The sequence below is a fragment of the Triticum urartu genome, chromosome 3A (assembly GCF_056163025.1).
Source record: "Triticum urartu cultivar PI428250 chromosome 3A, HENAU_Tu73, whole genome shotgun sequence".
In the NCBI taxonomy this organism is placed as follows: domain Eukaryota; kingdom Viridiplantae; phylum Streptophyta; class Magnoliopsida; order Poales; family Poaceae; genus Triticum; species Triticum urartu.
In genome coordinates, this window is record NC_141875.1 from 703511823 (window position 1) to 703583911 (window position 72089).

At 44.7% G+C, this 72089-nt stretch overlaps 1 protein-coding gene and 1 pseudogene across 1 annotated transcript; one reads left to right on the forward strand and one right to left on the reverse strand.

The window, feature by feature from the left end:
* Positions 1-15022: 15022 nt before the first annotated feature.
* Positions 15023-16262, forward strand: LOC125549325 (NADPH-dependent aldehyde reductase-like protein, chloroplastic pseudogene; annotated as a pseudogene).
* Positions 16263-17363: 1101 nt separating this feature from the next.
* LOC125546105 (villin-2) lies at positions 17364-28222 on the reverse strand. The gene is made up of 25 exons (XM_048710248.2): positions 27923-28222; positions 26630-26757; positions 26407-26506; positions 26241-26309; positions 25926-26162; positions 25654-25831; positions 25433-25565; positions 24470-24629; positions 24224-24380; positions 24040-24143; positions 23775-23933; positions 23105-23173; positions 22949-23017; positions 22436-22573; positions 22027-22155; positions 20266-20416; positions 20117-20127; positions 19895-20035; positions 19684-19809; positions 19379-19435; positions 19073-19171; positions 18898-19005; positions 18589-18832; positions 18031-18284; positions 17364-17866 (listed from the first exon to the last, which is right to left on the reverse strand). Exons 2-25 carry the CDS (start codon positions 26680-26682, stop codon positions 17753-17755), a joined length of 3060 nt encoding a protein of 1019 aa, XP_048566205.1. The 5' UTR covers positions 26683-26757; positions 27923-28222; the 3' UTR covers positions 17364-17752.
* Positions 28223-72089: the final 43867 nt, after the last annotated feature.

Sequence of the window (72089 nt, forward strand, 5' to 3'; positions counted from 1 at the left end):
ACAAGAAGAAAGCTTAAAACAGAAAATAAACTAACATGGATGATACAATGAAAAAGTATGAGCACCGACAACTATCATGAGTGTGTGAACATGAATGTAATGTCGGTGAGGAATATGTACTCCCCCAAGCTTAGGCTTTTGGCCTAAGTTGGTCTATGGCCACGGTTGGCCTGGTGGAAACCCAAAGTTGTAGCTGAGGTCGTACTGTGGAGCAGCGGCTATTGCCTGATGAGCTGCAGCTTGGAGGCGAGCTGCCTCCGTCCTCCTCTCGTACTCGTTCGCCTCCTCCCTGGTTATAACATATCTCCCTTTTGTATGAAAGTCAAACAAAGTAGGAGCAGGGAGAGCAACATGCAGTGCAACGCCTGTCAAAGATTAGTCGATATTGGAGAGGTTGTTCATTCCTCTCAATAAACTGATGGCGAACCATAGCATTAAAATCTAAATAAGCAGGAGGTAACTCAATTTCATTTCCATGTATGGGTACACCGAGATAGTTAGCTACACGAGTTGCATAAATTCCACCAAACAAATCTCCAGTTAAACTATTAAGATGCAACCTACGTGCAACAATAGCCCCCAAGTTATATTGTCTATCTCCTAATACAGCACTCTTGAGAACATTGAGGTTGGGAACACACATGTGACATGCCTCATCCTTACCATTAATGCATCTACCTATAAAGAGAGCAAAATAATGTATGGCAGGAAAATGAATGCTCCCTATGGTAGCTAGCATGATTTCCCTAGATTCCCCCATAGTTATACTAGCAAGAAAGTCTTTATATTCAGATTTGCGACGTTCACTAGCACTACCCCACTGCGGGAGTTTACAAGCAGTATTAAAATCCTCTAAATCCATGGTATAAGATTTATCATAAAGATCAAATAGGACCATGCGAGAATTGCGTGAGGATGTGAATTTAAACCTTCTGACAAAGGAGTCAGTTAGGTAGTAATGTTGCGGGCACTTATCTAACACGAAGCCCTCAAGTTCAGCATTACGCACATACGCGTCAAATTCATCCTTAATTCCTCCTTGAACCATAAAATCTTCTGAAGGCCATTCACAAGGCCACACTTGAGCTTCTCTTGGTAGTTCATGGTCCGGCTCACGTATCGTGGGCCTGGGTCCTTGCTTCCTTGAGGAACCACCTTGGTACATTTTTCTAAACATATTTCTTCCTCTGAAAAGTTTTTGAATTTTTAGTAACTTAAAATACAAGTGAACCAAACTCAACAAGATTGATTGCAACTACTCCTACAAGTGCCTAGAGGCCATATCATGCATTAAAACTACTTTGGACCATATAAATTTGACATGCAAGCTCAAGAACAGGGTCACCTAACCAGCAAAAATTTGCAATAAATAAAGCACTAGAATAAAAACTAATTGGACCATTGGAGGAGTCACATACCGAAGAACAATCCCCCAAAGCAGTTTTGTGAATGGAGCTTTGAGCAAGGATATCGAAAATGGCAGCAAGATGAGCTAGAACTCGGGTTTGAGCTGGTGGGTGATTTTTTTCTGGAGCAAGACAAAGTGTGTGGGTGCAAGGGTAAGTGGAGGGGACCCATGTGGGGTTCACGAGGCAGGGGTGCGCCCTCCACCCTCGTGGGCACGTGGTGGGTCCCCCTGGTGTGTTCTCAATGCCAATAATTCTCAAATATTCTAGAAAAAATCATATTAAATTTTCAGGGCATTTGGAGAACTTTTATTTTTTGGGTATTTTTTATTGCAAGGATAATTCAGAAAACAGACAGAAAATATTATTTTTGCTTTATTTAATCTAAATAACAGAAAGTAAAAGGAGGGTACAGAGAGTTGTGCTTTCTAGCTTCATTCGTCTCATGCTCATCAAAAGGAATCCACTAACAAGGTTGATCAAGTCTTGTTAACAAACTCTTTTCTAATAACATGAAACTGGAGAATTTTCGAATAACACTAGGTTACCTCAACGTGGATATGCATGTCCCCAACAATAAGAATATCATATTTCTTCTTGACAGTAGGAAGAGGAAATTCAAAACCTCCAATATTAATAGTTGAACTTTTTCCAATAGAATTGATACTGTGGACTTGAGGTTGTTTCCTCGGAAAGTGTACCGTATGCTCATTACCATTAACATGAAAAGTGACATTGCCTTTGTTGCAATCAATAACAGCCCCCGCAGTATTCAAAAAGGGTCTTCCAAGAATAATAGACATACTATCGTCCTCGGGAATATCAAGAATAACAAAGTCCGTTAAAATACTGATGTTTGCAACCACAACAGGCACATCCTCACAAATACCAACAGGTATAGCAGTTGATTTATCAGCCATTTGCAAAGATATTTCAGTAGGTGTCAACTTATTCAAATCAAGTCTACGATATAAAGAGAGAGGCATAACACTAACACCGGCTCCAAGATCACATAAAGCAGTTTTAACATAGTTTCTTTTAATAGACCATGGTATAGTTGGTACTCTTGGATCTCCTAGTTTCTTAGGTATTCCACCCTTAAAAGTATAATTAGCAAGCATGGTGGAAATTTCAGCTTCCGGTATCTTTCTTTTATTTGTAACAATATCTTTCATATACTTAGCATAAGGATTCATTTTAAGCAAGTCAGTCAAACGCATGCGCAAAAAGATAGGTCTAATCATTTCAGCAAAGCGCTCAAAATCCTCATCATCCTTTTTCTTGGATGGTTTAGGAGGAAAGGGCATGGGTTTCTGAACCCATGTTCTCTTTCTTTACCATGCTTCCTAACAACAAAATCTCTCTTATAACGTTGATTCTTTGATTGTGGGTTATCAAGATCAACATCAGGTTCAATCTCTACATCATTGACATTGCTAGGTCGAGCATCAACATCAACATCATCATTAACATTATCACTAGGTTCATGTTCATTACCAGATTGTGTTTCAGCATCAGAAATAGAAATATCATTGGGATTCTCAGGTGTATCAACTACAGGTTCACTAGAAGCATGCAAAGTCCTATCATTTTTATTTTTATTCTTCTTAGAAGAACTAGGTGCATCAACAGTGGCTCTCTGATAATCTTGCTCAATTCTTTTAGGGTGGCCCTCAGGATACAAAGGTTCCTGAGTCATTTTACCCCCTCTGGTCATAACTCTAACAGCATTATCATTTTTCTTATTATTCAATTCATTGAGCAAATCATTCTGAGCTTTAAGTACTTGTTCTACTTGAGTGGTAACCATAGAAGCATGTTTACTAATAAGTTTAAGTTCACCTTTAACATTAGCCATATAATCACTCAAGTGTTCAATCATATAAGCACTACGTTTCAATTGTCTACCAAACATAAGCGTTGAAGTTTTCTTGTTTAACAATAAAATTATCAAACACATCCAAGCATTGCTTAGCAGACTTATAACGAGGAATATCACCTTCATCAAATCTATAGAGAGAATTTACCTTTACTACCTGTGTCGGGTTATCAAGACCATGTATTTCTTCAATAGGTGGTAAATTCTTAACATCTTCAGCTTTAATACCTTTTTCTTTCATAGATTACTTTGCCTCTTGCATATCTTCAGGACTGAGAAATAGAATACCCCTTTTCTTCGGAGTTGGCTTAGGAGTTGGTTCAGGAAGTGTCCAATCATTTTCATTACTCAACATATTATTCAATAGCAATTTATCTTGATCAACAGTTCTTTCCCTGAAAACACAACCAATACAACTATCCAGGTGGTCTTTGGAAGCATCGGTTAGTCCATTATAAAAGATATCAAGTATTTTATTTTTCTTGAGAGGGTGATCAGGCAGAGCATTAAGTAATCGGAGAAGCCTCCCCCAAGCTTGTGGGAGACTCTCTTCTTCAATTTGCACAAAATTATATATTTCCCTTAAGGCAGCTTGTTTCTTAAGAGCGGGGAAATATTTAGCAGAGAAGTAATAAATCATATCTTGGGGACTACGCACACAACCAGGATCAAGAGAATTAAACCATGTTTTAGACCTTTAATGAGAACGGAAATAAATTAAGGATAAAGTAATAGCGAGTTTTATCATCATTAGTGAACAAGGTGGCTATATCATTTAATTTAGTAAGATGTGCCACAACAGTTTCAGATTCATAGCCATAAAAAGGATCAGATTCAACCAAAGTAATTAACTCAGGATTGACACAGAAATCATAATCCTTATCGGAAATACATATAGGAGAAGTAGCAAAAGCAAGGTCATATTTCATTCTAGCATTCAAAGATTTTTCTTTCATCTTAGCTAATAATTTCTTAAGATCATATCTATCATTGCAAGCAAGAAAATATCTAGTAGTTTCTTCATCCATAACATAACCCTCGGGCACAACAGGCAATTCATATCTAGGGGGAGAATCTTCATCATCGCGTTCATCAATATTATTGGTTTCAATAATTTCATTCTCTCTAGCCCTAGCAAGTTGTTCATCAAGAAATTCACCTAGTGGCACAGTATTATGAAGCATAGAAGTAGTTCCATCATAAGTATCATGCAAAGCAGACGTGGCATCATCAATAACATGCGACCTATCAGAATCAATAGCATGTGTAGGTGTCGCAAGTTTACTCAAAACAGAAGGTGAATCAAGTGCAGAGCTAGATGGCAGTTCATTACCTCCCCTCGTAGTTGAGGGAAAAATCTTGGTTCTTTGATCTTTCAAGTTCTTCATAGTGATCAACAGATATAAATCCCAAGTGACTCAAAGAATAGAGCTATGCTTCCCGGCAACGGCGCCAGAGAATAGTCTTGATAACCCACAAGTATAGGGGATCGCAACAGTTTTCGAGGGTAAAGTATTCAACCCAAATTTATTGATTCGACACAAGGGGAGCCAAAGAATATTCTCAAGTATTAGCAGCTGGGTTGTCAATTCAACCACACCTGGAAAACTTAATACCTGCAGCAAATTATTTAGTAGCAAATTAATATGATAGCAACGGTAACGATGGCAAAAGTAACGGTAGCAGTTTTGTAGTGATTGTAACAGTGGCAACGGAAACGTAACTAAGCAGAGATCAATATGTGAAAAGCTCGTAGGCAATGGAGCAGTGATGGATAATTATGTCGGATGCGATCAATCATGCAACAGTTATAACATAGGGTGACATAGAACTAGCTCCAGTTCATCAATGTAATGTAGGCATGTATTCCGAATATAGTCATACGTGCTTATGGAAAAGAACTTACATGACATCTTTTGTCCTACCCTCCCGTGGCAGCGGGGTCCTATTGGAAACTAAGGGATATTAAGGCCTCCTTTTAATAGAGTACCGGACCAAAGCATTAACACTTAGTGAATACATGAACTCCTCAAACTATGGTCATCACTGGTAAGTATCCCGATTATTGTCACTTCGGGGTTAACGGATCATAACACATAATAGGTGACTATAAACTTGCAAGATAGGATCAAGAACTCACATATATTCATGGAAAGATAATAGGTTTAGATCTGAAATCATGGCACTCGGGCCCTAGTGACAAGCATTAAGCATAGCAAAGTCATAGCAACATCAATCTCATAACATAATGGATACTAGGGATCAAACCCTAACAAAACTAACTCAATTGCATGATAAATCTCATCCAACCCATCACCGTACAGCAAGCCTACGATGGAATTACTCACGCACGGCGGTGAGCATCATGAAATTGGTGATGGAGGAAGGTTGATGATGACGATGGCGACGGATTCCCCTCTCCGGAGCCCCAAACGGACTCCAGATCAGCCCTCCCAAGAGAGTTTAGGGCTTAGCGGCGGCTCCGTATCGTAAAACGCGATGAATCCTTCTCCCCCGTTTTTTTCTCCCCGAACGTGAATATATGGAGTCAGGATGGACGTCGGTGGAGCACCAGGGGGGCCACTAGGCATGGGAGGCACGCCCCCCACCCTCATGGACAGGGTGTGCGCCTCCTGGCCTTGATTCTTTCGCCAGTATTTTTTATATATTCCAAAAATATTCTCCGTTGATTTTCAGGTCATTCCGAGAACTTTTGTTTCTGCACAAAAATAACACCATGGCAATTCTGCTGAAAACAGCGTCAGTCCGGGTTAGTTCCATTCAAATCATGCAAGTTAGAGTCCAAAACAAGGGCAAAAGTGTTTGGAAAAGCAGATACATTGGAGACGTATCACTCCTCTTGAAGTAGCCCCAGATACAGATTAATATTATTTCCTGGTTATTTTGGCCCTTGAATCAGCATGCTCATGTGAATGTACTTCGACTGCATGCATTTCCATGGGGGGAGGTTGTACATCCATACAAACACGGGCCATGTGCTATCGTTGGTGTTCTGGTTGCCAAACGGATTCATACCATTGGTACACGCGCCGAGCACAATGTTCCTTGCATCACATTCGAAATACCGATAGAAGCCGTTCAACGCTCTCCACTGGCTTCCATCCTTGATGTGTCTCAGCTTCAGACCATCTGCATCATCGGGCTTCTTCCTCTCCGCGTGCCAGCGCATGAGCTTTGCTTCCTTGGGATCTACGAAATACCGCTGGAGATGGGGAGTGATCGGTAAGTACAATACAACTTTCTGGGGACATTTCTTCCCGGCCTTCTTGTATCGAGAAGCATTGCACACCGGACAACTTATTTTTCCGCATGCTCCTTCTGATAAATTATGCAATTGTTGATGCATGGTTGGTATCTAACATGCGGCAGATTAAGAGGGCACACGGTCTTCTTGGCCTCGTCCACACTAGGACATAGATTCCCCGCGGGAAGAACATCCTTTAGGTACTTGAGATGCTCATCAAGGCTAGTGTCAGTCCATTTGTTTTTAGCCTTCGTCTTCAGGAGTTGGAGCATGAAACTCAAGCGGGTCATCTCAGGATTGCAACCATCATACAATGAAGTGTTCGAGTCTACCACGAGTTGCTGCAGCTTAGCCTCCTCTCTAGAAGCAGCTCTCTCAGTACTCGTCTCCTTGCGAAGCAATGCTTGAACATGAGGGTCCCGTGAACTTAGTACCGATGAACTCTGCGGCGTGGAGTCCACGTTCTCTCCGCCACCATGTCCGGCCCCTTCTCCTCCACCATGTTCGGCCTCTTCCCTGACGGCATTATCGATCATCTCTTCGTCTTGCCCCGTGTCATCATTGCCTGCCCCGTCAGCGTCCTCAACATCATCATCCTCATCTTCAATTATCCACCGAGTATAGCCATCCATGAAACCAGTCATGAGCAGGTGCGCTACGACACGACCATCGTCATGGGGGTCGAGCCAAACTATTCCTTTGCATCTTCGACACGGACATAAAACCTCTGTCAAGTTATTTTCTTTCATGTCCCGCACCACCGACCGCAACCACCTGTCCACCATCGTTCCACTGACCATCATGAACGCCTGCGCGATAATAATAATAAACAAATTGATTATAAAAATACGTGCATGCATCAAAGTCATACAAAAATTCGGCATGACCTTCCCTAAAAATAGGACATATACATCTAGAGAGTTTGCCCGGAATTCGCCGAAACGGAAATAAATCGACATTTCGGCAAAACATAGGCAACTCACAAGCATAATTCGGTGTCAACTCATGCCACACACACAATTTCAATCATATCGCCCAATTATCATATCGCACACACATACACATATTTCCATTCTTGCAAAAGTATGAATTTTTAATCACACCTATCTCGAGATCAAGCACACGGTGGAGATGATGATGTAGTAGGGAGATCAAAAGTGGACAAAGCTTTTCTTGACAAAGCTAGATCTAGTTAGGGGGCACATAGGTCACTTCACTAAATGCTACATCTACCTAGCTAGCTAATTTGGAAGGAGACAACTTCAACTAGTGGAGGGGAAGGAAAAACAGAAAGGAGATGCATTAATGGAGGTGGTGTAGTTAGCTAGGAGTAATAAAGAGAGCGAAAGGTAGGTAGAAGAGGGAGAGTAATGGGGGAGAAGTATTGAGGAAGAAGCAAAGTGGGGGGGAGGTGGGGGGTAGGGGAAAGTGAGGAAGAGAGGAGATGGGGAGATGGGGAGGGGGAGGGGAGGGAAAAGGTGGCACTGCGTCTTAGCAGTAGCGTGGGTGGTTAAGCGCGCTACTGCTAAGTGAGGCCCGTCATGTGGCCAGTTTCAAAATTAGCAGTAGCGACAAGAAAAAAAGCGCGCTACTGCTATTACTTTAGTAGTAGCACGGGTCGTAGAAGGGCGCTGCTGCTAAATCTAGGTTGGTGGGTAATGTCAGTCGCTTTTAGTAGCAACGCGGTTCGGCTAGGCCGCACTACTGCTAACTAACTAGCACTGGACGTGTTTTGAACACGCGCTACTGAAAGTTAGCAGTAGCGTCTTTTTTTGTATTGCGTTGCTGCTAAAATTTTGTGTATAAGGTTTTCTCTAATAGTGATGGATGGCAAGTAAGATATGGCTCTCGTGGCCTTCTACCCCCCACGCTGGCCGTCTCGGTGTTGACGGCGATGGTTAGGCAGAGAGACTGCGCCAACCAGGGCGAGGGTGCTCTAGCTTTGCGGCGTCGCTCAGTTGGACCTCACTGTCGACAACTTCAGCAGCTTCAAGCCGTCGCTGGAGGTATGGAGGCTCTTTGTCCCCTCAGTAGTTGACTCATGGGTTTATTTCATATTGTTTGTTATAATCAGTTACACTTATTTATATTATGCAACTTTAGGGGTAGTCCTGTGTATGTAAAGCTAACCCTTTGCTATAATTTTGGTTCTCTGCAATGTGCAATTAAGTAGCGCCCGTGCACAATTTCAGTATATGTGTTCAATATCCATCCTTGTTCATACTCATGATTTAATATGCATAATATTAAAACCTCCTTCTAGTTTCACCTAGAGTTGCAATTTCGGTATTGTGCTAACGAAATTTGTCTTCACCTTTTCTTTATTATCTTGCCTAGTCACATTTCATTGTATCTTTCTAGCCATCCCGATGACCTTTGTTGAAGTGTGGCGACGTGTACAATGCAAATTTTAGGTGAGGGAGGCGCTGATGATGATTTACCTCGCATGTCCAGCAGAGCTGGCCAAACGGGCTGGCCCGGCACGGCCCGACCTGGCCCATACTAATAATGCCAGACATGGCACAACCCACGGGGGCATGTTTAGTTTTTTTAGAAACAACGCGCTTTATTTCATATCTCAATGTTTATAGGAATACAAAGATGATCCGGTGGATCGATGAGCCACACATGACAGCCAAAATCTAAAATAGTTGCCATTCTAGCTAATCTATGTGCCTCACCATTACTTGCACGTTGTTCATGGACGAACTCACAACTCTGAAACTGTTGCTTCCTGTCGTTGATTTCCTGCAAGATCATGCAATAATCGCCGAGATGCACCGAGCTCCTTAGGTCGTTTATGACTCTCAGACAGTCAGATGCAATGCGTACTTTGTTCACAACCAAATCCTCGGCTAATGCGAGAGCCTCCCTGCAAGCATATGCTTCCAAAGTCACCGGTTCAGTCACACCTTGGAACACCACAGCAGAAGCACCCAAAAACAGCCCGGCTGCGCCCCATCTACATTCATCTTGACCTCTCCCTCTGCCGGTGGGATCCAAGTTGCATTGTGTCCTGGAACTGATCTCTTGTGGGTCTAGCACCTTGTTTCTTTGCCGCAATATCCTGGAACTCCTGCAGATATCTAATGATGAACTGATGCGTGGACAGCGGGCTTTGTAGTTCGTGCTCATGGATCGCTCTCCGCCTAGCCCACCATATCGCCCATAGGGTGACCAATACCGAGATGAACTGCTCCTTGTTGAGTGTGTTGCATAAATTGAACAGCCGCAATTTGGGATTGGTTGTCTCATCGCCATAAACTGAAAGTAGAGAATCGTCATCATGCAATGCCCAAACGCTTTTGGACATGTTACAGTCCAATAACGCATGTCGCCACGAGTCCACTGCCGCTTGAAAGATTGAACACAGCTCTCCATCTGTCATATGCCTCGGGGGCACGTTTAGTAAGCTGGCCGTGTCGTGCTGACCCGTGTGTTGCGCCTCCAGGCCCAGACACGGCGTAATTAGTAAACGGGCTGGCACGTTGGCCTATTTAACATGCTGGGCTGCATATATAATTCCAAAAAGTATTAAAAAAAACCTCAAAAGTATAAAAAAATAAACAGGCCATACCGTGCCTCCCCGCGTGCCCAGCATACAGGCCCAGACACAGCCTCAGGCGTGCCATGTGCTGGGCACGGCACGTTTAGCCCGTGCCATGCCTGGTCCATGACGGACCGTGCCGGTGTGCTTGCGGGCCGGCCAGTTTGGCCAGCTTTGATGTCCAGCAGCGCGCTGGGTTCGTCCACCTCATGGGCAGCGCTGGCGGAGCCTGCAATTCTCGACGACTTGCGGTGCAAATGAACATCCTCTCTTGATCTGCTTCGCGAAGGAATCAACCTTAGCTAATGGCAGCAGCACCACGTGGCACGGGCAGTGGTGTTTTGATGGTTTCACTTTCACCTCCGTGGTTCCAAGGGCAAATTAACACGCAGCCAGCCGACACCCCAATTGCTGTAGACACTGCTAGTCCGTCCTCAACTACAGTTGCTTGCTGCATGTGTAAATACAAGACAAGACCGTCAGATTCTGCTCATCCCTCCATGCAGATTGGTCTCGCAAAAATGGGGGCAGTGGAACCGTGATTGATTGATGCAATGGCTGTTCTAACACAAATAGTCACTCACTCACTCACAAGTTTCGATGGGCTCCAAGGGAAGGGAACGCACAAGATGGGAAGACTGAAAGCAGCATACAAGTACTCAGATATAGTGGGCACTCAAGAAGGGCTAGTGCATTGAGAAACGGGAAGAAAATCAAGAGACTAATGATTAAAAGAAAGACTTTCGTCTCATTTTATAAATAGAGCAACATACAGAGGTAGAGCATACACAATCCTGTCCGGGATTCCAGCTATCCAAGAGAAGCTACAAATGGCTAAGCAGGAAATAAATAAATAAACAATGATGAAACAAAGCTAAGCTAGGACAAGTTGATTTCTGCATGTGCTGCCAATCTGTGACATGGGTTTTGATTCGTCCTCAATTTATTATGTGCGGTACACTGCGGACCAGCTTTTACTCCACTGTGTCAGGTCTGACATGATGATACAAAGAATTGAACTGCTCTTGTTTAATGTGTCAACTACCACGAGGGCAGCAATCAGTATGTACAGCAAATGAACAAGATATGTAGCTTGTCATTTCCGATCTGTTTAGAGCATATGCAACGGTGAGAGCATCTCCATTCGTTCGACCCCCAAACACACCGGGGATTGTGGTACTTCGGCCGGCGTTTTTTGGACCCTGTGGGCGATCTAGTTCCCAGTCATACGCCCTCAGATTCGGCCTCAAGACGCGTAAATTCAAACATGCCATTTCCCGCTACACAAAAAGATGTCACAAGTTCGACGTTCAACGCACAAAGTTCGGTGATCACCATGCCACAGTTCGGTGATCAATCATACTCGAAAGTTCGGCGTTCAAAAGGAAGGACGTGTAGGCAATGCATCGTGCTACTCCGGCATCGGACTGATAGGAGTCGGCATGCTCGGGCTGGTCGGCGTCGGCGCGGCTTCTGTGCTGGGCGTCGTGGAGGCATCCTCACTCGGGCTTGGCGGTGGCGCGGGGGTCGGCGTGGAAGTTGGCGCGGCCCTCGACGTTGGCGCCACTTTCCGAGTAAGCGGCGATCTCCTCGACGATCCCATGACATTTGTTGCATGCCGTTTGGATGAGCGCCCAATGGTTCGCCATGACCTTCGAGCCACGCTTCATGTGGATGGTGGTGAAGTAGGGGCCGACCAACTTGCGCTCGTCGAACTCCGACTTGATACGCTCCCAGTAAGTGTCGGCGCTCTGGTTTGTGCCGGTGATCGGGTCGAGGCAGATGGTCTTCCATGCTTTGGCGAGGCACTTGTCTTCTTTGGACGTCCACTTGACACGCGGCTCGCCGGTCCTGGCCCCCCGCTTCTTCTTTTTCCCTTTCCTCACCGGCGCAGGAGCCGGCTCCTCCTCCTCTTCCTCCTCCTCCTCCTCGTCCTCCTCACCGTAGTCGAGCTCGTTGTCCATGTCACCGGCGAGGTCCATTGTATCGTCTTGCGCCTGGAACCGGGGGGAGGCAATCAGTATGTACAACAAATGAACAAGATATGTAGCTTGTCATTTCTGATTTGTTTAGGGCATATCCACATGAACACCCGTAAATTTTCTTCGTCCACTGACACATATATTCAAAACATCTGGCTAAACATTTGGCTAAATGAACCTACTAAAAGCATTAAGCAAGCACTAAACAAGGCTACTAAGCACACCATCATGGTGGAAGCCAACCTTCCGCCAAATCTAAGCCAGGCTAACAAGCATGCCATCCAATGGCGGAAGCCCGCCAAATGAAATGAGCACCTTCCAGTCAAATAACTGGCTAATTTGTTTAATAAAAATATTAATTAGCACCTTCCACCAAATGAATTATACTATTCAGTACTACCTTCCGCCAAAATGCTAGCTATCCGCTGTAATTAGCACATTGCATTTCGCTAAATACTAGTCATTATAGGCAGACGCAGAGTAGAAACGGTATGTGGCGGCTTTTTGTTGGTCATGCAGGTGTCCGGACTCCCGCAAAACTCTCCTACGTTTGTCTCAGATTTGCCGGAAAAGGTACGTTCGGACCGCTTGACAGACCGATGTAGGATCGCATTGGATGGCAAAGTGTGTCTAGACACCATGGTCCGGATACTTGCGGAGGTTTGAGGGTCTGTTTTGGAGATGCCCTTAGGTGGGAAGAGAGATTGAGAATCATAGAGAGAGGTCTTTGTCGCTAAATAGGTTGATGGGATAATTCAAAATTGTGGCAACATTAATCATCATGTCACAACCATAATTTCCTAGCCTCGTTATATAAAACATCATAACACTTCATGTTAAAACTTAAAGTATTGCTCGAGAAACTTCGTATGACATGACCGATCTGGATCCGCTAATTAACATACATAAAGAAAGTTAGAGAACCTAAAGTATCCTGACTTGCCTTCTTTCAATCCATGCCTTCTTTCAATCCATATGATAAAGCTAAAATGACTTAAATTGATTTACAAATTAAAGATCTATTGTGTACATTTAGATAGTTACATACAAACAAATTGATGTTGAAATAAAATTAATTATAGACCATGTATATGTACAGTAAAAATACCAACAGTAAACAACCTGCTAACAGTCCCTAACTTTTCTTCTTCATTTTACACTAGGCTTGCAGTGCAGCATCGTGAGTTTCCTTCTCTAAGAGCATCTCCAACAGACGCGCTATATAACCGTCGCGCTGAAAAATTAGTGGTTTTTACGCGCGCTACCGCTCCGGGCGCTCCAGCGGAGGCGCAAAAACCGCGCGTGCGGCATAACTAGTTTAGCACGCAGACCGAAACGTCATCGCGTGCCATTTATTTGTTGCGCCCGCTCCCGCGCGCTGGACACTCGCATGGCATGGCCAATTCCATGGCCCAAAAAAGGGTTCCACTATAATCCTTCAAGTAGTGGCCGATCAAGAGACTTGGATTTGGCATGCTTTTTTTGGAATGTCTGTATCTTTGAATGACATCAACGTTGTTAATCGGTCACCACTGATGAATAAGATTGCAAATGATTAACTGCCACTAGTGCAGTTTGTAGCAAATGGCCGTACATACAACTATGGCTACTATCTTGCAGATGGCATCTATCCAAAGTGGCAAACATTTGTGAAGCCGTTGAAAAAACCGAAAGGTAAGAAAAATCTTGATTTCCACAATGCTCAGACGGTGGCTAGACAAGATGTGAAGAGAGCTTTTGAGATTTTGCAAGCCCAATTTGCTACTGTGAGAGGACAGGCTAGATTTTGGGATCAAAAGATGTTTTGGTACATCATGCATGCTTGTGTGATCATGCGCAACATGATCATCGAGAATAAGCGTGGCCAAGATTTAGACTACTCTCACTATGATCTCTTGGGACATCCCATGCGAGTGCGGCGGAGGGCTGCCAGGGTGGCCCGTTTTGTTGCTTCCTATCATGCCATTCGACGTGCCGAAACGCATGATGATCTTCAGAAGGATCTCATCAAGGAGTGGTGGGCATGAAATGTCCGACAAAAAGCATCATGATTTGTGCGTTTGATGTTGTAATGTTGAACTATTTGTTGTAGTGAAAGATAAACTATTTGTTTGAGTTGTAATAACGGAATTGAACTATTTATTGTTGATTTATTTTGTTTGCGGTTGATCTTCTTGGTTGTGTTTGGAGTGCATATGTTATTTGTGCGAGAGCGCGCGTGCAGTATTTTTGCAGCGCCCGCTGGAGCTACTCGCGCGCGCTAAACTTTACAACGGCCGCTAGAGTCAGTGCTTCGTGCCGCGTAAAAACAGACGATCAACGCGCTGCAAACGCTTTTTTAGCACACCACGCGTTGGGTGGCTGTTGAGGATGCTCTAAGTTAGAGGATCCGGTTCCGACATCTTCATCATCTAAGTTGGATGACATTTTCTTATGTCAAAGTCGGTTCAGTTTCAATTTACCAACATTACAACTTGTACTTTTCACTAAGTTGCACTTCCTTCGTTTACATTTATGTAAGCAGTTTTGCATATTTTAATACGGACTACATATGACTGAAACGGGTGAACAAATGCACTAAAACAAGAAGTCTATATACATTCAATTCAGAAGAAAAAAAAGAGGTTAGAACATCTTATATTTATGAACGGAGGGACACTATTTTGCATGTAATTTGTACTTTTCATCAATGGAAGTTGTACTCTAGAAATCAGTCTATACGTAAATATAGACTGTAAACCTAGAACTCTACAGTAGATTTGCTAGTCCATACTAAATTTGGGACATATACCCACCCTCATAAATCTCTGCGCTCTCCGCATGGGCACAGCATTGCACCAGCAGTACGTCCTCTGTAATTCAATTCGCTATATGATTGTGCTTGCCCCACTCTATTTTTTTCTACTTTTGTAGAGCGATCTCCACCTTATATACGTGGCGCTGCCTCCTGCAACAAACACACGCATGCACTCCCTGTCCTTCGTCTTGCTCAGCTCACGCTCGCCCACTGTGAGACGCGCGCAGGGATGGCCGAGACCAACGGCAACGGCAACGGCAATGGCGCCGCGAGCGGCGTGACCGCGCCGCTGATGCTCCACGGGCGCGTGGCGATCGTGACGGGCGGCGCCGGCGGCATCGGGTCGGCCGTGTCGAAGCACCTGGCGGCCCTGGGCGCGCGCGTGGCCGTGGCCTACGTCGGGGACCCGGCGCCGGCCAAGCAGCTCGTGTCCGGCATCAACGCGGCGCACGGCGACGGCCATGCCATCGCGGTGGAGGCGGACGTGTCGGACGCGGCGCAGGTGCGGGCGCTGTTCGACGCGGCGGCGGCGGCGTTCGGCGGGGAGCTGCACGTGCTCGTCACGACGGCGGCGGTGCTGGACTACTCGTACCCGGCGCTGGCGGAGACGAGCGAGGCGACGTACGACGCCGCGTTCGGCGTCAACGCGCGGGGCACCTTCCTGTGCCTCCGGGAGGCGGCCAACCGGCTGGCGCGCGACGGGCGGGGCCGCATCGTCACCTTCTCGTCGTCGGGGGTCGGGTCGCTGCGGCCGGGGTACGCGGCGTACGCGGCCAGCAAGGCGGCGGTGGAGACGATGACGAGGATCCTGGCCAAGGAGCTGCGGGGCACGGGGATCACCGCCAACGCCGTGGCGCCGGGGTCCACGGCCACCCCGATGTTCTACAACGGGAAGACGGAGGAGGAGGCCGAGCGGTACATCGCCGAGGCGCCGCTGGGGCGGCTCGGCCAGCCGGAGGACATCGCGCCGCTCGTCGGCTTCCTCGCCAGCGACGCCGGCGGGTGGGTTAACGCCCAGGTGCTGCGCTGCAACGGCGGCACCATCTAGACAGTCTCCCTCCCTCGCTCGTCCTTGGCGAAATGAGCTAGTCGTATCTGCTTCCGTCAGCGTGTTCTCTGCATGATCAAGGAGTTTGTGTTCATCGTTTTTGATATAGCTTACCACTCATGCGGAGTGGTAAGGAGTTTCTGTGTTCGAGTGACAAACATTTGTGTTCCTATGCTATGCATGGGTGTGTGTGCTCCGTATTTGGTCTGTACTCAGTAGTGATCTAAATGCTCTTATATTTCTTTATGGAGGGAGTATTTGTTTTCGGTACAATCCCTTTCCATATATTGTCTCCAGGATTTACATTGTTTTTACATGAAGTCTCATGGATTTACATACTATTCATTTCCCTTGGGTGGGGGTACGAGAATATTGATGTCCAAAGGCGCTTTGCTAGAAAACCAAACACAAATCGCCCATGCCCAAGTACTTCGAGTCCAACACTGCTTTGACCCATTTCTGCGCAAATTCGCTTCAAACCCAAAACCCTGATCTGCAAATAGCTTGACCATTCAGACCTACATTTGAGCTCATTTAGTTGCAGATGGTCAAGCTTGGTCCTGGTCGACATTAGCCAATTGCCCATTGGCCACCGACACAATGCACCGACATAAATGTGAGATCCACCATTCATTTAGGCTATCAGTTACAACCGAGCAGTGATATTAAGCACACCTCTCCAAAATCAAGGAGCAGGTAACTTGCAGCATGTTTCAAACCTGCTGCATGCTGTACTTTTAGCTTTCAGCAAGCTATGCATGCTGCTATTCAAATGGGTTGTCAAAAGGTGATGTTTGAAACAGATTGCATGGTGCTAATGCAAACTATTACTCCCTCCGTTCCAAATTAGTTGACTTGAATTTATCTAGATACGGATGTATCTAACACTAAAACATGTCTAGATATATCCGTATCTAGACAAATCTGAGTCAACTAATTTGGAATGGAGGGAGTATTTGTGATGAATATGACCTGTAAACTATAGGCGCTTTGTTTAAAGAGGTTAAATTTCTTATACATGTCATAGTGCATTGTAAGCGTGAATGTAACATAGCCACTCACACTTTAGCTGTAATGTAGCAGCTCACAGTTTAGCAGCCAGAGGCGTTTATATTGAAGTTGCCTGTTCTGATAATTGGCTAAGCCAATTTCCAAAGTTTGTATCAAATGCTCTAGCTGAATATATGCCAAGCATTTACTATATTAAATGCATTGCGTTCCTTTCTTTACAGAGGGAGTCTGTTGCAGTTAACACCAACTCCATGACTTGTGGTTTTGTGATATTTTTAATCAAAAACACAACTGAACTGAACATACAAAAGGTTTGACATGGGAGCTTCTATGAGCCCGCATGTCTTCCTTAATTGTAAGACATGCAGGCTTGTTCAGAAGAATGGACAATAATTTTGATGGAGGGTTCTTTCCCAGTTGCAAAAATCTTCAACAGCACAACTAGACATTATAGGTAACATAATTGTCCGTGGTACATCAGAATGACAGTGTAGACGACCTTCCAAAACATACCCAGGGAGACTGCCCATAAACATGTAAATAAAACAAACCGAGAAAAACCATACACATATGGACAATCACAAAACAAGCTAGAGCATATTAGGACCTTGCAAACAGCACAGCACTCAGTCCATGTACAAACGAAAGAATGACCTATAAAATTCACAAAACCAACCAACCAAAGCCACAGGTAGCCGTTCGCACAAAGATGACCAGCAATGGATCGTGCCAATCAATCAATCATGATGAGAGGGATAAAAACAAGCACATGATTGATTGATCTCATTCTGCGGGAGAACCGGAAGCAGCCGCTTATTTAAAAGAGGTCGGCTTTCCGCTTCTGAAGCTCTTGCTTCCACCCTGGCTGCAGGTAGAACGCGTCCTTGGTGATGCCGAAGACAGTCTGGAACTCGCTCTCCGATAAGTACGCCTAGAGAAGCAACAGCCAAAAACATCAGCAATTCAGCTGCAACCTAAACAAGCTTAACCCTAGTCTAAGAAACAACGCTAAACCAGCAAACCTAAAAAGTGCTTCGGAAGAATAACCTAGCAGTACATGTGGACTCTGGATATAAAGTGTTCTCGAGAACAAACCTCTCTGCGTTTGTAGTCTATCCCGCGGATAGGATCAGTAGATTTAGATATCAAGCGGTCGTAGCTAAATGTTGCTTCACCAACATGCTCAGTTTCTTGTTCCTCTGGCACCTCCGGCGCCGCAGGCTGTGCTACATCTACCTCAGGTGGCACCTCATGCACTGCAGCATCTTTCTCTGACTGAAATTCAGAGGATTCCCCAGCTTCAGAGCGAGGAGATGCCTCCGCTGGAGATATTACGACGACCTCCGCTTCTGCAATGATTAAAGGTAGCAAGCTTTGAAAAACAGAAATACCAGCAAGTCCATAAGGGCTCACTTCATCTATGGATCTCCCCACTAGTCTGGTGAACATCACGCAGTTACTCCAGTATACCAGCAAATTAAATATACAGCACAGTGGACATGCATTCACTATTCCAAAGTTATTTGCAGAGAGACGAGCACAATTGTTTTGAAGTCTTGGTGGAACACTTTTACAGAAAACACAAATCGGACAATCCACAAGTCATTATTGTTCTCTAAGAAGATGAAATTTAAAAGGGGGGTATGGCTGTACCAGTCTTTTCTGATGTTGTGCTCGTCTTGCTAGCTCTGAGATTCTCAGATGATCCAGACTGCTCAGCAGTCAGCACAGAGGATAGCGCAGCAACTGCAGCTGCTCTTTGTGACCCTTGACCTGAACGTGACGGAGGTGGAGTTTTTGGTTTTGAGGATGGATTAAACGCATTGGACAAGGCAGCCAGTGCAGAGGCACGTTGAGTGGGTCCATCACCCGAGCTTGGAGACCTACTGTCAGTAGCCTGAAAGGGATTGCCTAGTTAGTTAATAACATGATATTCTGGTAGAGAGAATATTGAGCATTTACCTGCTTCTGCTGCGGAGCTGGATTGAATGCAGATGAGGACAAGGCAGCCAGTGCAGAGGCACGTTGAGTGGGTCCATCACCCGAGCTTGGAGGCCTACTATCATTAGCCTGGAAGGGATTGCCTAGTTAATTAATCACTCATAATATTTTGGTAGAGAAAATACTGAGCATTTACCTGCTTCGGCTGCGAAGATGGATTGAATGCAGATGATAGAGCTGCTAATGCAGATGCCCTTTGAGTGGGTCCACCATTACCAGAGCTCCTAGATGCACCCTGTAAAGTAATTATGGCATCAATATCATGCTACTATTATATTCTCTATATTTTGCATCTCCAACGAATTCATGAAATTTGTATCATGTACTACAGCATGATCAATTGTCTAAATATTGGGTTTATGAAGTTCATTCTGTAAAAGCAATTCAGCTATACTATACTTGTTATACATCCAAGCAATGCTGCGAGTGTTACCCAAATTACCTCTGAGCGTAATCCAAAAAGAAGTGAAAGTTTCTTTTGGAACGAATTCCCATGAATCTGCACAAAACAAGATACCTGTTAATAGCCCATAACAAGCGCTAACAGAATAAACAACACGAATAGCATACACAAGTAGAAGTGAACAAGGAGAACTACAACGAAGACTGCCTTCAGAAGTACATGAAACCACAACTGTTCAGTAGGTTTTCACTTTAATTAACTTAAGTAGATCATATCATCACTATAAATTAATAATAGACAATAGCACACAAAGATATAGCAGCATAAGATATCCGACAGCATACCACAGATTTTGTGTTATCCCAAGAGAAGTATGTCTTGAAGAAGCATGGCTCATTCCCTTCAGAGACTTTGTAAAGTGGTACATACGGGGAAAGATCTTCAATCGACATCGCATGCTCTATGTATTTCTGTGGTAAAGAGGTATAAGAAGAATCAAGTGTTGATTGTAAAACGACAGCAAACTATAATAACAAGGTCAAAGCTTCAGTTCACCTGGCCAACTTCGAACGCCTTTTGTTTCTCTTTTGGTTCCACGCACTGACCAATCCAAATAAAGACCTCTCCGTGTGTGTCAAGAATCATCAAGTCTTCAGTCAACAAATCATCTTGGCAAAAATTGAATATCTCGGTAACCTGCCGAAGCTCATTGACATCACATACCCTGAATTGCTATAAGCAAGTCTAATTTAGGAAAATCAAGGGCAAGAGGAATACCTCCAGTCTCCCTGATCAATGGTAAATTGATGACCATGTTACCATGAATGAAACCAAGCAACAAAAGATAATTAGGACAAGTACATGTACCATATAGATATTGACATAATGAGCAAAGAAGTCAAAGTAAGAAATCTACAATGACTAACCTTTCCTAATTGAGAAGGCATACAAATGAGGATCTCTGACAATAGTATCCTGCATGATGGGTTTGCTTGTATAGCTCTGTTTTCCATCAAGAGCAAACCAGAAAGCAGAACTCTCTGTTCCCTCCTTGCAATGTTTCACGGTCACACCAGGCTGCAATATTGGATACAGAAATCTTAGCAAGGGATAGTTGGGAATGGCAGTGATTCATGAAACAATGCTTCATAAAAAAATTGTTATGGAACAACTTTGCAGCAATCCATAACCACGTTCATTTAATTCGATGTGATATTTTTAAAACTATGCTGTATCACGATTACTAAAACAGAAGAACTCTTTAGGTAACCGTGACACTATGACCATCCATCAAGCTACAGTGAATAGACATTTAGAAATGTCTTCCATAAATAAACAGGGGCATGTAACCGAAAAGGTTGTGCCGACCAGTAAAGAGTCGAATAAAAAATTAGATACATGCTGCTGCAGATTGGCTGTATTTGAGATGTGCCATTGAAAAGGTCCTTCGTGATGTGACATTAAGTGGCTGATTTCAGATATATGCCATTACGAATAGGACGCCAGAGCTTTGGAGATGGGCTGTGTTCAGGAAACACGTGGAAAGAGCATGGCTGTATTTTTATGTACAAGAACGTTGGGATGGGACGCTAATACTACAACTAGGGTACAGTGAAGTCTGCAACGGCTCTACACAGGTCGGTACAGTGAAGTCTGCAACGGTTCTACACAGGTTGGTGCAAGGATGGCTCAGATGGCACCCAAAAAAAGGAGAAACGGGAACTCGATAATATTGGCGCAAGAATATGTGGTGGAAGCAGCTCAGTTACGACAATGGTGTGACTGGAGTTTACCCAGCAGTTTCAAGTGGTGGCATCAACAGAGAGTGGTGGGACACAATGATTGAAGATTGTATCCAAAGTTCCAGAAGCAACCTTACTGCAAATTCCATGGTTCAATGTTGCAACAGCGGCATCCTCAATGATGTAACGCGATGAGATTGTACAGCCTCAAATAGCCTGGCAAGCAACGGAGTCTGTCCATGGAGAACACTATGGAATGACGTGGAAGAAGTCAGGACTGGTGTGAGGTTGACAAAGGAAACAGGGGTAGTTCCATCCATACTGACGTATTTTTTAAATCAGACAATTTGAGATTCAAACGGTAAAACAGACAATCTGCAATGGCATATCTCGAAGAGGGGTCCTTTTAGTAGCACATCTCTAATATGAACACACAGTGGCATGTATCTAAATTTTCCATCCAAAGAGATTACATTGAATTTTTACCTCGTAAATTTTGGCAAAAGCCAGCAATCAGTACAAGTACTGAACTGCAATCAGTAGTAGTGCTGAACTGCGTCAGTACACAGAGAAATTATATTATATAACTAACTGGACCGGCACTTTTTGCTAATTGTGCAATAGCTTTATTTCAGTTGACACTGACATTGTGATACATGTTACCACAAGCCACCAGAATGATGAGCTTCAATCTTCATATGTCACCTTTATAAGGTTCCCATTTCCATTCAAAATCAGCGTATAAGCTTGAATTTTTCACGAGTTAAACTGTTAGTGTCACTATTAACATCTTATATGTATGTGGTAATAACTTGTATCTGTAAGATGGATGAGTCATGGGTGAATCTGTCATTCAACAAACTCAATAACAAATCACGTTATAAAGACTTCTGCAAAAGGTGCATAGACATTTGAAAAGATCTCTGTTTAAAGATGGTCATGTACCTTCAAGAATTCAGCAACTTTCGCTGCCCACTGCTGTTGCTCGTAAGTGCTAGAATTGCCATGCCATGTAAACATAGCACTTCCAGTTTGCAATACAAAACAGTCTGTGGAGCTTAAAGATGTAGCTAGCTGTAAAATAATAACCAATTAGCTCAAGGGAAAAATAACAGAATTTATGTACAGTTGTAGATTTTGCGAATATTCTCTGTGCATCAGAGGTATATTTTTTCTTAGAAATGGGCACAAAGGTATACTTTTGAAAGACTAATCTTGGTAGCTCGAAGCCCAATATTCTCACTTGCACAGCTTTTGTTGTACTAAATCAGCGACAATTAATATAGATCGGAGGGAGTATGTGTCATTCACTCATTCTAGATATCAACAAAAATAACAGGGGGGCAGGTTATACCGCGTCAACGTGAAGCGTTTTATTGTTATGGATAGCTGTTCCAGACACCCGAAGCAGAGCTATGCCCTCGGGAGAGTAAGTTCCACTGGCCGCACCCTTTTCTTCTGTAATCTTCTTGTATCCAGAACTGATACCACCCTACATGATTAATAAAAGAAAAATACTTTACATATATTATTTAGACTCAGAGACTGGAATGTACCCAGCGATTTGGCTCTGGCTAGAACTGCATGGAAATCAGCAATCCATGTACCAGAACTTTAATTTACTTTCCTTCACTGTGTTTACTTGTACTTGATCACTTCATTTATGGGTTCTCATAGGTTTCTGTTGGGTTTCATCTCTAGCCTATACCAACTTGCTTGGGACAAAAGGCTTTGTTGTTGTTGTACATTATTTTATACTAAGAATTGAACTATGCAGTCCTTTTAGCATAACAGTATCAAAGGGAAGCCACCACACAGGTGGTGAGTGATTGTCAAAAAAAAAAGATAAATTCAGAAACAGTGATACCTTCAAGATAACCATGGGCTGGAAAAGAGCAACAAATTGCGGTGGTTCCTTCCCTTGATAAATACGACCCTACAGTACAACTACAAATAAATTAAACTCTTCTCTTGGGAATAAATATTATATACACTTGTTTAAATGTGAAATAAAATGCAGCACCAGAACAGGCCTTCCTTTCAGTGAATTCCACATTGTATTGGCTAGTTCAGCTCCCATCACTTGATCATCCTGCACAGAGTACACCAAAAAGGTAAACATAGACACCAGCTCACTTTTAAAAGCACATGAGTCATGTTGATGTAAAAATGTGATAAACAGAGATCAGTTAACTCTTTTAATACCAATAACGTGAGTTTGTCCTTGGAAATCTATTCTAACATAGAACAGACACACTTAAATTTAAGCTATGTATGGAAAGATTTTGGCAGGCAGATCTGGAGCATCCTAGCAACATCTGCAGTTTAAAGATGAACCCTTCCAGCAAAAACATTCTGAGACTAGTTGCTGCAACACCTGTTTTATGCATGCACCCTGATTTATCTATTTATAACCTTTCTAATATGATCAGGCAATGTGGCTTCGACATTTGCATTGACAGTGAATATAAATAATTCTACAGAAAGGCTTAGGCATAGGTTTTATTTAAAGTACACCATAATGTAAGTAAATGCACGATATATAAAACAGCAAACGCCGAATCACCAAGACAATCACTAATTCATTATCACGCTAAGAAATTATTATTTGAAAAGAGCATCAACAATTAGGATCAAGTGAAAAGAAAAGGTTAGGCATTAGCTAAGTGGGGCAGCATGCAACGTATTATTACCGCTGTGCTTTCCTTCCCAATCCAGTAATTGAGATAATATTCTTCTTTCTTGTCACCCGAATGATATGTATAAAGAACAATATAACAGTCTCCACTGTAAAATTTTCCATTGTCCTCTTTTGGAAGTGGACTCCTAGCATTTCCATCGATGCACCACACCTGAAATAGGAACAATTTATTTGTAAGGGCATTTTCATTAATGCATTTTGGGAATAAATATTTTAATGAATGCAACTCATAAAGTAGAACATAGGATCAGCCAAACCTCGAGCCTTCCACCACCTTCAAGCAAAGGAGGAACTTCCTCGTTTACTGGAGTGCTGCTTTTTGGAGCTCCCTTTACATCAACGCCTTGTTGCTTCAATAAAGCTAGAAGAAACGCCAAAGATCATCAGCAATAATCAAAATAGAATTTTTGTTATCCTGTTAGTTGTAACTGAATAAACTACCTGCAACTTTTCCCCGCCCGTCCTCTGCACCTGAGTTCCCTGTTGCAGTACCCGCAGGCCATGATTCAAATTTTGACTTGAATGCATGGCTTTCATAACCCTGAATCACTTGTGTCACTCTTGTTGTCTTTGGCCTTTTCTGATTAATGATGAATTCCTACAAGAGGCAAAACCATAACAGTGTTGCAAATCTGAAATGACAATCAAAAACATAAAAAGAGAAGGAGAGACTTTCTGTAAGCTCACCTCAACTGCTTTAGTGGCAGCTTTTCTGTCCTCGAGTTGTGTTACCCGACCAACCCATACAAACATTTCAGCCCCACAGTCAAGTAAGAAACATCTTGTGTTCTCAAGGACTGCTTTTGTAAGAGGTATATCTTCAAACTTTAATTCACCGCCATTGATACTGCAAGGAGAACAATGGACAGGGCAAACAGTAAAATATCAATAGAGCCACGTCTTCCAACATCAAGTGATATTTACAGATACTGCAACTATAAACATTTGACAAGTAACTGCTTCTAGGCAAACCTCCTGGCTACCTTTGCACCCCCACCTCCTAGCGGTCTTTTAAAGGCCTTTAGCTGGTGGTCCGGGCTATTTCCAGAAGGAATGTGGAATACACAGATTAGGGACACAAGAACTTGAGGCAAGCTATGACAGTCTGTGGGTCGCTGTATTGTATTGTGTTGTGTTGTGGACTATTTGCTGCTACAATCATCATTACTGATGCTAATAAAATCTTATTACTGTGTTGCTGCTCCCGAAAAGATACTTCTGTTTAGTTAATATCTTATAGAGTAGAAAGCAAAATTTATGGGTGTAAAAGACATGTAGCCTATCATGTAAAAAGGTATGTAGCCAAGGACTGGCTAGAAGCCATTTTTAAGTGTAGGAGGCACAACTGAAGAAAATAACAAGCTATAACTAAGCATTCATCTGTATCGTCTAGCGATGAATAGAGATTCAATTTATTTATTTTAAATGCCAACCATACGCTCATTTCTAAATAATTATTAACTTGTACGTGCTTATCTTACAAATGTGAGAACATAAACAACAATAATGTCATGCACATGGCCCCAGCAAGTAGCAACAGTAGACATAGAATTTTGAATCATGATGATTAGTTTCCTTTAATTATCTTATTTCCTTTGGATTGGTTGCTACCATTAAGTATCAACAAAAGTCACTTCTATTAATAAATACCTGTAGAGCTTGGGTGCTGTAGTTTCCAGTACAACATCGTCATCACTAACAGTTTTTTTCCCAATAGGTGCAAAACCTCCAAAAAGGACCCAGAATTCACCAGAGTCTGATTCCGCTTGTAGTTTTCCATCATCTGGCATTATTAGAGTTAAACCACGTGAGTAGAGAAAAAGGCACATCAGTTAACAAAGATACTGATGCCAGGTTAAATATCCCCTTACCAACGATTGCAACATCACACACACCCCCATGGTACTTCTCCTTTAAATGTTGGATCACTTCCAGTGATTTAGCCCTTTCTTGGATATTGGAGTTTGCACCATTGAATTGATAAATTTTATTTTCAGTATCTAAGATAAACACATCATCATGGTTTAATGATGACCGTGCAAAGGGAACCTGAACAATGTAGGCACCATATTAATGTAGCATACAGAATTGACAAGCTGAAATTTGAAAAGAATATGCAGGAAGAGTGTAAAATATCCCATACCTGCTTAATTCTAATAGCTCTTTTTCCTTTGCAAATATATAACCGTGTTTCAAACGTCTCCTCTTCTGGCGTTTTGAACCCAGAGGCAAAACCACCCTCCATAGGTATAATGCAAGGTTTGAAGTATGACAGGAACTTGTCAGATTCATAACCTTGGAGCTCCCTATACTGGACTGCACGACCCCCAAGTACAGAATCGAGTTCGACCGTCTTGATTGCTGCAGTGCCAGCTTCATCCTGCACAGCGACAAGTCGTCAGTTGGTTGAAAATGTATTTCTGAGTGTCACAGAAATTGAATTTTACACGGTGTGTACTTGGCTTGAGTCTTTCCCAATCCAGAAGTGGACGTCGTACAGATATGCACCACCCTTAGGAGAAGTTGTCTAGAAAAATACAAAGAAATAGCTTAGTAACTTTTGTATGATAGAAAAATAGAAAGACCAATGATGCATCAGAGAATGCAAGAGTCAAAGCAATCACCTGCAAAACTATATATGAATCTCCAGAATAGAATTTACCATAATCAGATTTTGGCAATGCAACTGGCTTAAAATCTTCAATTCGCCATATTTCTATCCCACTAAGTGACGTCAAGGGGCACGCATACATAAATAAAGAAGTACAGTCCAGATTTGTGAGCTTAAGGAACAAAATCAATTCAATCAAAGATAATTAACTGGCTGACAGTCATGTGGAAGGATACACTTTTTGGCCAGCCCCTTGGAAAGCAGGATCCACCACTTTCGGGGTCGACATTTGGAAGCAACTTTACCAGGGCTCACTTTGAAGGTGATGAAATAGCAGCAATGGCTCCACTATACAGCAAGGGCCCTGAAATTTGAGAGTAGGTCATAAGCTGAAAAGGGAACACGCTGAACCAAATCAAACAACAATTGTAATATGAAAACACATTCAGTTACTCCAACAAGGAAATCGAAGAAGAAAAAACTCCAATCAAGTGCAGATAAGATAACTAATGAAGTCGTGTGTGAGATGCTGAGAGTAGAATGCATCAAGCCGTGGACAATGCTCATGAATCAGCGCTGGGCATCTGTCTAGATAGAGGTCTAAAATAATCAGCATTGATGTGCTCTCTCTTTGACAACATATATCCATCAACGCATGATTTCTATTAAAAAAGCTTACGCTGTAAAAATACATGTGTTGAGATTTATGTTGGTGTCAAAAAAAAAATTCCAGAAGCCTCACTCTCTCTCTCTCCAAACTCCATGACACGGAAGCCTCCTCTTTCCACCCTGCTCCAAAGTGAGCAGAGAAGAGCACAGCTTCCCCTGCACGCATAGGAGTCCGCCATGGTCACAGAAGCAGCACATGGCCAAGGTGTGTCTTATTACTGCAAGGACTTGATGCATTTGAATGGCTTTTTGATCTCTTCGAAAAATGAGTTCCAATTGTACCATCTCTCGACGATAACTTGTGCTATACTGCTAGTTCCAACTGTTTACCCCCCAGGACAGGATCAGCGGCGGCTGAGGTGCAAGCACACACACTTATGTCTGGTCCAGTTAAATCGATTTTCAGGAAACATGTGCCCCTCGCTCCAGGCGATGCTAGTCTTCGTCCGAGCTGTGAATTCCACTTGGCATAGGGAACGCAATAACTTGCATACGGTGGCCGGCAGCTAGCCGGCCTGGCCGATGTAATGAGCAAAAAAAAAAATCTGAGCGTGCGGAGGGAGAGTGACAGTCTGAAATTCAGCGAGCATTCATTATAATCCGGAGAGTGCGTATAATGAATGAGCATTCATTATAATCCGGAGAGTGCGTATGTAACGCCGGGATCACGGCGTAATGGCCCGGATCTCACGATCTAGCGGGGCGGATCCGAGCGCGTGATCCCCGATCCTGCCGACGATCCCGGCCCCCGGGGCCTCCGTTCACGGGCCCTCGGCGCACGCTGCCGGAATTCGCGGGCGGGGAAGGGAGGGGGAGGGGAGGATCTGCAGAGCGAGGCGAGTAGAGGGAAGGCGACTCACCCTTGCCCGGGGAAGGGGGTGCCGGTGGGGCCGCCGACGATGATGGAGGGCCCCCGCGCCGTCCGCGTAGATCCGCCGCCGCCGCAGGCCCGGGAGGAGGAGCGCGGTGGCCGCTGATCCGGCGGTGGCGAGGGGGAGGGAGGGGCTCGTCGACGGGATGGCGAGGCGAGAGTGAGGAGGGAAAGGGGCCGTCCCACCGCGTGTGTGGGAAGGAAGGGAGGGAAGGGGAGGGAAGGGGAGGAGGGAGGGAGGACGGGTTGGCTGGGCTGGGCTGAGCTGGGGTGGTGGTGCCGCGTCGATGCGGGGCTCGTGCCACCGCACCGGGGGTAATAATGGTCGCTGCATGGCACGGCAATGGATCCAGCCATCCAGCCAGCCCAGCCAAGGTCGCCCCGGTCGGTCGGTCGGTCGCCCAGTGGCGGCCATCATCACTCGTCGCCGCCCTCGCCCGACCCCGACCTGGCCTGGCCTGGTACAAGTGTACACACTGCGCAATAAGTGCCACATGGCGCGCGCTGCAGGGCCAGAGCAGTACATACACATACACACTGGCCGGTGACGCATACTGCAGTATATTCTTTTTTTTTAGGGGATACGCATAGTATAGTATATTCGGCTGCCTTGTCCGGCGGGAGAAAGATATATCTTGTTTCTCTCCTTCTTCTTCTTGGAAAGAAAAGGGAGGAGAATGTCTGTGGCATGCGTTTTCTTCTTCTTCCTCTTCCAACCGGCCGGTTGACGATTCCTTGCACGTTTCGTGGTTTCTCTGCCTCTGATTTGATGACGGCGACACGTTTCTGTTTGTTTTCTTGCGTTTGAGACGGCGCAGAGAAATGTATGCATGGCCACGATGCGTCCTGCGGTTTGGCCGGCTGGAGCCCCTTTGTTTTATCCGGTCGTGTCGGTGTCAGTCTTCTCCAAACTAGTCCAGATAATAATATAGGTGCATTCCTATTCAACAACAACAAAAACTATATCTATACTCCCTCGCCTCTAGAAAAAAAAAAGAATACTCGTATATATACAGTAGGATGGCTACAAGTATTGCACCCAGCAGGTCCTGACGCTCGGCGATTCTTCACTCGACCGCGTGCTCGTGTTCCGCAAAGTGAAAAAAAACATGGCGTGCTCGAATCATTCCATCTGTCGCGCAAACATATACTACAGCGATCTCGATCTTCCTCCCGCTCCCGATGGGCCGTCGCGATTTCTTTAATTCGATTCGATTCCATACTACCACATCGATCTAGTACTGTTTACTCCTGCCTGGCCGGGGCAGGATTTTACCAGTACTACTGTTTACTACCCGATCCAAGATTATGAACACGTGGATGATTGCCGGGCCATCTCTAACGGAAACGGGTATCAAATCTCAAAATAGACGGCGAATCAACATGTGGTTTCGATGGTTAGGAAGACGGCGATATCCCCGGTCCATCAGAGTTTAAATCTTAGAGTTAGTATTGGTGCTTAGTTGGATTTATCTTAGACTTTCGGTAGAAGAAGATATTCCCGTCGACTTTGAGGCGCATGTGATGACTTCATAAAATCTCAATATGCCATGCCAGCTCCATCTCTCAGATCTCCGATGTAGATCATTCAATCGAGGTGGTCCGAACGTTTGAAATCCCACGCCCAGGTCCAAAATTGGAGGAAGCTATGGGGGAGTTTTTGGACGATAGCCACCTCGAACTCTAACACCTCAGATTCACCCAAAACCATGTCGGCTCTAGAATCCTCCGCATTTATAACTGTTTCAACCCGGTCGTCTGCCTATCCGCATTCAAGGTGGTGTGCTGCCCAAGAAGCCTGCTACAGCTGTCCCCATTGAACTTCGCCGCTTTACATGTCCCAACTATCTAAAGTCGGCCGGCCACCCCTAAAACCCTACCGCTAGCCCTACTGTACGAGCCCCTAGTCCAAATTCATTGTATGTTGTCCGAACCCACTTGTTCGCATCCGTCATCCAAACTCATTTTTTGCATCTGTTGTCTACCCTCTGTCGTTGGCTTGGTCCAGAGTGGCGATAATGTGGTACAAGGCGCTATTGCGGGGCGCACATTGCAAATCGTGGCGGGCGCCAAGCACCAGGCTCGGATTGAGGCGGGCCAACCTCCGAGCTCCAAGTCGGGGTCGAAGGAGGAGGCGGTGGTCGTCGACGCCATGTGCGGCGCGACGTCTGGACACCATGTTGCATGCGGATAAGCAGTTCAATCTGGCACTCCTGAAGAGCACCATGCGGCGGTGACTCGAGTGGAAGTGGGGCGTGTGGCTGTCGCTGCCATGGCGGAGCTCCTTGCAAGCCCAACTGCCGTCGACAAAGAACCGGACAGTGCTCACGTCAATGCACGATGGGAGCGGCTCTTTGAGGAGTTCGAGGCCGAGGACGGCAAGGGGCTGGCAAAGCATGACGACGATGCCGAATAGGCACATGTCCACGGCTCCGGCCGGTTGGCGCCGACCGCCAACAACGACGAGGCTGGTAGCGTCAGGGCAGGGTCGTCGACCTCACCTCCGACGTTTTTTCTTTTTCTTTTTCGTTAAGCGACCCCTCTGCATTGTAAAGAAAAACCATGAACTCGTTCAAGGCTTGGTGTCCACTCAGCTTGATGAATTGCGTTCAAACGTGTTTACCGACGTTTGGCAACTCCATTTGCTTGCGTTGAAGATGCCCTCTTAACCCAACAGCCGTACGTGCAGCGCTGCGCGTGACTTAAATTGATCGATCGGCCCTTCGGTCGGGGCTCCGCGGCGGCGTCGCCGGCCGGCCGGCCGGCATGCCATGTGCGTCGCCACGGCCTGCTGCTTTGCGCGCCACCGCAGCCTCTGCACCGGCGCAGTGGCAGAGGATCTGCTAGCTCAGGCCAGAAAGATCCCCATAATTGAGGCGCATGCAGGGGCAGCTCCGGCTCCGGTCGTTGGTTGGGAACGGCACGATCCATCGATCCATGCTTTAAGACCCGGCCGGCTCCATGATTAGATTTCTTCCGGCCTCACGTGACCGTGCTCGCTCCGGCAGGTTCCACAATCCACACCGTGTACATGTTGACGTTGCTCATGTAGTTACTAACAGATTTTCCCACACACACAAAAAAAACTAGAGAAAAGTATACTTTTCGTCTCTCAACTCTTGACCGAGTCTAAATTTGGTCTCTTAATTTTGAAACCAGACAACTTGCACCCTCAACTATTGAAACCGGACAAGCCTCGTCCCTGGTCTTGGTTTTGACCAGTTTTGGAGCTGACTCACCCTGGTTTTGACCGGTGCTGACTCAAATTCGCGTATTTTTTTTGATCCGTGATTTTTTTTAAATTCACGTATATTTTCATATGTGTCCACTCTTTGAAATTCGTATACTTTATTCAAAACATTATTATTTTTAAGTCTGTAGACCTTTCTGAAATTCGTGTACCTTTCTCAGTTCGCGTAATTTTTTCAAACCCTTTACTGTTTCTAATCCATGAACTTTTCTACAATTCATGTGCTTCCAATAATCCATGCACCTTTTCCAAGTTAGCCTATTTTTCAATATTCTTGTAATGTTTTCATGTTCGCGTATTTTTTTTAAATTCACGAACTTTCTACAATATTCGTGTAAACCTTTTTGAAATTCATGAATATTTTTCAACTTCACGTACTTTTATTCTAGTTCATGTACTTTTTTCAAATTCAGATATTTTTCTACAAACCCACGTACATTTTTCAAGTTTGCATATTTTTTTCAAATTCACCTACTTTTAGTATAGTTCGCATACTTATTTAAATTCACATGTTTTTCTACAAAACTGCTTACATTTTTCAAGTTCGCATATTTTTGAAAATTCACGTATTTTTATTCTAGTTCATGTACTTATTTAAATTCACGTATTTTTCTACAAAGCACGTACATTTTTCAAGTTCGCGTATTTTTTTCAAATTTGCTTACTTTTATTATAGTTCGCATACTTATTTAAATTCACATGTTTTTCTAAAAAATACTATGCGGATTTGGAAAAAGTATGTGAATTTGAAAAAATTACGCAAACTTGAAGAAAGTACGTGGATTTGGATAAAGTACACTGATTTGAAATATACATAAATTTAAGAAAATGTGCAAACTTGGAAAAAGTATGTGGGTTTGGAAAAAAACAGGAATTTGAGTCAGCTCAGTCAAAACCGGGTGAGTCGGCTGCAAAACCGGTCAAAATAGAGTCCAAGGACGAACCTTGTCCGGTTTCAATAGTTGAGGGTGCGTATTGTCCGGTTTTAAAGTTGAGGGACCAAATCTAGACTTGTGAAGAGTTGAGGGATGAAAAATATACTTTTCTCAAAAAAACTACTAAGAGATTTGAAATTTGAAAAACAAACTTGAAATTTGTAATTGGACTTATGATAGCGAAGAGTTTGGTGTCAGAGTCAGATCATATATGTAATGGCATCTCCAATCGGACCCTACTACGCCCTCATATTTTTTTTAGACAATCTCGCGAAGCTTTTATTCAAGTTGTCATAATGTTTACATGGATAACATCAAGATCTCCGGGGTGCCCTAACCAGACATGGCGACCCACCCCTAACTTCAAACCCCGCTTCGCTAAATTGTGAGCCTTGAAATTCGAGCTCCTAAACTCATGGACAAAATTACAAACACTAAAAGAAGAACTGTGATCAATGATTTCATATATGATTGCTCCATAGCTAGCCTTGCTCCGATGCTTGATGTCGTCCACCACCACCTTACAATCGGATGCCACATGAATTCTTTGCAAGTTTAAATCATCGGCGAGGGCTAGAGCCTCCCGAACCGCCAAGGCTTCCAGAGATGGGAGACCACTGACCCCTTTGATCAGCATGGACGAAGCACCCTGGAAATTACCTTCATGATCTCGACATATGGCCGCTACAGCCCCTCGGCCCCGGTTCCTAGCCACCGAGGCATCAACATTAATCTTGGAAAATAGTTCTGGTGGTTGTATCCAGTGAGCTGGGCGCACAACTGGTTCCTGAGTACATTTTCTCGTGTCAAAGCAATGGCTTCCAGATCATCTATGTAAGATTGTATAAATATATTTGTTGACGCCGGACTTTGGAACAGGCCCTCATAGATAGCTTTTCTCCTTGACCTCCACACAGCCCAGAGTGTCACCACCAAGAGCACAAATTCTTTCTGCGACAGATCGTCAGATAACTCAAACAGCCAGTTATTCGCATTGGTATTTTGGTTCAGGTTCATCTTCGCCACCATGTCTTCATCAAAGAGCGCCCAGACGCATCGATACATCGTGCAGTCTAGAAGCGCGTGCCTCCACGAGTCCTCTTCTCCACAGAGCGCACATGCCGATGAGGTAGACATATTACGGTGATTCAGCAGTGCAGCCGCCGGGATCGACTGTCGCGCCAGTCTCCAAGCGAAAATTTTCAGTTTTGATAGGACCTTCATATGCCACAGTGAGGTCCATGCATTGCTGCTCTTGTTCAGGTCCGATGCTCCTGCATTCTCCTCTAACCAGCTCTCTCTATGCTCTTTGGTGTTCAAAATCATTTGGTAAGCCGATTTGACTGAAAGCCTCCCTCTATATCCGGGCGCACACCATCCGGACCAAAAAAAGTCACTCAGCCGGATTTTCAAACTCAGCCCATATGTTAGTGTTGTCCAGCACCCTTCAAACCTAGCTCATATATGAGACGGATTTTTAAGCTCGGTCCATATATTCGTATTGTCCGGCACCCCTTAAACATAGCCTATATGTGATTCGCCACATCGGATCCAACCTGGAGGGCCCATCACAAATCCCTTCAAATTGACCAAATAGACCACCCTTCCTCCCACACATGCCCCCCTTTCATGCGTCTGCGCCCTCGCCCTCCTTCGCCCTTGCTTCGTGCCTTTGCCGCTAACCTCCTCCTCTATCCTAGTTTTCAACACCTGCTCAGTCGTCCGCCCGCACCATGGATGATCATTGAGAAGGAGATGATACACACGGAGAAGCATGAGAAAATGGTTGAAGATGGATCTTGAAAAAGGCAAAGAATTGTGAGACAATTGATCTTGAGAAAGAGAAGATGAGGCTAGTCAGGGACACAGAGTAGCCAAGCATCATGTTGCAGGACACTAGCCTCTTAGACAACGAAACCAAGAAGTGGCATCACAACAAGAAAAGGAAATCAACGAGAGCAACAAGGGAAGCGACTATTTCATTTGTGTAGTGCTTATGTTTGAATTATTGTTTTTTATTTTGGATTGTGTTGAATTGTTGAATAATGGTTTGTTTTGTTTTGTTTTGAATTGGTTATGAATTGGTTGTGTGTTATATGATCTATGTGCATGCACTTGCATAAATATGAGGGGCGTGCTTGCCCGGGCAGACAAATGAGGAGCGGGTCGACATTGCCCGTGGACTTTTAGGGGGTCAAATTTGCCTAGTCTGGCTGGAGATGCTCTAAGTACGAAATCGAGTATAATATACAAGGATGTCAATGACACACAACTAGCCATGGTGGGCCGATCAGAGACGACATCGAGGCCCCGATGGGTACGAGTGCTTGTATCATGTCGATTACACAAACATGGGCGCATGTGTAAGGCATCTACAGAGAGAATGTCAACAAGATCGTCCCGCCATCGTCTATTTTCTATGTTGATCAGAAATTCTACTAATCTAGTCCCCTTCAAACCCTAAAATCTAAAGTTTTCTTCTTTGACTCTTAACTAAGAGTCAGATACAAACCCTACCTGCCCCAAGGGGCCTCAATGCGACTTTTGAGCAAGGGTATCTGCTTGTTGGGAGATTTGGTCTAGTTTATTAGTACATTTTAGTCTCCTCTTATCATTCGTAAGGGAACTGAGGTGTTGGCACAGTGACATAAGTACCTATGGACATGTGAGGGTTTCCCATATCCAATCCTTCGTATTGTGGGGGTGAGTCATTGTCTCATTGACCATAATGCTTCCACCCTAGTTCACAACCCCGTCAATGGTCTCTTCAATAACATCTTGCGATGGTGCTTTCAGAGTCGATGTGGCATTCAGTTTTCGTGTTCGGCTTTCGCCTTATTCTCTTGTGCAACAATATGTGCTTGGAGTATCATGACAACGTCAGATGACTTCATGGTGGTCGACAGTGATGCGGAGCAAGTGCAACATCGAGATCGAATCATGACATGACATCGACTTGTGGAGGTTTGGATACCACACCGAATTTTCTTGGACTTATTTGTATTTTTCATTTTCTTTAGGGGTTTTCTTATAAGACTTGGACTTATTTAATCTAGGGCTTCTGGCCTTTGTAAAAATAAATATTTTTAATTAAAAAGTTTTTCTTGTTTCCTTTTGTAAAAAGACCCTAAGTATCTAAAAATCCATAGCTGATCCCGGGCTCATGTGCTCCCCGGTGAACAACAAGTTCAAATAAAATAGCAAAAAAGTCTGAAGTTTCTGTACATCAAAGATGAACAAATTTTTTGTGTGCGTGATAATTTAATGCCAATATGACATTGGAGGAGCTCGGTACAACATGAGTGCTCTAAAACCAAAAATATTAAACCTATCTTAGAACTCTGATTTTTTTTTATCATATCACCATGAGATTTTGCACACACCTAGAAAACTTGTGCATCCTTGGTGCCATTTTCTTTTTCGTTTTCACTGCTCATACACAGAGCAGATGTTCGTCCTCCCAAGTATATCTAGCTATAATCTCCCCGCAAAAAATGGTATATCTCTACTCCTAATGGAGGAGTTGGTAGCCTGGTATGGTTTATTTTCATACGGTTTTTATTCGTCACCTCCCACCACCCCCACCAACTGGTTTTTCTCCTTCCCATTAAAAAACCAAATCTTATTAAAGGAGATATCTTGTTTCGTTCTTACTTTGGCAGGTTCTGATTCATTCCAATCGCGTAAATAAATAGGTAATTAAGAATTCAGAACTTGCACCATATATTTGAGATTACCTTTCTAAAATATAGACATAATATTTTCCTCGATAACCTTCCAAAACAAAATGAGATATTCCTCAATAACAAATCATTAATCCTGCGCACTATGTCATTATTATTATCTCCACTAGGTAATTAAGAATTCAAAACTCGCATCATATATTTGAGATTACCTTCCTAAAATATAGACATAATATTTTCCTCGATAACCTTCCAAAACAAAATGAGATATTCCTCAATAACAAATCATTAATCATGTGCACTATGTCATTATTATTATCTCCACTATTAATTGACTATCACAGGTTTCTTAAACAACAAAAGAATATATCTATTACTTGTGGGCGTATGCATCCGCGCGCCCCTACGGAGGACGCCGTGCGCGACATCATGGAGGATGTGACGGCCGAGCCTGACACTTGCGTGATGCTCGAGAATGCCAAGGCATGCATCACGACGTCAAGGACGACCATGACAGAAGGCATGTCGTCATACTGCGCTTCACTCCCCGGCAACGGCGCCAGAAAAGAGTCTTGATGACCCACAAGTATAGGGGATCTATCGTAGGCCTTTCGATAAGTAAGAGTGTCGAACCCAACGAGGAGCAGAAGGAAATGATAAGCAGTTTTCAGTAAGGTATTCTCTGCAAGCACTGAAATTGTCGGTAACAGATAGTTTTGTGATAAGGTAATTTGTAACGGGTAGCAAGTAATAGAAGTAAATAAGGTGCAGCAAGATGGCCCAATCCTTTTTGTAGCAAAGGACAAGCCTGGACAAACTCTTATATGAAGGAAAGCGCTCCCGAGGACACATGGGAATTATCATCAAGCTAGTTTTCATCACGTTCATATGATTCGTGTTCGGTACTTTGATAATTTGATATGTGGGTGGACCGGTGCTTGGATACTGTCCTTACTTGGACAAGCACCCCACTTATGATTAACCTCCATTGCAAGCATCCACAACTACAACAGAAGTATTAAGGTAAACCTAACCATAGCATGAAACATATGGATCCAAATCAGCCCCTTACGAAGCAACACATAAACTAGGGTTTAAGCTTCTGTCACTCTAGCAACCCATCATCTACTTATGACTTCCCAATGCCTCCCTCTAGGCCCAAACAATGGTGAAGTGTCATGTAGTCGACGTTCACATGACACCACTAGAGGGATGACAACATACATCTCATCAAAATATCGAACGAATACCAAATTCACATGACTACTTATAGCAAGACTTCTCCCATGTCCTCAGGAACAAACGTAACTACTCACAAAGCATATTCATGTTCATAATCAGAGGGGTATTAATATGCATAATGGATCTGAACATATGATCTTCCACCAAGTAAACCAACTAGCATCAACTACAAGGAGTAATCAACACTACTAGCAACCCACAGGTACCAATCAAAGGTTTGGATACAAAGATTGGATACAAGAGATGAACTAGGGTTTGAGATGAGATGGTGCTGGTGAAGATGTTGATGGAGATTGACCCCCTCCCGATGGGAGGATCGTTGGTGATGACGATGGTGATGATTTCCCCCTCCCGGAGGGAAGTTTCCCCGGCAGAACAGCTCTGCCGGAGCCCTAGATTGGTTCCGACAAGGTTCCGCCTCGTGGCGGCGGAGTTTCGTCCCGTGAGCTTGCTTATGATTTTTCCTCGACGAAAGACTTGATATAGCAGAAGATTGGCATCGGAGGGCCACCAGGGGGCCCACGAGGCAGGTGCGCGCGCCCAGGGGGTAGGGCACGCCCCCCACCCTCGTGGATGGTGGGTGGCCCCCCTCTGGTACTTCTTTCGCCCAATATTTTTCATATATTCTGAAACGTGCTCCCGTGAAGTTTCAGGACTTTTGGAGATGTGCAGAATAGGTCTAATATTTGCTCCTTTTCCAGCCCAGAATTCCAGCTGCCGACATTCCCCCTCTTCATGTAAACCTTGTAAAATAAGAGAGCATAGGCATAAGTATTGTGACATAATGTGTGATAACAGCCCATAAGGTAATAAATATCGATATGAAAGCATGATGCAAAATGGACGTATCAACTCCCCCAAGCTTAGACCTCGCTTGTCCTCAAGTGGAAGCCGAAATCGAGAAATATGTCCACATGTTTAGAGATAGAGGTGTCGATAAAATAAAATATGAACATGAGGGCATCATGATCATTCTTAGAACAACAACATATATATATATATATATATTATCATATGATCTCTTATGCTAAAGTAACAATTCAATCACAATTTCAAGTATGAATCATAAACTTCATTGAGAACCAACAAACTCTAATCTCAGTCATTGAGGCAATTGCAATTTATCATAACATAGGAAAGAGTCAATATAAGAGCTTTTCAGCAAGTCCACATACTCAACCATCTTTTAGTCTTTCATAATTGCTAACACTCACGCGATATTTGGTTATGAAGTTTTAATCGGACATAGAGAAAGATAGGGGCTTATAGTTTTGCCTCCCAACGTTTTACCTCAAGGGTAATGTCAACAATAATAGTTCATGAAAACTCACATCCAATTAGCTATATATACCAGGATCTTTCCAACACATTGTGCTTGCCAAAGGATAAAATGTAAAAAGGAAAGGTGAATATCACCATGACTCTTTGCATGAAGTATAAGACAAGAATAAAAGATAGGCCCTTCGCAGAGGGAAGCAGAGGTTGTCATTGTTGGAAATATGCCCTAGAGGCAATAATAAAATGGTTATTATTATATTTCTTTGTTCATGATAATTGTCTATTGTTCATGCTATAATTGTGTTATCCGGAAATCGTAATACATGTGTGAATACATAGACCACAACACGTCCCTAGTGAGCCTCTAGTTGACTAGCTCGTTGATCAAAAGATAGTCATGGTTTCCTGACTATGGACATTGGATGTCATTGATAACGGGATCACATCATTAGGAGAATGATGTGATGGACAAGACCCAATCCTAAGCATAGCTCAAAGATCGTGTAGTTCGTTTGCTGTAGCTTTTCCGAATGTCAAGTATCATTTCCTTAGACCATGAGATTGTGCAACTCCCGGATACCGTAGGAGTGCTTTGGGTGTGCCAAACATCACAACGTAACTGGGTGACTATAAAGGTACACTACATGTTGGGGATATTACTACTGGGCGTAAACCGGCCTATCTGGGCTGGATTAACTTCATCAGTAGTTAAGCATGTTAAAGCCCATGAAGATAGATGAGGGCTCAAGACCCATAATCGGTGAGAGCCTGTAGCCGTAAACCGGCATCAATATGTAACTTGTATTGTAAGTTAGAAATAAGTAGAGACCAAACCGGACACATCTATGAGCCGGTGTTAGGACTCTGTAAACCGACGGGCGTCACCCATGTATATAAGGGGACGACCCGGCGGCGGTTCAAGGACAATAGACGGCAACTCGAGACATAGGCGAAGCTTATTTGCTCCCTAGTCATCGAAACACCCATCAATTCCATCACAACTAGACGTAGGCTTTTACCTTCATCGAAGGGGCCGAACTAGTATAAACTCTCTTGCGTCCTTGTGTCCGCTTTAACCCCTTCAAGCTAACCCGTCGCGATGGCTCCACGACTAAGTCCTTTCTCTAGGACATCTGCCGTGACAAAACCATGACAGTTGGCGCCCACCGTGGGGCTATCGCATGATGGTTTCCGGTTCTTGGAGGGCCGCTTTAAAGGACTCAAGGGCTACGCTGTAGGCCGGATGACTAAGAGTCGTCGCGGCAAGCTCTACATCGACGACGCAGGCTGGGGCCTCGAGGCCGGCTCAATTGAGTACGGGTACCGGGTCCCCTTTGGTAGTATTCATGTTTTCATTGGCAAGATCGGTGAACCGGGCCCTGAGCCGGACATTTGCACCGACCTCGTCGAGACGGCTCAGCGTGCGCGATCCGCCCGGGTTAAACCGGCCATGAAGCGTGCCTTCGTGGGAGTGATCCATGGAGGAAGTTATGAGGACGGATCGGACCTTCGCGGGGCGACTGCCGTTTGTTCCGGTGACGAATCTTTGACCGGAGAAACCGAATCTCTTTATCAGCTACAAGATGGCCGGATTGAGAGCTGTTCCGATGGCGACAGTATTCCGGACCCCTCTGATCTGCCTAACCGGGTTGGAATATTCATGACCGGAACACAAGCAGCGCTTCATTCTTCGACAGCTGCGTCAACGATCTCCGGTTCAGCAGCGGCGATGGCTGCCGGGGCAGGAGGCCCTGTGCGCCCACCGGCTCAGGTTCTATCAGAACTATTTGATGCGTTGGCTGTGCTTATGGCGGAAGTTAATCCGCCAGATCAGGACGTTCACAACACGGAGATTGCAAAGGTAAAGGAACAAATCACCCAAGCCAAGACGGATCTGGCAGCTGAGGATACCAGGATGGCCGCAGAGCGGGCCGCTTTAGACGCATAGGCTTACAGGCTTATGTTGGACCAGAGCGCGTCGCATGAAGTCATGAGGAGGAAGCACCGATCCCGCTTACCTCCGGTTTTCGAGGCCAGAGACCTTTTCAACACTCCAGGACCAAGAGCCAGCAATCCGCTGGAGGGGAACCGGGCAGAAGCCCCTGGGACCGGTGCACCGGTTCAGCCCCGTCAGATGGACCCGCCTCGTCAAAATACCGTTATACCTCAGGATGCTTTAACACCTCCGGGTCACTACTCCAACCCAATGGACAATCTTGTTGCCGCTGCTGCACGACTGGAGGCCATTCCAATTGAAGGTGACTCACCGCAGGCAGTAGAGACGCGACGGGTGAAGGAACTTCTAAGGACAACTTTGGCCCAACAGGAAGCGTACTCGTACAGCCGCGACCGGATCCACTCGACCCCCCGTCCAAGCCGGAGCTATAGCAGACATATGGATGAACCAGCAGTGTCGAGTAATGAACGACGTGGAGCACCCCATGGCAACAACCCGACGGGTGGTGCTGATGACGCTCAGGAAGTGGTGAACCGGGCCCGAGCGCGCAGGGAGGCCGAGTTAGCCGCACAGCATCAGGCTCGGCAGCTCACACCAGTTCGTCCAACCATCTCGATCGAACCTGGTGTTACTTCTAGTTCTTTGGGGGGTGCCTTGCCTTATCCCCGCTTTACGCAACGTGCGCCTGCCCAAGGATTTCAAAGGCCCACGCAAAGTACCAAATTATACGGCGGATCAACCTCCAGAGACATGGGTAGAGAGCTATGAGATGGCCATGGAGATGCTTGATGTGGATGACACGGCGTGTGCGAAATACTTCACCATGATGCTTGAAGGAACGGCCCGTACTTAGTTAAAAAGCTTGCCAGCTAATTCTATCAGTTCATGGGCCCAATTACGAGCCCGGTTTATCAACAATTTCAAGGATACCTGTAAACAGCCTATGTCGATAGTGGACTTAGCTGCATGCATCCAGGAGGAAGGAGAATCAACGACTCATTGGGTGCGCCGGGTTTCACAAGTGTTGCACTCCTCAGACCGCATCAACGCTGACACCGCAGTATTAACCCTAGAAGGCAACTGCCGGTTTGGGCCCCTGAAGTTGAAATTGGGACGGATGAAGCGTCATTGCACTGACATGGGGACCCTCATGGCCGCTTTGGTAATATGATAATTCTGATAGTACCAAGGATCCCGAATCTGATGATGACAAGACAGGGAAGGGGAAGAAGAACAGCAGCTCCAAAGGTCAGCAGCATCACTGGGTAGGCAATGGTGGAGGAGGCAAGCGTAAAGCGGATGGTAACATGGATTTTTTGGCTAATACCAACGCACAGGACAATGGCCAGCGGCGCAAGGGTAAGCCGAAAAATCGTAGTGGAGCACCCAACCCTAACCCAAACCGCCTGAACTATCTGCTAAGCCAGCCCTGTCCAAGACATGGGACGAAGGAGGAGCCAGCAAACCACCTTTGGAAGGATTGCTTTATTATGTAGGAGTTCAAGAATTCTAATAATTTCCGGTGTGATCACGGATCTGGCGGTGGCTCAGGGTCCGGGCCGGGTTACGATGGAGGAAGTTCCGGTTCAGGATTTAATGGTAATCCGGGCGGACATAATGGTCAAAATAGTCAGAACAACTAGGGTGGTTACAACCAACATCAGCAACAGTCAGGTTACCAGAGCAACCCAAAGCAGTTGAGTAGTGGGCAGTACCATGTCTTTACCACTAGCTTGGACAAGCGAGACCGGAAGGTGTAGAGACGGGCAGTCAACTCTGTTGAACCGGCCACACCCCGTTATCTACGTTGGTCCGAACAGCCAATCATATGGAGCAGAGAGGATCACCCACCCCAGGTCGATAATCCGGGTCAGTTGGCTCTGGTGGTGGCGCCTCAGGTGGGAGGTTATAAGTTCACCAAGGTGCTCATGGATGGAGGAAGCAACATTAACATCCTGTACTATGAGACCTTCCGTCGTATGGGACTAACAGATAAGAATCTCAAACCGTCTAATACAGTATTCCACGGTGTAGTGCCTGGCAGATCAGCATATCCCGTTGGTAAGATAGCTCTGGAAGTGGCCTTTGGGGATGATCATGATTCCAGGTCGGAGACATTGATGTTTGAAGTGGTGAAAATCCAAAGTCCATATCATGCCCTGTTTGGGCGACCGGCATACGCCAAGTTTATGGCTCGGCCCTGTTATGTGTATTTGCAGCTCAAGATGCCGGGTCACAAGGGGACAATAACGGTTCACGGAAGCCGCAAAATCGCTTTGGAATGCGAGGAAGGAGATGCGGCTTATGCAGAGTCGGTTTGTGCCACCGAGGAGTTGAAGTACTATAAAGACAATGTTGATCTGGCGGACATGACTCCATTGAAGAAGCCAACTACGGAGCATGATCCGGCCCTGAAGTTCAAATCGGCAGCAGAAACTAAGCTTGTTGACTTCGTACCTGGCGATTCGTCCAAGCAGTTCAACATCAATGCCAACTTGGATCCGAAATAGGAAAGCGCGCTCATCGAGTTCATCCGTGAGAATCGGGACATTTTTGCATGGAAGCCCTCTGACATGCCAGGTGTACCGAGGCAACTCGCTGAGCACACCCTTAATGTGGATCCTAAATACAAACCGGTGAAACAGTTCCTCTGCCGGTTTAACGAAGAAAGACGCAAGGCGATTGGAGAAGAGGTAGCCAGGCTCTTAGCAGCTGGTTTTATTGTTGAAGTTTTTCACCCTGAGTGGCTTGCCAATCCGGTGCTAGTCCTTAAGAAAAACAGCACCTGGCGCATGTGTGTGGATTACACAGATCTTAATAAGGCTTGTCCAGCAAATCCTTTTGCCCTCCCCCGTATTGATCAAATCATTGATGCTACGGCGGGTTGTGAGCGTTTAAGTTTTTTGGATGCATATTCTGGCTATCATCAGATCAAAATGGCAGTTAAGGACCAGGAGAAGATGGCATTCATAACTCCCTTTGGAGCCTTCTGCTATGTGTCTATGCCCTTTGGGCTCAAAGGTGCCCAGGCAACTTATCAACGGTGTGTACAAAATTGTCTTCACAAGCAGATTGGCCGTAATGTACATGCTTACGTGGATGATATCGTGGTTAAATCCAGGGAGAAGGAGACTCTGGTTGACGATTTGAAGGAAACCTTTGATAACCTAAGGACGTACAAGATGATGCTTAACCCGGACAAGTGTGTCTTTAGTGTACCGGCGGGCAAGTTATTGGGTTTTCTGGTGTCCAACAGGGGAATTGAGGCTAACCCGGAGAAGATCACAGCCATCACCTCCCTGGCTAAACCAAAGTGCATTAATGATGTTCAACGCCTGGCAGGCCGGATTGCCGCGTTAAGACGGTTTATCAGCCGCCTTGGTGAGAAGGCGATCCCTTTGTATCAGATGTTGAAGAAGACGGATCAGTTCGTCTGGAGTTCTGCTGCTGATGAAGCATTTGAGGACTTAAAGCGACAATTGGCCAATCCGCCTGTGCTCGCCGCTCCCATTGACAAGGAGCCGTTACTACTATATGTTGCTGCTAATGCTCGTGTGGTCAGCGTGGCTATTGTGGTGGAGCGAAAGGAGGCAGGCAAGGAGCATTCGGTTCAACGTCTGGTCTATTATATCAGCGAGGTACTCATTGAGTCCAAGCAAAGGTATCCGCATTGGCAGAAGCTGGTGTACGGAGTTTTTATGGCAAGCCGGAAGCTTAAGCAATACTTCCAAGGGCACCCAATTACGGTGGTCAGTTCTGCTCCTTTGGGAGATATCATCCAGAACCGGGAAGCAACTGGCCGGATTGCAAAGTGGGCTATAGAGCTAGGGCCATACGGTTTGAAGTATGTGCCTCGGACAACGGTTAAGTCTAAAGCACTTGTTGATTTCATCAATGATTGGACGGAAATGCAAGCACCTGAAGAAAAGCCGGATCATACGTATTGGACCATCCATTTTGACGGATCCAGGCAGTTGGAAGGCTCGGGGGCTGGAGTCATATTAACTTCCCCACGAGGTGATAAGTTTTGTTATGTTCTCCGTTTAATGTTCCCTTGTACTAACAATGCAGCTAAGTATGAAGCCTTTCTCCATGGTCTTCGGATGGCTAAGGAGATGAATCTAAGTCGAGTTAAGTGCTTCAGTGATTCGGACCTTATGGCTCAGCAAGTGTCTGGCACTTGGGACTCCAAGGACCCACTCATGGCAGCATATCGTCGTGAGGTGGATATTGTTGCAGGTTATTTCAGAGGCTATCAGGTGGACCACGTGGACCGGCGAAAAAATGAAGCGGCGGACGCTTTAAGCCGGCTGGGCTCTCAGCGCAAACCGGTCCCGCCCAATGTTTTTCTGGATGTGCTGCACAACCCGTCGGTGAAGATCCCTAGTGAAGAGGATTTGCCTATTCCTGATCCGGAGGCTCAATTGGTGGCAGTTCTTCATGTTATTCCAGATTGGACGCTTCCTTACCTGGCGTACAAGAACTGGGGCGAGTTGCCAGAAGATGAGATTCTGGCCCGGCAGATAATCCGGCGATCCAAGTCCATGGCTGTCATCAACGGCGAGTTGCATTATTGCAGTGTATCAGGAGCTTTTCAACGTTGCGTGTCTCCTGAAGAAGGCCGTGAAATTTTGCGTGAGATCCATGAAGGAGATTGTGGTCACCACGCCGGTTCAAAGTCTCTGGTGGCTAAAGCGTTTCACCATGGTTTCTATTGGTTAACTGCTCATGCTGATGCGGAGGATCTGGTCAGACGATGTGATGGTTGCCAAAGGTTTTCAATACGTGCTCATGTACCGGCTCAAGAATTGAGGATGATTCCAATTACTTGGCCGTTTGAGACTTGGGGGCTGGATATGGTTGGGCCTTTCAAAAGGTCCAAATATAAGAAGACCCACCTCCTGGTGGCGGTTGACAAGTTTACAAAGTGGGTGGAGGCAGAACCTGTTAGCAAATGTGATGTGGCCACGGCGGTTCAGTTCATCAAAAAGGTGATTTTCCGGTTTGGTTTTCCGCACAGTATTATCACAGATAATGGTACCAATTTGTCCAAAGGTGCTATGAAGGAGTTCTGCGAACGGGAGCACATCCGGCTCGACGTTTCATCAGTGGCACATCCACAGTCCAATGGTCAAGCAGAAAGAGCTAATCAAGAGATCTTGAGAGGCATCAAGCCCCGGCTCATGGTTCCTTTGCAGAGAACGCCGGGTTGTTGGGTAGAAGAATTACCATCTGTGTTATGGAGCATCAATACAACACCCAACAGATCAACAGGATACACACCGTTCTTCATGGTTTATGGAGCGGAGGCGGTTCTCCCCAGTGATATCCGTCATGATTCACCTCGTGTCACGGCTTATATTGAAGCGGACAACGAGACAACACGGCAAGATGCTTTGGACCGGTTGGATGAAGAGCGTGACATCGCAGCCGCCCGATCGGCGATTTACCAGCAGGATCTTCGTCGTTATCACAGTCGCCGGGTCAGAACCAGAGCCTTTCAGGAAGGAGATTTGGTGCTTCGGCTCATCCAAGATCAGTCTGATATGCATAAGCTATCCCCACCTTGGAAGGGGCCTTTCGTGGTCAGCAAGAATCTGCACAACGGGTTGTACTATCTGATCGATATTCGAGAGCATAAGGACTCACGTACATCAGAGGAGGAGACTAACAGGCCGTGGAATATAGCTCATCTTCGGCCTTACTATACCTGAGCCATTGGCTATACTTATGTACATATTACGACAATGTATATATTATGATTAAATATAATAAACCGGAACCTCAGCTAAAGCGGGGTATCTGTTCTTTTACATCATGTGAGGTTACACGGAGTTGATCTAAAGCGGCCTCTGGTTTACCCCTTGAGTTCGCTTTGCTAAAAGCATCGTGTTATATCACTTGGAGGATTGGTCGTGTCCGAATAAATACCATGCCTCTTGATAGGCGAGAGCCACCAGATCACTTGGGGACTTGGTCATGTCTGAACCGTCATGCCTCTTGATCGGCCTAAGGCCACAGAATCACTTGGGGGCTTGGTCGAACCCGAACCATGACCACGCCATTTGGTCGGCATAAATGCCACAAGAATCACTTGGGGACCTGGCTAACTAGAACCATAGTTACACCTAATGGGAGCTTGGTCGTGTTTGGCCATGGTAACACCATTTGATCAGCTTAAATGAATATTTTTTGGCAAACGTTTTTGTCTTTGTTTTATATTTTTCTTTGAAGGGTTTTTTTGCTTTTTATTGCGTTTTTTAAACCGACAAAGTTTTTTAACCAATCAATTGACGGAACATAGTTCACGTCAATCCGGAGACTATTTGCCCGGTTTGATCCTTGTTGTTAACATCCTCTTATGGAGTAACACGGTGTTTATCACAACCCGGCACGGTTTTATTATAAACCGGCACAATATGGAAGGAGTTATCAGTACTCAAGATTTGGGTTATCACCCTTACTACAAAAAGTTGGTAAAACCAACGATGTGATTCAATGTCACAGGTATGATATATTTCATATTTGATTATACATATATACAGGAGTTGTTATTTCCTCCAACAGTGTGGGTTTGCAAAACTCCGCTTCAAGGTTGGCCAAGCCGACTTCACACTCAACGATGGCAGGTATTATGTATCTCAAAAAATTTGATCATATACTTAAAATTTTGTTTTGGAGGTTTTGATTTTATATATACAGACATCATACTCCGCCTGACGGTACAACCGCGGTGGCACTTGACGAATTTCTTATTTCAGAAAGTATTTTGGAAAGTTCATTACCACAGGAAGAACAAGTTATGCACGAAGGCATATCAACATCAAAGGTATCAGCTAGCCTATTACAAGGCAACATGGTGCCCATAATAACATAATTGTTTTTCACAAAGGAGAGGAAGTTTTTAAACCGGCTTCCGGTTTAAGCTTGACCACCAGCCTGGCCTGATGGTTGTGGGTCATCTTGCGCCGCTTCAGCTTCCGTGTCTCTACCCAGTGGCTGGAAATCCACAGTTGTCCAGTCTATTCCCATTAATGCTTGAAAAACAGCCTCATCATGGATTAGCAATGACGGGTCAATATCGGGAGCGTAAGTATGCTTACGGATTGGAGGGATCAGATTTTTCTATTCATGGATTGGTGCAGCTATTCGCTTGTTCTGACTGTCATATTGGGCTTGATAATGAGACAAGTCTGCTTCCTCAGCCAGTTGACAAGCTAGCGGACGTACCTCCCGGTTTATTGCTCGCAAATCCGCTTCACCAAATTCTGACCCATCTTCCTTCAAGTTGGGATAGGCCTGAGCCGCTTCAATAGGATCAAAATCCGGCACCCAGGCTTTTGCTCGGATTAAAGCATTGATTGCACCGGTTCGAGCAGCAGATTTCTTCAGCTCTTCAACCCGGGCAGGAAGCACCGACAGTTTCATCAGAGTATCTTGAATCAAAGTGGGCGCCGGTTTGTTATGAGACGCGGTACAGATGATCCGCTGGGCACCAGTCTACAATTGTTCAACCAAGGTATAGGCGGCTTTCAATTTCTTCCGCACATCTGACCCCAAGTGACCAATGCGTGTCCCTGAAATACCATAAAGGATTAATAAACCGGCGACTCTGTAAGAAGGCAGAACCAATTCAGAAGGCAAGCTGACTTACCAAAGATAGCAGTGGTCATGGCATGAACGTGCCGCTTTATGCTGGCCAGTTCATCCGTCACTAGTTTTAGTGCGGCCTCGGCATCCTCTGCTCGTTTGATCAAAGCGGACTTTTCAGTGGCCCAATCCGCCCGTATCTTCTTGAAGTTCTCCTTAAGTTGTTCCATGGTGCTTAAGGCACTGGCCAATTCCTCTTTTGCTTTGGAGGTTTCAGTCTGTTGGGTTTTCAGGTTTTCTTGCAGATCGATGACTTGGTTTTCTTTCGCCTTCAGCTCCGCCTGCAGGCATACAGATATATGTTTCAACAAATCGGTAGAAGGATTCAAGTACCAACCACATAACAAGTTATGCGCTTAGCACTTGGGGGCTAATGTGTATTAGATCTTCATCTTTCAAATGTTTACAAAGTCCCAAGATCAATACAAGCATTCAACTTGGCACTTGGGGGCTAATGGCTATTTGATCATATGTATTCTGATGCGGCAGTTTCAATTATTTAAAGTACCGGTTTAACTACACTAAGTTGAACCGGCCCTTGGGGGCTACATCAGCAAATTTTCAAAGCATCAAGGTTTATATTATTAAGTCCCGGTTTGAAAGAATATTTCAAACCGGCCCTTAGGGGCTAGGAGAGTCAGCAAGAATGAAAGCATACAAGCAGGAAGGAGCATATGGAAGTTACCTCATATTTATCTTTCATCATGTTAACCAGACCGGCTTCATAGTCACGGCTGGTATATAGCCGGTTCAGATAGCCGGAATGGATATCTTGGGCATTCAGAGCAGCGTAAGTTGTCAGATCGGCGTTCCACTTGCCTTTGCCAAAAGCAGCAAACTCTTCCTTGGCAGAATGTTTGGATAAGGCAATAGGGTTGCTTGGCTCAGTATGGCCAGTACCAGTAATGACAACCTCATCATCCTTGGTACCGCCGGTTTGCACTAGAGCTGTTGGCTTGTCAGCAGGGTTTGCTGGACCGGTGGAGCGTTCAATCCGGATGGAACCTGTGGGCTGATGGATAGGACATGAGGTATCAGTAGGTGTCTCTTCAGCAATAAGATCATCATCTGGCTGCGGTGGATCATTGGGAATATCCTCAGGAATAGCTACTTCAAGATTGGATGTTTTGCCTGGTTCAAGAATGACATCTTCTTCGGCCGCTTTGTCCAGGTGGGCCTTCTTGCTTGGCCTAGGTTTGGCCCTGAGAAGAATAACAAAATTAAATACAGCATATGTTCTAAGGCAATATACTGCAAACATCACAATAAATATAGCTTACCCAAGCACCGTTTTGAGCGGTGGGAGCTGAGTAGCCGATGACTCGCCAGAAGATGAGTGGGAAATAACCTGGTAATCGGAGTCAGACGGATTAAGAGGTTGATGAAAGCAGCCCGCTTTAGGACAAGCACTGACAAGCGAATTAGAGACCTCGGAATGACGTTTCCGAACCGGACTGTTCGGTAAACCGGCGGAGGTAACTACCTGGCCGCTGTGCCAGGTGGTGCGGCGAGCTTCGTGTTGTTGAGTCTTCATAAGAAGTTTAGGATCCAAATAAGCAAGAGGATGAGAAAATTTAACTTTCCGGTTTGCTTGACGGATTTTTTATGAAGGCAAAGTTTCTGAATCGGAAGAGAGAATAATTACCTCTGAAACATCCGTGTGGCTGGCTTCGGCATCATCCTGACAAATATCATCATCAATAAGACGCATGAAAAATCAACCAAGTGAGTCAAGCTCTACCTCAAAGTCCGGATTATCCACCTCGTCATCAGGGGCCGGATTAGAAGATGCAGTGGTTCTTTTCCGGTGGGCAGTCTTCTTCACAACTTTAGTCTTTTGCCGGGTTGCTCTTTCCGGTTTATCTGTTTTCTCTGGTTTTTCCTGCGGTAGCTTTTTGCTCCAAAACGGATCATCTCCCTGATTATGCAGACACTGATATTAAAAACAATGACCAGACATGTCAATAACAGATTCAGCAAAGAGAAAAATCAAAGTCTTACAGCTGGCGGTTTGTTGGTGGCACAGAAGGGAAGCAGGCCGGTTCTAGCGCAGACGTGCTCCGGTTCATTCAGTATCTTACGCACAGCCTCTGTGATTTCTTCACCGGAGAGCTGGAGTTTTGAATGTCGCAGTGGGTCATCAACATTATCAGTATACTCGCACATCAAACCGGAGCGCTAACTAAGAGGCAGTATGCTCCATGATATCCAACAGCGAGCGAGATCAACCCCTGTTAAACCGTTGGCCATAAAGGCTCTGAGCTTTGACAGTTGGGGAGCATATTTTCTTCTCTCCTAGGCAGTCAATCTTTGAGGAAAAGGGTGTGTATTGCTGAGCCGCTCCGGACGAAAGCCAGGCAAGGGATTCTCACCAGCAGGGGAGGTGTCTTTGCAGTAGAACCATGTCTGATTCCACTCCTTGGGGTGACTGTGCAGCTTGGCGTGAGGGTATGTGACCTCTTTCCTTTTTTGAATCGCCATGCCACCCAACTCCGTATTGGAGCCATCAGTAAACTCAGTACGGTGGTTTAGATGGAAAAGATCTCTGAATAATTCCACTATGGGCTCCTCTTGAAAGAACACCTCACAGAGCACTTGGAAGTGGCACATATTTGTAACAGAGTTGGGGCCAGTGTCTTGCGGATGGAGTTGGAAATCGGCTAAAACATCCCGGTAAAATTTAGAACCGGGCGGCTTAAAGCCCCGGGCTAAGTGATCTACGAAAACAACAACCTCTCCTTCTCGAGGTGTGGTGGGCATTCTTTTGCCAGGAGCCCTCCAATGGATGGTGTCTTTACTGCCCAAGGCGCCAATCAGGACTAAATCGTCCAGTTGATCCTCTGTGACGCGAGAAGGGACCCAATTGCACTCATACACTTGCTTGGCCATGATGGAATCTACAAGGTAGAAGATCCCGGTTCAAAAATGCATTTGATCAAGGTACGTTGGTATGGGCACTATTAAACCGGAGACAGAACTATCTGAACCGGAGTTTCATGAAGCAACCAACATCTGGCGGTTCAACAAGGGGACTAATGATATATACCGGTTTGTCAAATTTTTCTACAAAGTTAAACCGCCTGATCTAAGCATTGAACAGTCAAGACTGCAGATGAGTAAGTACGCAAAAACAGATTTCACAAGATTATACTACAGCTTTGGATCTGGAACATGTTTATAAAGGAGATAAATATTCAAGGCCCAAAAGGAGCAGTGCCAAATCAATAAGCAAAGGTACGGATAAGATCTATGGTCTTAATATGCCGACAGTGAAGATGGAGGATAAAAACTACTGCTACACAGAGCGAAGATTCACAGACTCGTCTAAGGATCTATCATATGAACAAGAAGCAAGCGATGAACACTGGAGAACATGGAAACCCTAGAACAGATCTATGATGAAAAGGATAGAAGACTTACCGGAGCTGAGGAAGAAGCGGAAGGTCACCGTGGTGCTCTGGTACGTTCAGGGTGATGCAGCGGCCAAGGTTGGTGCGGAGGTCGATGGCGGCGGCGGAGCTCCGAAGACTGGGCGACGCGAGGAAGATGAAGCAGAAGGGCACAAAGGGGAAAAAGAAATGACCCTTCGGTCCTATTTATAAAGCAAGGGACAAGTGTCAGTCGCGAAAATCAAGGGGCCGCAAGTTTGGAAACAGAGCTGTCGCCTCGATTATCGCAGATCTATTAAACAGGAAGGTATCATGGATAATTTCTTTATGACAAATGATGTCACGCCGGCTTACAACAATCAGAGAAGATGACATCACGGCGGTTCACCAAACTACAAGAAGAAGTTGAAGATGAAGTTTTTGCTAAGGATTGACATGAACCTGTTCAAATCAATCTGGGGCCTAATGTTGGGGATATTACTACTGGGCGTAAACCGGCCTATCTGGGCCGGATTAACTTCATCAGTAGTTAAGCATGTTAAAGCCCATGAAGATAGATGAGGGCTCAAGACCCATAATCGGTTGAGAGCCTGTAGCCGTAAACCGGCGTCAATATGTAACTTGTATTGTAAGTTAGGAATAAGTAGAGACCAAACCGGACACATCTATGAGCCGGTGTTAGGACTCTGTAAACCGACGGGCGTCACCCATGTATATAAGGGGACGACTCGGCGGCGGTTCAAGGACAACAGACGGCAACTCGAGACATAGGCGAAGCTTATTTGCTCCCTAGTCATCGAAACACCCATCAATTCCATCACAACTAGACGTAGGCTTTTACCTTCATCGAAGGGGCCGAACTAGTATAAACTCTCTTGCGTCCTTGTGTCCGCTTTAACCCCTTCAAGCTAACCCGTCGCGATGGCTCCATGACTAAGTCCTTTCTCTAGGACATCTGCCGTGACAAAACCACGACACTACAGGTATCTCCGAAAGTATCTGTTGGGTTGGCACGAATGAAGACTGGGATTTGTCACTCCGTATGACAGAGAGGTATATCTGGGCCCACTCGGTAATGCATCATCATAATGAGCTCAATGTGACCAAGTGGTTGATCACGGGATCATGCATTATGGCACGAGTAAAGTGACTTGCCGGTAACAAGATTGAACGAGGTATTGGGATACCGACGATCGAGTCTCGGGCAAGTAACGTACCGATTGACAAAGGGAATTGTATACGGACTGATTGAATCCTCGACATCGTGGTTCATCCGATGAGATCATCGTGGAGCATGTGGGAGCCAACATGGGTATCCAGATCCCGCTGTTGGTTATTGACCGGAGAGGCGTCTCGGTCATGTCTTCATGTCTCCCGAACCCGTAGGGTCTACACACTTAAGGTTCGGTGATGCTAGGGTTGTAGAGATATTAGTATGCAGTAACCCGAAAGTTGTTCGGAGTCCCGGATGAGATCACGGATGTCACAAGGAGTTCCGGAATGGTCCTGAGGTAAAGATTTATATATGGGAAGTCAAGTTTTGGCCATCGGGAAGGTTTCGGGGTTACCGGTATTGTACCGGGACCATCGGAAGGGTCCCGGGGGTCCACCGGGTGGGGCCACCTATCCCGGAGGGCCCCATGGGCTGAATTGGGTGGGGAACCAGCCCCTAGTGGGCTGGTGCGCCCCCCCTTGGGCCTGCACTGCGCCTAGGGTTGGGAAACCCTAGGGGTGGGGGCGCCCCCCACTTGGCTTGGGGGGGAAGCCACCCTTGGCCGCCCCCCCCTTGGAGATCCATCTCCCTAGGGCCGGCGCCCCCCAAGGCCCCTATATAAAGAGGGGGGAGGGCAGCCTTACCCCTTGCTCTTGGCGCCTCCCTCTCCCTCCGTAACACCTCTCCTCCCCGCTTGCGCTTGGCGAAGCCCTGCCGGGATCCTGCTGCATCCACCACCACGCCGTCGTGCTGCTGGATCTTCATCAACCTCCCCTTCCCCCTTGCTGGATCAAGAAGGAGGAGACATCTTCCTAACCGTACGTGTGTTGAACGCGGAGGTGCCGTCCGTTCGTCACTAGGTCATCGGTGATTTGAATCACGTCGAGTACGACTCCATCAACCCCGTTCTCTTGAACGCTTCCGCGCGCGATCTACAAGGGTATGTAGATGCACTCCTCTCTCCCTCGTTTCTAGATGACTCCATAGATTGATCTTGGTGATGCGTAGAAAATTTTAAAATTCTGCTACGTTCCCCAACAGTGGATCAGAGCTAGGTCTATGCATAGTTACTATGCATGAGTAGAACACAAAGCAGTTGTGGCCGTCGATATTGTCAATTTGCTTGCCGTTACTAGTCTTATCTTGATTTGGCAGCATCGTGGGATGAAGCGGCCCGGACCGACCATACACGTACGCTTACGTGAGACTGGTTCCATCGACTAACATGCACTAGTTGCATAAGGTGGCTGGCGGGTGTCTGTCTCTCCCACTTTAGTCGGATCGGATTCGATGAACAGGGTCCTTATGAAGGGTAAATAGAAATTGGCAATTCACATTATGGTTTTGGCGTAGGTAAGAAACGTTCTTGCTAGAAACCTATAGCAGCCACGTAAAAACTTGCAACAACAATTAGAGGACGTCTAACTTGTTTTTGCAGCAAGTGTTTTGTGATGTGATATGGCCAAAGGATGTGATGAATGATATATGTGATGTATGAGATGATCATGTTCTTGTAATAGGAATCACGACTTGCATGTCGATGAGTATGACAACCGGCAGGAGCCATAGGAGTTGTCTTTATTTATTTATGACCTGCGTGTCAACATAAACGTCATGTAATTAATTTACTTTATTGCTAAAGCGTTAGCCATAGTAGTAGAAGTAATGGATGACGAGACAACTTCAAGAAGACACGATGATGGAGATCATGATGATGGAGATCATGGTGTCATGCCGGTGACAACGATGATCATGGAGCCCCGAATATGGAGATCAAAAGGAGCAAATGATATTGGCCATATCATGTCACTATTTGATTACATGTGATGTTTATCATGTTTTACATCTTATTTGCTTAGAACGACGGTAGCTTAAATAAGATGATCCCTCGCAATAATTTCAAGAAAGTGTTCCCCCTAACTGTGCACCGTTGCGAAGGTTCGTTGTTTCGAAACACCACGTGATGATCGGGTGTGATAGATTCTAACGTTCGAATACAACGGTTGTAAGCCAGATTTACACACGCAATACACTTAGGTTGACTTGACGAGCCTAGCATGTACAGACATGGCCTCGGAACACGAAAGACCGAAAGGTCGAGCATGAGTCGTATAGAAGATACGATCAACATGAAGATGTTCACCGATGTTGGCTAGTCCGTCTCACGTGATGATCGGACACGGCCTAGTTAACTCGGATCATGTTTCACTTAGATGACTGGAGGGATGTCTATCTGAGTGGGAGTTCATTGAGTAATTTGATTAGATGAACTTAATTATCATGAACTTAGTCTAAAATCTTTACAATATGTCTTGTAGATCAAATGACCCACGTTGTCCTCAACTTCAACGCGTTCCTAGAGAAAACCAAGCTGAAAGATGATGGCAGCAACTGTACAGACTGGGTCCGGAACCTGAGGATCATCCTCATAGCTGCCAAGAAAGATTATGTCCTAGAAGCACCGCTAGGTGACGCACCTGTCCCACAGAACCAAGACGTTATGAACGCTTGGCAGTCACGTGCTGATGATTACTCCCTCGTTTAGTGCGGCATGCTTTACAGCTTAGAACCGGGGCTCCAAAAGCATTTTGAGAGACACGGAGCATATGAGATGTTCGAAGAGCTGAAAATGGTTTTTCAAGCTCATGCCCGGGTCGAGAGATATGAAGTCTTCGACAAGTTCTTCAGCTGTAAGATGGAGGAAAATAGTTCTGTCAGTGAGCACATACTCAGAATGTCTGGGTTGCATAACCGCTTGACTCAGCTGGGAGTTAATCTCCCGGATGACGCGATCATTGACAGAATCCTTCAGTCGCTTCCACCGAGCTAAAAGAGCTTTGTGGTGAACTTCAATATGCAGGGGATGGAAAAGACCATTCCTGAGGTGTATTCAATGCTGAAATCAGTAGAGGTGGAAATCAAAAAGGAACATCAAGTGTTGATGGTGAATAAAACCACTAAGTTCAAGAAAGGCAAGGGTAAGAAGAACTTCAAGAAGGAAGGCAAGGGAGTTGCCGCGCACGGTAAGCAAGCTGCCGGGAAGAAGCAAAAGAATGGACCCAAGCCCGAGACTGAGTGTTTTTATTGCAAGGGAAGTGGTCACTGGAAGCGGAACTGCCCCAAATACTTAGCGGACTAGAAGGCCGGAAACACTAAAGGTATATGTGATATACATGTAATTGATGTGTACCTTACCAGTACTCGTAGTAGCTCCTGGGTATTTGATACCGGTGCGGTTGCTCACATTTGTAACTCAAAGCAGGAGCTACGGAATAAGCGGAGACTGGCGAAGGACGAGGTGACGATGTGCGTCGGGAATGGTTCCAAGGTCGATGTGATCGCCGTCGGCACGCTGCCTCTACATTTACCTACGTGATTAGTTTTAAACCTCAATACTTGTTATTTAGTGCCAGCTTTGAGCATGAACATTGTATCAGGATCTCGTTTAATTCGAGATGGCTACTCATTTAAATCTGAGAATAATGGTTGTTCTATTTATATGAGAGATATGTTTTATGGTCATGCTCCGATGGTGAATGGTTTATTCTTAATGAATCTCGAGCGTAATGCTACACATATTCATAGTGTGAATACCAAAAGATGTAAGGTTGATAATGATAGTCCCACATACTTGTGGCACTGCCGCCTTGGTCACATAGGTGTCGAACGGATGAAGAAGCTCCATGCAGATGGACTTTTAGAGTCTCTTGATTACGAATCATTTGACACGTGCGAACCATGCCTCATGGGTAAAATGACCAAGACTCCGTTCTCAGGAACAATGGAGCGAGCAACCAACTTATTGGAAATCATACATACTAATGTGTGCGGTCCAATGAGTGTTGAGGCTCGCGGTGGCTATCGTTATGTTCTCACCCTCACTGATGACATGAGTAGATATGGGTATGTCTACTTAATGAAACACAAGTCTGAGACCTTTGAAAAGTTCAAGGAATTTCAGAGTGAGGTTGAGAATCAACCTGACAAGAAAATCAAGTTCTTGCGATCAGATCGTGGGGGAGAATACTTGAGTCATGAATTTGGCACACACTTAAGAAAATGTGGAATAGTTTCACAACTCACGCCGCCTGGAACACCTCAGCATAATGGTGTGTCCGAACGTCGTAATCGCACTCTATTGGATATGGTGCGATCTATGATGTCTCTTACCGATTTACCGCTGTCATTTTGTGGCTATTCTTTAGAGAATGCCGCATTCACTTTAAATAGGGCTCCGTCGAAATCCGTTGAGACGACACCGTATGAATTATGGTTTGGGAAGAGACCTAAGCTGTCGGTTATAAAAGTTTGGGGATGCGATGCTTATGTCAAGAAACTTCAACCTGAAAAGCTCGAACCCAAGTCGGAAAAATGCATCTTCATAGGATACCCTAAAGAAACTGTTGGGTATACCTTCTACCTCAGATCCGAAGGCAAGATCTTTGTTGCCAAGAATGGGTCCTTTCTAGAGAAAGAGTTTCTCTCGAAAGAAATAAGTGGGAGGAAAGTAGAACTTTATGAAGTATTACCTCTTGAACCGGTAAGTGGCGCAGCTCAAGAAAATGTTCCTGAGGTGCCTGCACCGACTAGAGAGGAAGTTAATGATCATGAAACTTCATATCAAGTTACTACTGAACTTTGTAGGTCCACGAGGACACGTTCCGCACCAAAGTGGTACGACAACCCTGTCTTGGAAATCATGTTGTTAGACAACGGTGAACCTTCGAACTATGAAGAAGCGATGGCGGGCCCGGATTCCGACAAATGGCTGGAAGCCATGAAATCCGAGATAGGATCCATGTATGAAAACGAAGTATGGACTTTGACTGACTAGCCCGATGATCGGCGAGCCATATAAAATAAATGGATCTTTAAGAAGAAGACAGACGCGGATGGTAATGTGACCATCTATAAAGCTCAGCTTGTCGCTAAGGGTTATCGACAAGTTCAAGGGGTTGACTACGATGAGACTTTCTCACCCGTAGCGAAGCTGAAGTCCGTCCGAATCATGTTAGCAATTGTCGCATTCTATGATTATGAGATATGGCAAATGGACGTCAAAACGACATTCCTTAATGGTTTCCTTAAGGAAGAATTGTATATGATGTAGCCGGAAGGTTTTGTCAATCCTAAGAATGCTGACAAGGTGTGCAAGCTCCAACGCTCGATTTATGGGCTGGTGCAAGCATCTCGGAGTTGGAACATTCATTTTGATGAGATGATCAAAGCATTTGGGTTTACGCAGACTTATGGAGAAGCCTGCATTTACAAGAAAGTGAGTGGGAGCTCTGTAGCATTTCTCATATTGTATGTGGATGACATACTGTTGATGGGAAATGATATAGAATTCTTGGAAAGCATAAAGGCCTACTTGAACAAGTGTTTTTCAATGAAGGACCTTGGAGAAGCTGCTTATATATTAGGCATCAAGATCTATAGAGATAGACTGAGCCGCCTCATTGGTCTTTCACAGAGTACGTACCTTGACAAGATATTGAAGAAGTCCAAAATGGATCAGTCAAAGAAGGGGTTCTTGCCTGTATTGCAAGGTACGAGATTGAGCACGGCTCAATGCCCGACCACGACAGAAGATAGAGAAAAGATGAGTGTCGTCCCCTATGCATCGGCCATAGGGTCTATCATGTATGCTATGCTGTGTACCAGACCTGATGTAAACCTTGCCGTAAGTTTGGTAGGAAGGTACCAAAGTAATCCCGGCATGGAACACTGGACAACGGTCAAGAATATCCTGAAGTACCTGAAAAGGACTAAGGACATGTTTCTCGTGTATGGAGGTGACGAAGAGCTCGTCGTAAAGGGTTACGTCGATGCTAGCTTCGACATAGATCTGGATGGCTCTAAGTCACAAACCGGATACGTGTATATTTTGAATGGTGGGGCAGTAAGCTGGTGCAATTGCAAGCAAAGCGTTGTGGCGGGATCTACATGTGAAGCAGAGTACATGGCAGCCTCGGAGGCAGCACAAGAAGCAGTCTGGGTGAAGGAGTTCATTACCGACCTAGGAGTCATACCCAATGCGTCGGGCCTGATGACTCTCTTCTGTGACAACACTGGAGCTATTGCCCTTGCCAAGGAGCCCAGGTTTCACAGGAAGACCATGCATATCAAGCGTCGCTTCAACTCCATTCGTGAAAGTGTTCAAAATGGAGACATAGAGATTTGTAAAGTACATACGGACCTGAATGTGGCAGATCCGTTGACTAAACCTCTCCCTAGAGCAAAACATGATCAACACCAGAACTGCATGGGTGTTCGATTCATCACAATGTAACTAGAATATTAACTCTAGTGCAAGTGGGAGACTGTTGGAGATATGCCCTAGAGGCAATAATAAAATGGTTATTATTATATTTCTTTGTTCATGATAATTGTCTATTGTTCATGCTATAATTGTGTTATCCGGAAATCGTAATACATGTGTGAATACATAGACCACAACACGTCCCTAGTGAGCCTCTAGTTGACTAGCTCGTTGATCAAAATATAGTCATGGTTTCCTGACTATGGACATTGGATGTCATTGATAACGGGATCACATCATTAGGAGAATGATGTGATGGACAAGACCCAATCCTAAGCATAGCTCAAAGATCGTGTAGTTCATTTGCTGTAGCTTTTCCGAATGTCAAGTATCATTTCCTTATACCATGAGATTGTGCAACTCCCGGATACCGTAGGAGTGCTTTGGGTGTGCCAAACGTCACAACGTAACTGGGTGACTATAAAGGTACACTACTGGTATCTCTGAAAGTATCTGTTGGGTTGGCACGAATCGAGACTGGGATTTGTCACTCCGTATGATGGAGAGGTATCTCTGGGCCCACTCGGTAATGCATCATCATAATGAGCTCAATGTGACCAAGTGGTTGATCACGGGATCATGCATTATGGCACGAGTAAAGTGACTTGCCGGTAACGAGATTGAACGAGGTATTGGGATAACGACGATCGAGTCTCGGGCAAGTAACGTACCGATTGACAAAGGGAATTGTATACGGATTGATTGAATCCTCGACATCATGGTTCATCCGATGAGATCATCGTGGAGCATGTGGGATCCAACATGGGTATCCAGATCCCGCTGTTGTTTATTGACCGGAGAGGCGTCTCGGTCATGTCTTCATGTCTCCCGAACCCGTAGGGTCTACACACTTAAGGTTCGGTGACGCTAGGATTGTAGAGATATTAGTATGCAGTAACCCGAAAGTTGTTCGGAGTCCCGGATGAGATCATGGACGTCACGAGGAGTTCCGGAATGGTCCGGAGGTAAAGATTTATATATGGGAAGTCAAGTTTTGGCCATCAGGAAGGTTTCGGGGGTTACCGGTATTGTACCGGGACCACCGGAAGGGTCCCGGGGGTCCACCAGGTGGGGCCACCTATCCCGGAGGGCCCCATGGGCTGAATTGGGTGGGGAACCAGCCCCTAGTGGGCAAGTGCGCCCCCCCTTGGGCCTGCCCTGCGCCTAGGGTTGGGAAACCCTAGGGGTGGGGGCGCCCCCCACTTGGCTTGGGGGGGAAGCCACCCTTGGCCGCCGCCCCCTTGGAGATCCATCTCCCTAGGGCCGGCGCGCCCCCAAGGCCCCTATATAAAGAGGGGGGGAGGGCAGCCTTACCCCTTGCTCTTGGCGCCTCCCTCTCCCTCCGTAACACCTCTCCTCCCCGCTTGCGCTTGGCGAAGCCCTGCCGGGATCCTGCTGCATCCACCACCATGCCGTCGTGCTGCTGGATCTTCATCAACCTATCCTTCCCCCTTGCTGGATCAAGAAGGAGGAGACGTCTTCCTAACTGTACGTGTGTTGAACGCGGAGGCGCCGTCCGTTCGGCACTAGGTCATCGGTGATTTGAATCACGTCGAGTACGACTCCATCAACCCCGTTCTCTTGAACGCTTCCGCGCGCGATCTACAAGGGTATGTAGATGCACTCCTGTCTCCCTCATTGCTAGATGACTCCATAGATTGATCTTGGTGATGCGTAGAAAATTTTAAAATTCTGCTACGTTCCCCAACAGTCATGCGCTTTTATGGTTGGATGCACGAAATCTTAGTGCAAAATAACGTCACTTTATATTGCCACTTGTGATATGGACCTTTATTATGCAGTCTGTCGCTTTTATTTCTTCCATATCACAAGATCGTATAAACCTTATTTTCTCCACACTAATAAGTCATACATTAGAGGGAAATTTTTATTGCATGCACCGACGACAACTTACTGATGGATCTTACTCAATCCATAGGTAGATATGGTGGACTCTCATGGCAAAACTGGGTTTAGGGATATTTGGAATTACAAGTAGTACATCTACTTGGTGCAAAGAAATTGGCTAGCAAGAGAGAGAAAGGCAAGCTCAATATGTTGGATGATCCATGACAATATAATTTATCTCAGATGTAAGAAAACATAGCCCATTACGTTGTCTTCCTTGTCCAACGTCAACTCTTTAGCATGTCATATTTTAATGAGTGCTCACAATCATAAAAGATGTCCAAGATAGTATATTTATATGTGAACCTCTCTTTCTTGATTACTTCCTATTAATTGCAACGATGACCAAAACTATGTTTGTCAACTCTCAACAACTTTTATTCATCATACTCTTATATGTGAAGTCATTACTCTCCATAAGATCCATATGATCTCTTTATTTCTTCTCTTTTATTCATTTCCCTCAAGATCATAGCAAAATAATCAAGCCCTTGACTCAACACTAATCTTTATTATATATAGCTCACGGACTCGATTACATAGGAAGACCATAAAGCAAAACTCACAACTAGATCATACTAAAAATTTATTCTACTAGATCAAGATATTATCAAAAGGATCAAACTAAGAAAAACGGTAAAGATAAAAGTGATGGCGATACGATACCGGGGCACTCCCCCAAGCTTGGCAGTTGCCAAGGGGAGTGCCCATACCCGATGCTCGGTTCTTCTTTGTTGGTGAAGAAGGTGTTGGTGATGATGGGTAGTCGCACATCGAGCATAAGAGATCCTCCAATTTGCGGATAATTCCCTTGAGTGCGATGATATGCTCCTTCAACAAAATATTTTCACTTGTGAGATACTTGTTTTGAATACGAGCTAACTCAATCATCTCGAAAGCCTCAATCTCTATTGGGGTAAAGAGATTGTGGCGAGGTGGAAGGATGTCTTCTTCTGCTACTGCCGGAACTTGATCCCCCATGGCCTTCCTGATCCCATCATGCTTGTTGATCTCTCCGGGTTCTTCTCTCTTCAGCTCTATCTTCATTAGCCAAGCATCGTTACCCTCATTGTTGGAGGAGGAGGGAGACAACATGATGCTTCGCCTTGACAACCTTGGCAGAAAACAGCTCGAAACAAGAACATGAGATTTTTGCATGATACGATGGTTAAAACCTTCGGGAGATTATATAATGAATTTTTACCGACCAAAAGAAGTATCGTGCAAGAAAACGAAGTCCGGAGAGCACACGAGGTGCCCATGAGGTAGGGGGCGCGCCCAGGGGGTAGGGGGCACCCTCCACCCTCGTGGAAGCCTCGTGTCCTTTCTGGTCTACTTATTATTTTCCTATTTTCTTAAATATTCCAAAACGGAGAAAAATTGCCATTATAACTGTTTTGGAGTCGGTTTACTTAACGTACCACGTACCTGATACGTCTCCAACGTATCTATAATTTTTGATTGCTCCATGCTATATTATCTACTATTTTGGACTATATTGGGCTTTATTTTCCACTTTTATATTATTTTTGGGACTAACCTATTAACCAGAGGCCCAGCCCAGAATTGCTATTTTTTGCCTATTTTAGTGTTTCGAAGAAACGGAATATCAAACGGAATAAAACCTTCGGGAACATGATTTTCTCACCGAACGTGATCCAGGAGACTTGGACCCTACTCCAAGGAGTCAAAGAGGCGGTCACGAGGGTGGGGACGCCCCCCTAGGGCGCGCCCCTGCCTCGTGGGACCCTCGATGCTCCACCGACGTACTCCTTCCTCCTATATATACCTACATACCCCGAAACGATCAGAACAGGAGCCAAAAACCTAATTCCACCGCCGCAACTTTCTGTATCCACGAGATCCCATCTTGGGGCCTGTTTCGGAGCTCCGCCGGAGAGGGCCGTCATCACGGAGGGCTTCTACATCATCATAGCCTCTCCGATGAAGTGTGAGTAGTTTACCTCAGACCTTCGGGTCCATAGTTAGTAGCTAGATGGCTTCTTCTCTCTTTTTGGATCTCAATACAAAGTTCTCCCCCTCTCTTGTGGAGATCTATTCGATGTAATCTTCTTTTTGCGGTGTGTTTGTTGAGACCGATGAGTTGTGGGTTTATGATCAAGTCTATCTATGAATAATATTTGAATCTTCTCTGAATTCTTTTATGTATGATTGGTTATCTTTGCAAGTCTCTTTGAATTATCCGTTTGGTTTGGCCAACTAGATTGGTAGTTCTTGCCATGGGAGAAGTGCTTAGCTTTGGGTTCGATCTTGCGGTGTCCTTTCCCAGTGACCGAAGGGGCAGCAAGGCACGTATTGTATCGTTGCCATAGAGGATAACAAGATGGGGTTTATTTCATATTGCATGAATTTATCTCTCTACATCATGTCATCTTGCTTAAGGCGTTACTCTATTTTTAACTTAATACTCTAGATGCATGCTGGATAGTGGTCGATGAGTGGAGTAATAGTAGTAGATGCAGAATCGTTTCGGTCTACTTGTCATGGACGTGATGCCTATATACATGATCATGCCTAGATATTCTCATAACTATGCTCAATTATGTCAATTGCTCAACAGTAATTTGTTCACCCACCGTAGAATACTTATGCTCTTGAGAGAAGCCACTAGTGAAAGCTATGGCCCCCGGGTCTATTCTCATCATATCAATCTCCGTCACTTTAATCTTGCTTTGATTTTTTACTTTGCTTTTACTTTTTACTTTGCATCTTTATACCAAAAATACCAAAAATATTATATCTATCAGATCTCACTCTCGTAAGTGACCGTGAAGGGATTGACAACCCCTAATCGCGTTGGTTGCGAGTAGCTATCGTTTTGTGCAGGTACGAGGGACTTGAGCGTGGCCTCCTACTGGATTGATACCTTGGTTCTCAAAAACTGAGGGAAATACTTACGCTACTCTGCTGCATCATCCCTTCCTCTTCGGGGAAAACCAACGCAAGCTCAAGACGTAGCAAGAAGGATTTCTGGCGCCGTTGCCGGGGAGTCTACGCAAAAAGTCAACAACTAAGTACCCATCACAATCCTATCTCTCGCATTACATTATTTTCCATTTGCCTCTCGTTTTCCTCTCCCCCACTTCACCCTTGCCGTTTTAGTCTCCCTCTCTCTCTCTATCCTCCCTCTCTATTTGCCTCTTTTTGCCCGTTTGCTCTTGTTTGCTCGTGTGCTAGTTTGCTTGCTTGTCGTTATGTCTGAAATTGGGGAAGTTATCGCCAATATGGGCGATAACAATATCATGGAAAATTCTGATGCTCCTGCTGAAGAACCCCCTACCTACCATACAAAAAGATTTCGAATCGGTAGTGGTAATATTATTGGAAAAGAAGTTATTCAAGATTTATTTACTTGTGCCAGTGCTTTGCCCTCTATGGGCGGTTCTATTCTCCATAGAACTAGTAGTCTTGCGGATGCTATTGCCATGCTTATCGTTGAACTTGAAAGGCAATTTATGCATATGCACCCATCTATACAAAGAGTTTTCCTAGAATTTTCTAATATCGAGCATTCCTCTGTTAAGCGTGCCGCTACTATCTTTTTGGCTCATGAATTCAGATTTATAATATAGAAGCCAAATAAATCTCTGCGCACTATAGGGTGGACGCTTATCGTCCTCCCATAGAATCTATCCTCTTCGATCAAGAAGAAATTATGCGCTTTCAATCTCTTGACTATGTTGCCTTTAATGAAAACCTCAGAAAAAGGTACCAATCAATATTTTAATTGATAGAATCTCTGAACTTAATGATGATTTGGCTATTCGAAATAATGAGCTAGGATGCTCTCTTGTGTTTAGGCTCACAAGGTTCTGTCAAAAGAATGCTTATAATGATGAATTGGTTGTACAATACGAAGGGCCGAAAGAGGAACCTATACCTCCTAAAATTGATCTTGGGGACTTCTGTCCTATTAAATTTAGCCCTTTTTATTACTTTTGCTTGCCTCAAAGAAAACTTGGTGCCGAACGTAGAGAATATGAAATGAGTTTCACCGATCTATCTTATTACTACGGCAATACCTAGATCTATCCTCGCTTTTATGCCTAGCTAGGGGCGTTAAACAATAGCGCTTGTTGGGAGGCAAACCAATTTTATTTTTGTTCCTTGCTTTTTTCTCCTGCTTAGTAATAAATAAATTATTTAGCCTCTATTTTGGTTGTGTTTTTTGTGTTTAATTAGTGTTTTTGCCAAGTAGAACCGTTGGGAAGACTTGGGGAAAGTCTTATTGAACTTGCTGTAAAAAACAGAAACTTTAGCGCTCACGAGAACTGCTGTAATTTTTATTTGAAGAGTGATATTTAGTTAATTCTTTTTTCATATGATTAATATATAAATTCCTCACGTCCGTCAATTTATTGTAGAATTTTTGGGGTTCCAGATATTGCGATAGCTACATATTACTACAGACTGTTCTGTTTTTGACAGATTCTGTTTTTCGTGTGTTGTTTGCTTATTTTGATGAATCTATGGCTAGTAAAATAGTTTATAATCCATAGAGAAGTTGGAATACAGTAGGTTTAACACTAATATAAATAAAGAATGAGTTCATTACATTACCTTGAAGTGGTCTTTTGTTTTCTTTCTCTAACGGAGCTCACGAGTTTTCTATTTTGAGTTTTGTGTTGTGAAGTTTTCAAGTTTTGGGTGAATTCTTTTGATGGATTATGGAACAAGGAGTGGCAAGAGCCTAAGCTTGTGGATGCCCATGGCACCCCCAAGATAATCCAAGGATACCAAAAAGTCAAAGCTTGGGGATGCCCCGGAAGGCATCCCCTCTTTCGTCCACTTCCATAGGTAATTTACTTGGAGCTATATTTTTATTCACCAACATGATATGTGTTTTGCTTGGAGCGTCTTGTATTATTTGTGTCTTTGTGTCTTAGTATGCCACAATCATCCTTTCTGTACACACCTTTTGAGAGATCCATACATGAATTAAAATTTGAAAGAATACTCTATGTGCTTCACTTATATCTTTTGAGCTAAGTAGTTTTGCTCTATGTGCTTCACTTATATCTTTTGAGCTAAGTAGTTTTGCTCTATGTGCTTCACTTATATCTTTTGAGCTAAGTAGTTTTTCTCTATGTGCTTCACTTATATCTTTTGAGCGTTATAATTTTGCTCTATGTGCTTCACTTAGATCTTTTAGAGCACGGTGGTGGATTTGTCTTAAAGAAACTATTGATCTCTCATGCTTCACTTAAATTATTTTGAGAGTCTTAATAGCATGGTAATTTGCTTAATAATAATATGCTTGGTATTCAAGATTTGTGAAACTTTCTTTTGAGTGTGTTGAATACTAAGAAAAGATTGAAGCATGATAATTGTTTTGAGATATGGAGGTGATAATCTTAAAGTCATGCTAGTTGAGTAGTTGTGAATTTAAAGAATACTTGTGTTAAAGTTTGTGATTCCCGTAGCATGCACGTATGGTGAACCGTTATGTGATGAAGTCGGAGCATGATTTATTTATTGATTGTCTTCCTTATGAGTGGCGGTCGGGGACGAGCGATGGTCTTTTCCTACCAATCTATCCCCCTAGGAGAATGCGCGTAATACTTTGCGTCTGGGTCCAGACGCCGGGAACCCTGGCGTCTGGCCCTGGAGTCCGAGAAGGACTCTTGCCTTTCGGGTGAAACCGACTTTGTGGAGGCTTTTACTCCAAGTTTCGACCCCAAGGCTCAACATATAAATAGAGGGGTAGGGCTAGCACCCAAGACACATCAAGAAACACCAAGCTATTTGCCGGCAAGCCCATCCCCTCTAGTTTATCCTCCATCATAGTTTTCGTAGTGCTTAGGCGAAGCCCTGCGGAGATTGTTCTTCACCAACACCGTCACCACGCCGTCGTGCTATCGGAACTCATCTACTACTTCGCCCCTCTTGCCGGATCAAGAAGGCGAGGACGTCACCGAGACGAACGTGTGCAGAACTCGGAGGTGCCGTGCTTTCGGTACTTGGATCAGTCGAACATGAAGACGTACGACTACATCAACCGCGTTGATATAATGCTTCCGCGAACGGTCTACGAGGGTACATAGACAACGCTCTCCCCTCTCGTTGCTATGCATCACCATGATCTTGCGTGTGCATAGGATTTTCTTTGAAATTACCACGTTCCCCAACAGTGGCATCAGAGCCAGGTGTTATGCGTTGATGTTATATGCACGAGTAGAACACAAGTGAGTTGTGGGCGATATAAGTCATACTGCTTACCAGCATGTCATACTTTGGTTCGGCGGTATTGTTGGATGAAGCGGCCCGGACCGACATTACGCTTACGCGAGACTGGTTCTACCGACGTGCTTTGCACACAGGTGGCTGGCGGGTGTCAGTTTCTCCAACTTTAGTTGAACCAAGTGTGGCTACGCCCGGTCCTTGCAAAGGTTAAAACAACACCAACTTGACAAACTATCGTTGTGGTTTTGATGTGTAGGTCAGAACGGTTCTTGCTAAGCCCGTAGCAGCCACGTAAAACTTGCAACAACAAAGTAGAGGACGTCTAACTTGTTTTTGCAGGGCATGTTGTGATGTGATATGGTCAAGACATGATGCTAAATTTTATTGTATGAGATGATCATGTTTTGTAACCGAGTTATCGGCTACTGGCAGGAGCTATATGGTTGTCGCTTTATTGTATGCAATGCAATCACACTATAATGCTTTACTTTATCACTAAGCGGTAGCGATAGTCGTGGAAGCATAAGATTGGCGAGACGACAACGGTGCTACGATGGAGATCAAGGTGTCGCGCCGGTGGCGATGGTGATCATGACGGTACTTCGGAGATGGAGATCACAAGTACAAAATGATGATGGCCATATCATATCACTTATATTGATTGCATGTGATGTTTATCTTTTATGCATCTTATCTTGCTTTGATTGACGGTAGCATTATAAGATGATCTCTCACTAAATTTCAAGATAAAAGTGTTCTCCCTGAGTATGCACCGTTGCCAAAGTTCGTCGTGCCCAGAAACCACGTGATGATCGGGTGTGATAAGCTCTACGTCCATCTACAACGGGTGCAAGCCAGTTTTTGCACACGTAGAATAGTCAGGTTAAACTTGATGAGCCTAGCATATGCAGATATGGCCTCTGAACACTGAGACCGAAAGGTCGAGCGTGAATCATATAGTAGATATGATCAACATATTGATGTTCACCATTGAAAGCTACTCCATTTCACGTGATGATCGGTTATGGTTTAGTTGATTTGGATCACGTGATCACTTAGAAGATTAGAGGGATGTCTTTCTAAGTGGGAGTTCTTAAGTAATATGATTAATTGAACTTAAATTTATCATGAACTTAGTACCTGATAGTATTTTGCTTGTCTATGTTGATTGTAGATAGATGGCCCGTGCTGTTGTTCCATTGAATTTTAATGCGTTCCTTGAGAAAGCAAAGTTGAAAGATGATGGTAGCAATTATACGGACTGGGTTCATAAATTGAGGATTATCCTCATTGCTGCACAGAAGAATTACGTCCTAGAAGCACCGCTAAGTGCCAAGCCTGCTGCAGGAGCAACACCAGATGTTATGAACGTCTGGCAAAGCAAAGCTGATGACTACTTGATAGTTCAGTGTGCCATGCTTTACGGCTTAGAACCGGGTCTTCAACGGCGTTTTGAACGTCATGGAGCATATGAGATGTTCCAGGAGTTGAAGTTAATATTTCAAGAAAATGCCCGGATTGAGAGATATGAAGTCTCCAATAAGTTCTATAGCTGCAAGATGGAGGAGAATAGTTCTGTCAGTGAACATATACTCAAAATGTCTGGGTATCATAATCACTTGACTCAAATGGGAGTTAATCTTCCTGTTGATAGTGTCATTGACAGAGTTCTTCAATCACTGCCACCAAGCTACAAGAGCTTCATGATGAACTATAACATGCAAGGGATGGATAAGACAATTCCCGAGCTCTTCGCAATGCTAAAGGCTGCGGAGGTAGAAATCAAGAAGGAACATCAAGTGTTGATGGTCAATAAGACCGCCAGTTTCAAGAAAAAGGGCAAAGGGAAGAAGAAGGGGAACTTCAATAAGAACAGCAAACAAGTTGCTGCTCAGGAGAAGAAACCCAAGTCTGGACCTAAGCCTGAAACTGAGTGCTTCTACTGCAAGCAGACTGGTCACTGGAAGCGGAACTGCCCCAAGTATTTGGCGGATAAGAAGGATGGCAAGGTGAACAAAGGTATATGTGATATACATGTTATTGATGTGTACCTTACTAGAGCTCGCAGTAGCACCTGGGTATTTGATACTGGTTCCATTGCTAATATTTGCAACTCAAAACATGGACTACGGATTAAGCGAACACTGGCCAAGGACGAGGTAACGATGCGCGTGGGAAATGGTTCCAAAGTCGATGTGATCGCGGTCGGCACACTACCTCTACATCTACCTTCGGGATTAGTTTTAGACCTAAATAATTGTTATTTGGTGCCAGCGCTGAGCATGAACATTATATCTGGATCTTGTTTGATGCGAGACAGTTATTCATTTAAATCAGAGAATAATGGTTGTTCTATTTATATGAGTAATATCTTTTATGGTCATGTACCCTTGAAGAGTGGTCTATTTTTGATGAATCTCGATAGTAGTGATACACATATTCATAATATTGAAGCCAAAAGATGTAGAGTTGATAATGATAGTGCAACTTATTTGTGGCATTGCCGTTTAGGTCATATCGGTGTAAAGCGCATGAAGAAAATCCATACTGATGGACTTTTGGAATCACTTGATTATGAATCACTTGGTACTTGCGAACCGTGCCTCATGTGGTCCGATGAATGTTGAGGCTCGTGGCGGATATTGTTATTTTCTCACCTTCACAGATGATTTAAGCAGATATGGGTATATCTACTTAATGAAACATAAATCTGAAACATTTGAAAAGTTCAAAGAATTTCAGAGTGAAGTTGAAAATCATCATAACAAGAAAATAAAATTTCTATGATCTGATCGTGGAGGAGAATATTTGAGTTACGAGTTTGGTCTACATTTGAAATAAAGCGGAATAGTTTCGCAACTCACGCCACCCAGAACACCACAGTGTAATGGTGTGTCCGACCGTCGTAATCGTACCTTACTAGATATGGTGCGATCTATGATGTCTCTTACTGATTTACCGCTATCGTTTTGGGGTTATGCTTTAGAGACGGCCGCATTCACCTTAAATAGGGCACCATCGAAATCCGTTGAGACGACGCCTTATGAACTGTGGTTTGGCAAGAAACCAAAGTTGTCGTTTCTCAAAGTTTGGGGCTGCGATGCTTATGTGAAAAAGCTTCAACCTGATAAGCTCGAACCCTAATCGGAGAAATGTGTCTTCATAGGATACCCAAAGGAGACTGTTGGGTACACCTTCTATCACAGATCCGAAGGCAAGACATTCATTGCTAAGAATGTATCCTTTCTAGAGAAGGAGTTTCTCTCAAAAAAAGTGAGTGGGAGGAAAGTAGAACTTGATGAGGTAACTGTACCTGCTCCCTTATTGGAAAGTAGTTCATCACAGAAACCGGTTTCTATGACACCTACACCAATTAGTGAGGAAGTTAATGATGATGATCATGGAACTTCAGATCAAGTTATTACTGAACCTCGTAGATCAACCAGAGTAAGATCCGCACCAGAGTGGTACGGTAATCCTGTTCTGGAAGTCATGCTATTGGATCATGATGAACCTACGAACTATGAAGAAGCGATGGTGAGCCCAGATTCCGCAAAATGACTTGAAGCCATGAAATCTGAGATGGGATCCATGTATGAGAACAAAGTGTGGACTTTGGTTGACTTGCCCATTGATCGGCAAGCAATTGAGAATAAATGGATCTTCAAGAAGAAGACTGACACTGACGGTAATATTACTGTCTACAAAGCTCGACTTGTGGCGAAAGGTTTTCGACAAGTTGAAGGGATTGACTACGATGAGACCTTCACACCCGTAGCGATGCTTAAGTCTGCCTGAATCATGTTAGCGATTGCCGCATTTTATGATTATGAAATTTGGCAGATGGATGTCAAAACTGCATTCCTGAATGGATTTCTGGAAGAAGAGTTGTATATGATGCAACCGGAAGGTTTTGTCGATCCAAAGGGAGCTAACAAAGTGTGCAAGCTCCAGCGATCCATTTATGGACTGGTGCAAGCCTCTCGGAGTTGGAATAAACGCTTTGATAGTGTGATCAAAGCATTTGGTTTTGTACAAACTTCTGGAGAAGCCTGTATTTACAGGAAAGTGAGTGGGAGCTCTGTAACATTTCTGATATTATATGTGGATGACATATTACTAATTGGAAATGATATAGAATTTCTGGATAGCATAAAGTGATACTTGAATAAAAGTTTTTCTATGAAAGACCTCGGTGAAGCTGCTTACATATTGGGCATCAAGATCTATAGAGATAGATCAATACACTTAAGTGGACTTTCACAAAGCACATACCTTGACAAAGTTTTGAAAAAGTTCAAAATGGATCAAGCAAAGAAAGGGTTCTTGCCTGTATTACAAGGTGTGAAGTTGAGTAAGACTCAATGCCCGGCCACTGCAGAAGATAGAGAGAAGATGAAAGATGTTCCCTATGCTTCAGCCATAGGCTCTATCATGTATGCAATGCTGTCTACCAGACCTGATGTGTGCCTTGCTATAAGTCTAGCAGGGAGGTACCAAAGTAATCTAGGAGTGGATCACTGGACAGCGGTCAAGAACATCCTGAAATACCTGAAAAGGACTAAGGATATGTTTCTCGTTTATGGAGGTGACAAAGAGCTCATCGTAAATGGTTACGTTGACGCAAGCTTTGACACTGATCCGGACGATTCTAAATCGCAAACCGGATACGTGTTTATATTAAATGGTGGAGCTGTCAGTTGGTGCAGTTCTAAACAAAGTGTCGTGGCGGGATCTATGTGTGAAGCAGAGTACATAGCTGCTTCGGAAGCAGAAAATGAAGGAGTCTGGATGACGGAGTTCATATCCGATCTAGGTGTCATACCTAGTGCATCGGGTCCAATGAAAATCTTTTGTGACAATACTAGTGCAATTGCCTTGGCAAAGGAATTCAGATTTCACAAGAGAACCAAGCACATCAAGAGATGCTTCAATTCCATCGGGGATTTAGTCCAGGTGGGAGACATAGAAATTTGCAAGATACATACAGATCTGAATGTTGCAGACCCATTGACTAAGCCTCTTCCACGAGCAAAACATGATCAGCACCAAGGCTCCATGGGTGTTAGAATCATTAATGTGTAATCTAGATTATTGACTCTAGTGCAAGTGGGAGACTGAAGGA

Coding starts and splice junctions, on each gene's coding strand:
- LOC125546105 (XM_048710248.2), bottom strand. CDS start 26,682: ATGTCGACCCCGAAAGTGGTGGATCCTGCTTTCCAAGGGGCTGGCCAA. Junction 26,507..26,629: donor CAAGGGGCTGGCCAAAAAGT/GTATCCTTCCAC, acceptor GACGTCACTTAG/TGGGATAGAAATATGGCGAA. Junction 22,156..22,435: donor AAACGCTTCACGTTGACGCG/GTATAACCTGCC, acceptor ATTATTTTACAG/CTAGCTACATCTTTAAGCTC.